Source organism: Zootoca vivipara, chromosome 1, assembly GCF_965207765.1.
Source record: "Zootoca vivipara chromosome 1, rZooViv2.hap1.1, whole genome shotgun sequence".
Taxonomy (NCBI): domain Eukaryota; kingdom Metazoa; phylum Chordata; class Lepidosauria; order Squamata; family Lacertidae; genus Zootoca; species Zootoca vivipara.
In genome coordinates this window covers 61801738-61873826 of record NC_142582.1, presented here as the reverse complement: position 1 = coordinate 61873826, position 72089 = coordinate 61801738, and the positions used below count along the sequence as shown (strand labels likewise).

The following is a 72089-nucleotide window of genomic DNA, read 5'->3' as shown; positions in this document are numbered from 1 at the left end:
TCCTCCTCCTCCTCCTCCTCCTCCTCCTCTTACAACTGGCATTCCAAGATGTGTGAAAGGGGTTTTTTTGGGTCAAGTTTGCAAAAACATCTGACAAAGCCTTTGTTGTTCTTCATGGCACAAATGGTTATAGAGTCCTTTGACTGCAGCTAAACTCTTGGTAAAATAATGAGATGTGCCAGAGAACTTGGGAGATGCTTGAGATCAGGGGCTGTCGTGGGGCCCAGATGGGAAGCTCTTGTGGTGCCAGGTCCCTCACCATCTATTTGACTATCTTCCCCAAATCTGGTGTCCTTCAGTGGTTTTGGACTACAACTCCCATCAGCCCCAGCTAGCATAGTCAATGACCAGGGATAGTGGGAGTTATAGTCCAAAAGAGTCATAGGGCACCAGTTTGGGGACGGTGGCTCCAGAATCGTAGATGCCATGATTTGAAGTCAAAGGGATTTACCACACATCCCATTTTTTTTCACTTGCTCTTTTCTGGCCACCTGTCAGTGTAGACATTTTGTATAGATGATCATCAAGCATTTTATGCCGCGGAAATAACAGATGTGTGAGAGGGCTGCAAAATTGCAGAGGCCCACTCAGCGAGAACACATTTGTAGAGAGCCATAATTGGCATGATGATGTTGATCCATTACAAGCCTAGTGACTAATGCCAATTAAAAAAAAGCAAAAAGACAGAAGAAGAGAGGAGAAAGACAGGTGTTGTGTCATCACCAACAGCTGCAATGTTTCCTTTGATCAAAAAGTGACTGAAAACTTGTGGGGTGGGGGAGAGAATCTATTGACCGGCTGCAAATTATGGGCATGTTTTCCTCTGTTGACATTTTCAAGGCAATCTTTTAAAAATTATTGGCATCAATATTATTGTCATTCAGAAACACAAATGCAAAAGGCATTATTATAGAGAAATAGGCTTTTAAAATTGTGATGGTTTTGTTGTTGGGTTAAACTTAAACCCCACCCCCACCAAAAAAGAACAGTGTGGTTGACCAGTCATTTTGTTTTTAGCCAATCTAGTCCAGAACCACTTCACCTACATATTGCTTTTTACACGGGTACACCAAGGAGTTAAGTGCACTGCTAAAAGTGTGAATAAAACAAACACATCTTGTGGTCCATCCCAACTCTACAGTTCTATGATTCTATACATTCCTATGATTCAACAACAACAACAACAACAACAACAACCAATCAAATAGAGACACTTCCCCATCAAAATCAGGACCATGACAGAGGGGGAGTGGGGGAAGTAGGGCATAAAAATGAAGATATGAGCAAAAACAACATACAAAATACGATATATTACGGTAAATTGCATGCAAAAATGTGCACATTAGTCAGAACTGCATACACATATGTGTTTATTAAGAAAAAAATTGCACTAATACTGAAGAATTCTCAGGAAGAGATTTTTTATTTTAAATTCAGATTACCGCAAAATGTGGAGAACTGAATTTAAGATAGGGAAAATGAGAAACTGGGGTAACCCAAACTGGCAGATCCTGCCATCCTTATTCATGCCTGAAAGTTCCCTTTCCCTTTCCCCCACTTGCTCCTAACAGAAGGGAAGCAAGTACAGTATCTGTTGCGTTGGACTGAGAAGAGTAGGCAGAGGAGGAGTCAACGCTTTGTTATACAGTATTATATTGGTAAACTATTTCAAGTGATTTTTGAGTTCTTTGTTTATTTAATAATTCCCAGTTCATTCCCGTGATGGTCCATCATGTGTTTGGACTCCATGTGAAAACATTTGTTCCCATGTCAAACTGCCCCTGTGTTGGTTGTTCCCTACCAGATGAGGTGGAGCAAGAGGGGACCGAAGAGCCTTTTCAGACCCATTTATGGAACTCATTTATTATAATTAATACTAACAGTAACTGTGCTTTGCTTGCTTTGCTTTGCGAGCCCACGCGCTAAACCCTGTCCCTGGAGCCTACCCCTCCCCCCCCCAATGAGACATGACAACAATGTATGGGTTTAAATGAGGCCACAATGTTATTGAATTTCAGGTGTAGGAACCTTGGCTTAGGCCTTGGAAGGTATCCTTCTCAACCCAACAGGGGCTGAGGATGCATAGGGCAGTCAGGTGCAGTCAGTGGGAGGGGACTGTAAAGCGTGAACATACACAGCGTGCCCTCGCACTTCACCAAAGTTGGGAGTTTGACCCTATATGCTGCTACTCTAGGGCCAATGACTCTCGCAATCCACCCTTTAATGGGCCCTGCAACTCCGCCGTGTAGGGGTGCATGATGATGTCACCCCCCCATCTCCAAGATAGACTATAGGATACCAACCAAGGCCTAAAAACCATTAAAGTCGTGATGAATTGCTACAGCGAAGGCAAAACCTGCCAATGCAGGGAAATTCCTTCCCGGTTCTGAATACAGCAACCATCTTACGACCATAGCAGTGCCCTCTGACCTAGAAACCTAGAAAGAAAGAGGTTAGCCTGCAAAAGAAGACCATGTTATATTTTAGGGAGGGTTGGGTTGGTGAATCTGGAAAAAAATCTGGAATCTGGAAGGAAATCAAGTGAGTCTGGGTCGAAGGGCATCAGCCTTTTTCCTGGTCCTCTCCCTATCCCCAGTCGGCAGCCCATTGTCCTGCCGAGATGTTGGTGGGGAAACGACCACCCTGTAGCAAGGTGGGTAGCACCTGCCCAGGTAAGCCCGCACGGTGTCGCAAACCCTGCCCACCTCTTGGGAGAGGTGAGCGGAAATTATTGGACTGATTTTTTTTTCTTGTATTTTGCTGCAACAATCCTGAATGGTGATACACAAATGTACAGAATCAATCGATCAGTCCATGGCCTTAGTGCAATACTGTAACTGATTCTTCTAAAACAGACAACCCTAAGGTTTCGGGGCGGGGGGACTTTAGTACTGCCTCTTAATTGCACCATAATTCGAACTGTGATCAAATTTGCTACATCGTGAATGGAGATGTGTAAATTCTCCATGGACTTCTCACTGGTCTTTCTTCAAAACTCTACACATCCTGGTAGTTCTATTATGTGACCCCACATAGAGTGCACGTGTGACTGGAGGAAAGGGAGAAGAGGTAAGCAGAAAGTGGGAGAGGACCTAAACATAATAAATCTCTGGGGACCTCTCCTGGACCCTTCCGTTTTGTCCCAATTGTAGCTGAAATTCGCAGTGATTCTGATCAAACAGGGGCTTAATAGACACCTTCACCACTTGCTGCCCTTTGCTGAAAACAGGAGCTGCGTCAAGGGTGGCAGGAAGCAACTGTCAGCCCTCTCTGCCTTTGCCCTAAGCTTGTTATCAACACGCCACTTATAGCTTCTTCATTGAGGGCTGTGTTTGCTTAGCCTGAATGTGGCAATGCGATAGGAGCTGCTATGAGGTGCATGCTACCTTCTTCCGCTTCCTTTTATACATGTTGTGACGTGTGTTGCTGCTAATGCCTTCTCCATACACAGGATCTAGCCTGGATTTCTATGATGGTTTTTATTTATTTTCCAGCTTTAAACACATTAAGGCTGCAGTCTTCAGGTCACTTATTTGAGCACTCCTCGAGGTTCCGGGAAAACAAGCCAGTCAGCCAAAGCAGGACATTTTTTTATCGTGCAAATTAGGAGTGGGCTGCAAAATTCTCTCTTTACCCCCATTCCTGTGGATTTAGTAGCAAACATCTCCATTTGCCTAGGACCCCAGTTGCGCAGCTTTTATTAGTGAACCTGTGAGTCTTCTCTCAGAGTGCTTGGCTTGATGAATGCTGATCTTTTCACGAGGAAGGCCTGTGGAAAGCAAAAGTGTCCCTGTAACCACATCCCCACTGTTACACTTATCAAATTCGCACTCAGGAACTACTTGGCTCCCATTCTGATTGGACTTGGCTGAAGTCATTTTGCTGCCTGAAGCAAAGGACAAGATGGTGGCCCCAATTCCATGCACAGAAACTAATGAGGCTGGTAGTCAGGGGCGTAAGAAGATAGGGGCGGTGGGGGTGGGCCGCCCTGAGCGGCGGGATCCAAGGGGCGCCATCGAGGGCACCCACCCCGCCCCCAAACGCCCGTCCCGCCCCCGGAACGTGTGTCACGGCCCTCCGGGAGGTGTGCATGCCCCCAGGAGGTGCGCCACGGCCCTGGAATGTGTGTCCCGCCCCTCTGGGAGGTGCACCCCGCCCCCAGAACGGGCGCCAGCCCCACCCCCAGTGCCGGAGCATGAAGCTCCGCCACTGCTGGTAGTTGAGTCTTATTTCAGTTCTGCCAAAGGGATAGTGTTCTGTATCACAGCAGGCTCTGTCTTCCAACAGAAGGGTATAACTATTGGGGGGGCGGGGGCTGCTGCTACCCCTCCTGCTGCTTGTGTTTTAGTTCTATCCCATAGGTCGTGCCGGAGGAGGCAAATACCCCGAGAAAAGCAGCTCGCCCTTCCATCCCCTGCTGATCAACCCCCCTGCGAAATGAAATAGTTTCATTGGTATTCTCCAATCATAAAAATGCACTTCTGCCAGCACCTGGAAATTAGAATCATAAACTTGAAATTAAAATAGAGCAGCAACCTTGAAAATGCCATTACAATCAATAGGACTTATTTCAGAGAAAACATGGTTAAGGGGGAGGTATCAGTATGAAATATTCTATTATTTTTCCTTACGGGCCAAAACTCACCCCCCTGAAATTCACTTTGCCTCTTCAATTCTCACCCAATTTGAGAGCTACCTGCTTAGCCATTCCTGACTGTTTGCCTCTGTCAAAGAAATTGAAGGACCCCCTTCGTGCATCTCAATCCTTTGATTTCCTTTGAAAATTTAAAATGGGAATGGTTGGATTGCATTTGGCAATTAGCAGAATAAAAACAAAACTAGGTACTGGATACACAAGTTACCAGTCTATTGCTGTCACAACAAATTAAACTGAGCGCTTGCCATGATTTCATTCCTCCCCAGATGCTGCACATCTATTTCTTGGCCAATTTCAGAAATATTTGGTTCTCAGTTGCTACTTCTAACGATAAGTTACTACACCAAGGAGGAAGCAATGTGGAGCATGTTGTAGTTGCATGTTGTGCAGCACAAACAGCTACTTACTAAACACTGACTTGAAAACTTTTACTGTGTGGTGGGAATCCAAAGCAACTCACTGTTTTGCACCCTGACTAGCCAGACTCCCAGCATGGCGCATGAATCTAGTCACCCTGTGCAGTCCTTTTTCTTTGAGGGGAAGTTGCGACTCAGCTAGATTGGTAAAGAAAAAGCATTTTATATGTGATGTATATGCGATATAACACTGTGACACTGGATGGCGCTGTGGAGTCCCGTCTTTCCCTACCGGATTTCCCTGTATGAGTTTGCAATGCGTTTAACTGAATCGCTTCTTTGACATGTCTAGGTCCAGCCTTGGTTTCAATCATAAAGAGAAGTCACAGAGATGGGAATAGAAAACAGCAGCAATGGTAAATCAGCGTTTGCAGACTGGGAAGCGGTCAGGATTGGAATAGAGTGTAATTGTAAGGGGAGGCAGAGTGAAGAGGACTAGAAACTTGAGGTGGATACAACATGACAGAAAGCTAGAGTAGGAACATCAGGAGTGAGATGTTTTGTTCATAGTGAGAAGAGAGAAAATGATATTGGCAGAGGCTGATGAGGAGGTTATAGAAGCCTAGACAAAAGGGTGTCAGTATATGGGCAATGTTTTTTTAAAAAAATCTGTGCAATTCTTACTTCTCCAGCAAATGTGGTTGTTCAATGTATGTCCTCAAAATACTCAATTTTTAATTAAATTGTTATGCTCACCCCACATCTCGAAGCAGTGCTCACCTTGATTTGGTTTCTTTTGAGGGGAGGTCCCTAGAAGCTTTTGAGATACTGTAGTAATATTCAAGATTATTTACAAATACGTGGGTCAAGTATAAGTGTAAGCACAGCATAAATACTCCAACAGAGAACCGAATTCACTGCCCCACATCAGATCTCCAGAGAAAGGCAGTCACTGCTCCGAAACACAGCAGACAGAGCCCCAAAACACAACTCTCAGTGTCTCATTCCCTAAAGTGCAGCTGGTCTACATGATTTCATATAGAATCTTCTTTGCCTTCTTACCAATACCACCTCTTTCTCCACTTCTTCAGATTTATATTAGTTTTTAGTGATATTTAGGATCTGGCTGAAAGTGACATTTGCCATGTTTTTAGAGCAACTTAGAAACAATAATATTCTACTAAACCTTTTGCTAGCCTCACGTAATCCTCGTGCCCTGCTAGCTCTCTCAAGGATTAAAAAATATATATCCATTTTCTTTTTAAGGTAATACCATTGTTCTTTTCATAAAAGCAATAACAGCCAAAACACACACAGTCACTGGTCTAGGGCCTCACCTGGAGCAAACCAACATATCTGGAGAAGTTACACATCTCATTACACCAGCTGAGGGTGAGTTCTCTCTGTGGAACTGGACATCTGCTGTTTGCCTGGCACCACCACAGCGTTTTGTTCCCCCAGGCTTTTAAAAGTGCCAGAGTTGGGGTTTTTTAATGCTGTGTTTAATTGGAGGTTTGATGCTTGGTTTTATGGTGATGATTTCCTTTAATGTAGTATTCTATTTTTATTTGTAATGTTTGTAAAGGGTAAAGGGACCCCTGACCATTAGGTCCAGTCATGACCGATTCTGGGGTTGCACCGCTCATCTTGCTTTACTGGCCGAGGGAGCCGGCGTATAGCTTCCGGGTCATGTGGCCAGCATGACTAAGCCACTTCTGGCGAACCAGAGCAACATACGGAAACACCATTTACCTTCCCGCTGGAGCGGTACCTATTTATCTACTTGGACTTCATGCTTTCAAACTGCTAGGTTCGCAAGAGCAGGGACTGAACAATGGCAGCTCACCCTGTCGCGGGGATTCGAACTGCCAACCTTCTGATTGGCAAGCCCTAGGCTCTGTGGTTTAACCCACAGCACCACCTGCGTCCCTTTTGTAATGTTTGTAGCTGACCCTAAAAAATGGATGTTGAAAGGCACCATGAGGGTAAAGAAATAAATATGCCCAAGCTGCAAGAACAATGTCAAATGAAGTTGACATGAATGTGGATAGTGTCATTATACAGTTCTGTCACTAGGTGGTACTGGACTTAGTTGCATCTGGGTGAGGTCAGAAGTTTCCTATTACCATTCTGTACTTAATGGAGAAAGACAATACAGTGGTATCTCGGGTTAAGAACTTAATTCTTTCTGGAGGTCCGTTCTTAACCTGAAACTGTTCTTAACCTGAGGTACCACTTTAGCTAATGGGGCCTCCCGCTGCCAGCGTGCGATTTCTGTTCTCATCCTGAAGCAAAGTTCTTAACCTGAGGTACTATTTCTGGGTTAGCGGGGTCTGTAACCTGAAGCGTCTGTAACCCGAGGTACCATTGTGTATGTAATTTTGACTAGCATCCTGGCTGTTATGTTCTCTAAGCTTCCCCTTATATTAAGACCAAAAGCTTAAACACAATGCCATTTCAGGTTTCAGTAGTGGGGGAGGAGACAATGCTAGGGTTGTCATGTTTCAAAAAGTAATAACCACACGCCAAAAACGCAAAAAAAGGCGATTTTTTGATTGACTTGCCTAAGATTCAGGACAAAGCGCCGTATTTTGGAAATTCTGGATATATGGAAGCCCTGGATGTGGTTTCAGAATTGGGACATTTTTCATAGCAAGGTTCAAGGACTTGATCCTAGCATTGTGATATTTTCAGACAAGATCTATATGAGCCATTATTTAAAGATTGCTAATTACTTATGACAAGAGTGTTAGAAATTATCATTATCTTTCTCAGGATAGAATGATGGCAAACATTCTCAACATGTACCAATTAAAATATGAACAAACCAACTGAAGATATGGCAACAAAACCTAGTGAAATTTACCGTATATGGAATAATAAAAGATCAGGGTTGAAAACAAAATCCTCGTATGATAAGAAGGAAAGAGGACTTCAATTTCTGAACTTGAAATTATTATATGTTAAAAACTGGTTAACAAACTGGGTCACAGAGCCATATTCGAATAGCTCAATGTTTGACTATACTGTACTATCATAGGGATTTCAGGAATTACTCAGGCACAATAAAAACTATTAATAGATAATATATCAGAATTCATTTAAAATATGGTTTTTGATACGAGATCTTCTAAATATTTGCAATCAGCATAGCAGATTATTGCATCCATATCCATCCCCACCCAAGTCTCTATTGAATAAATTAAAAGGCGACTGTGAGAAGGGATTGGTAATGTGGAAAAATAATTTAGTTATACTGATCATATAAAAGAGGGTTGTATATTTGATTATCTGGAAGCAAAAATAAATTTCAAAGGTAGAAATCCTAGTTGGGCTGAATACCTTCAAATAAGGTCTCTGGTGCAAGAATACTTTAGAAGTTTAAGGATCTTACAGAATTACCATTATAAAAATGGATAAACATAGATCAGCTAAAATATATCGGCTTTTGTTCAAATATGGATAGGTCAGTGTTGGTTCTCCAACTTATTCATTGTTCTTACATTCAGTTCTCGATATTTCTACAGCAATTTTGGGTGTGCTTTTTACTTTTAAAATCCTCATGAAAATTCATCATCATTTTAGTGTGGATTTCTTCAGTAAGCATATTTGCATGAAGGTTTGACAGGTGCATGCATTTTTGAAAGGAAATTTCCCTAATATAATGCAGGTTTTGGCGATATATTTACACCGTTGGAGAATTTTATGGTAAAATTTGGTGAAGTGTGAATTTCAAAGGGTAGCTGTGTGTTGGTTCACATATTGGTTAGGAAAGTTCAAATTTGTTCATTTGTTCATTAAAACACAAGCAAAATGAAATTTCATGTTCCCTCCTTTTTTCAAAAGATTTGAATAAAGCTTTTTCGTAGTACAATAAAATAAAATAAAATAAAAGAAGCTAATCTAAATAAAAACAAAAAACAGAGAAAGAAAGAGAAAAGAGCAGAAGTCCTTGTGAGGAATCCCAGTACAGTGGTACCTCGCAAGACGAATGCCCTGCAAGACAATTTTTTCGCAAGACGAATGTGTCTTGCGATCTGATGGTGACTCGCAAGATGAATTCGTTTTGCGAAAAATTCGTCTTGTGAATTGCAGTTTCCCATAGAAATGCATTGAAATTTAATTAATGCGTTCCTATGGGCAAAAAAAGAAATTTCAATGCATTCCTATGGGAAACCGCTATTCGCAAGACGATTTTTGGCAAAACGAATTGACTCGCGGAACGAATTAAATTCGTCTTGCAAGGCACCACTGTACTGTATGTGAGATACAGTATTGATTACTCAATGGTAAAAATATGCATTGTGTTTTAAAGGTATTGGTCCCCAGAATAGTAAGGATTCAGTATAGGATATAAGGGAACCAGGCAGCCATCCAATCGTGCATCTGAGGCTTGAACTGGGTTTCTAGTTGATTGTACTTTGGGTGGGGTAATAATAATAATATACCAGACCTTGCTAAACCTTGCTAGGATTGGACATGATTTCCACTTTTGGTGAATGCACTGATTTGTGCCAAGAACAATGCCCTTTTCCATCCAGCGCTGAAGGAGCTGGAGGTTTGGCAGGTATGTCTTCCAGCACCGTAGGAAGGCAGCAAGAAAGTGTTAAAATTACTTTCCTTTGCCCTATTATCAAAGAAAAAGAATCACAAACGAGATAATCCCTGTTTAAATATCACCACCAGCAGCTGAGTCAGTGGGAGCCTTAGACTGGAAATGTCAGGGAGGAATTTAGAGTCGCTGAGCAGTTGAGAGTCTGCAATTATCATAAGTCACTTGTGTGGGACCCTCTTGACCTTCCCGGCCCCCAAACTGCACATCCCCAGGAGGGAGGGGGGAAAGGCAAAGACAGGGAAAACGAAAACACAAGGGTCCTAACAAGTGGCAAGGAAAATGAGTCAGATATGACCCCAACAAAAGGATGCAATGGAGCCTCCTGAAGGCATAGAGAGATGTGGCAGGGTCAGAATTACAAGGGTCCTGTTTGGATCTGGGTAGGGAGATAAAACCTAGCATGTCAGGAATCAGCCCTTCGGACACTTGAGATTAAAATTCCATTGTTCTTGCATTGTAACAGGTAGGCTACTTTCAGCCTTAAACCCTTTGGAAGAGTTGTGACACAGGGCTGGCTGCTCCATTAGGTAAATGAGACAACTGCGTCAGGTGGCAGATGTTGGGGATAAGTACAAAAACTTTAAGGCTGTTCCTGCTAAGTCCCTCTGTTGGCAAGAGAGAGCTGTGTGCCCTGTGTGGCCTACTCTGCCACCCCTCACTCCCCGCCACATGGCTTGCTGTCTAAGGTGCAATGGAGCATCCCATTGCTGTTTTTAAAAGCTTCCAGTGGCAGCTCTTCCAGCAGCATAGGAGGGGACACATACACAAAGATCGCTTTGCCAGCTTTCCCTTCTTCCTTTTCACTTTGCTGTCTCAGGTAGCAAAATGCCTTGGGCGATAGTGTTGCTGTATCTGTTGTTTACTTGCCTGCCTTGAAACTACTGCCCAAAGGAAGAGAAAAGGAGCAAAGAGTTTGGGTTGGGGAAGCAGCATGTATGGGTATCAAGAACATAATGCTACGTTATTGAGGAAGGGCATCATGACAAAGAGACCATATGCAAGGGATTGGAGGCGGGGCAAACATGGCCCCTTCTGACCCTGCCATTTTTCATTTGCAGCTGCAGCTAGAGAGAGGTCATGCTGCTTGTGGAAAGGTTACTAATATGTTCAACAGTAGGCTGTAAACATATGTTTATGATACATCCCCGGCTATTGGTGCTATTCGTAGCCACAACTCTGGGGCATAATTTTACATCCCCTCCCAGTACGATTATGCAAACTGTCAGCAAGGCCACAACACTGAGAATCAGGGCCGTCTTTACCCAGGGGTGCAGGGCACCTGGGGGCCAAATTCTGGGGGGTGCCAGGCGCCTGCTGCTGAAGCCGCCTAGGCTCTTAACTATCTACCTGTTATGAAATAATAAATCATTTTGATCAAGCTGACATTCAAAGCCAGTGGCTGCTGCTGCCTCCACCCTGGCCACTTTCTCCTCCCCGGAGTCTCACCCTGCATGGAGAGGCATTGCTCTCTCGACTGCTGTCAGCGCGGCTGCTGAATCCCTCTTCTCCTTCCTCCTCTTGGGGAGCTTTTAAAAGCGCCTGGATGTGAAGCCATATGCCTTTGCGGAGCGACAGCGCCCAATTATTGAGGGGCGATGGCAGCGAGACTCAGAAGGGCAGCACCACCACCACCACTGCCGTGGCCTCGCCTGCAACCATGGAGAAGTATATCTTGTGTGTAGACGTGGGCAGCACTAAATTTGGGGGTGCTGGGCGGATCTTTGCACCCCGGCGGCACATATGTTAAAGACAGCCCTGCTGAGAATAGAAGTTAAATAGCAACATGGATCCTTCATCCGCCTTCTCTAAAGTGGTGTGGTTTTGGACTACTGAAGGGTGCACCTTATTGCTTTTGTCTGACAAAACAATAAAATTGTTCTTAGAACTTTGAAGCTTTGCTGCCTGAAGTTTTCTTCTGGTCTTTGTCTGGAGTCCTAGAACACAGTGCAACACTACGACTCCCATCATCCCTGAAAACTGGGCATGCTGGATGGAGCTGATATGAAGTAGGTGGTGACCACTGGGAGAACAGGATTCAGAACTAAATGGATTTTTGTTCTGATTCAGAAGCAGGGCTGGCCCCAAATGCTTCACAACTAGGGACAAAACACCCAGCACTGCCTCTCCAGCTTCTGCCCCTTGCTGCCACCTGGTGCCCACCATTGCCAGGTGCTCAGTGCTGCTGATGTTTGCCACCTCCTGTTGCTTGAACCTGACAGCAGTAGCACACACCTGTACTTGCTCCTGGGCTGCCTTGAAGACAGTGAACAGGAGGAAGGCAGCAACCCAGGGGCAAGAAGAGGAGCATGCCACCACCATGTGCCTGCCTCTGGAGCATGGAGCAGGAGGCAGCAAGCACCTGGCAGCAGTGAGAGTATGCCAGTGGCGAGTGCTGAGTGCTGGGCACCAACCACCAGGCACCCACCTGGTGGCAGTGAGGGAAAGGAGGCCCACAGAAGGGTTGCTGGTTTCGCCTGTCGTGGGAGGGGGAGGCATGATGGTATGGAGAGTGGTGGTGATGTTGGTGGTGGGAAGTACAACCCCTCCCCCATTCAACCTCTTGCTCATCTCACCACTTTGGGCGGTGGCCGCTCTTCAAGGGGTGCCACCCTGAATCAGCTCCCTTCATACTGCTTCATGGATGGGGCTGGCTGCGTCCAGTGGGGTTTGGACTTCTTTCATGCAGTCCAAAACATTTTGTGGTTTCTAGGTTGGGGAAGGCTGCTCTACATTGAAGGTGTGATATAACCTTGAAAATATTGGACAATTTCCTCCCCTAATTGCTAGCATTGTTCCTTCTTCAATAACCACCTTTTGCAACTGCCACAGCAATATAGGTGTCCTCTTATCTCTCAGTTTCTCAGCATAAGCATTATTTAATGATGATGATGATGATGATGATGAGGATGATGATGATAATATAGTGGTACCTCGGGTTACAGATGCTTCAGCTTACAGACGCGTCAGGTTACAGACTCCATTGTGTGGCATTGTGTTTAAGCTTTTGGTCTTAATATAAGGGGAAGCTTAGAGAACATAACAGCCAGGATGCTAGTCAAAATTACATACACAATGGTACCTCGGGTTACAGACGCTTCAGGTTACAGACCCCGCTAACCCAGAAATAGTACCTCAGGTTAAGAACTTTGCTTCAGGATGAGAACAGAAATCGCACGCTGGCAGCGAGAGGCCCCATTAGCTAAAGTGGTACCTCAGGTTAAGAACAGTTTCAGGTTAAGAACGGACCTCCAGAAAGAATCAAGTTCTTAACCTGAGGTAACACTGTAATAATAATTTCCATTAACAGAGCAACATCCCAACTGCTAAACCATCTCCTGGTCCAGAAATCTATATGGTTATTAGGAAAAAAGAGGGATGACTCAGGAGGCCAGAAAATATTTAACTGTCTCTAGTACTTTTCAGTGTGGTTAGCTCATTCAGAACTGAGAAGGTGGCAAATGAGAGGAAACCGGATGGGAGAAGCTGAAATGAGAGAGCTGGACATGCCAACTGTAATCACCCACGATTCCTTGTCACAATACAGCTGCTGATAGGCCTGGTTGATAAATGACTCTCTAACATCACTCTTTGTTGGCCCCATTGGTAATTTGTCCAAAGCCATATGCTGAAATAATCCATCCAGTCAGGTGCATGATTCTACTTGGATTCGATTCCAATTAAGCCATATAACCAATTCACCTGATGAAGCAGAAAGGGGTACAGTAGATCCACAACTTACGTGTGATTTCCTTATGCAATTGCAGCTTTGTATGAGTGGCAGGAAAAAAAGAGAGAGAATGCAGGGAAACAGTTGGAAAGGGCCGTATGAGATCTCATGAGATCTTGTGAAGGCCCCATGAGATCGTGGGTGACCTTCCCAGAGCCCAATAGGCAAGGCAGAAGTCTTAACAGGCTCTTTCTGCATGGGATTTTCTGGCTGTGGAAAGAGTTTTTAAGCCAGCGTTTCTCAACCACTGTTCCGCGGCACACTAGTGTGCCGCGAGACGCTGGCCGGTGTGCCGCGACGTGCGGCGATGAGAAGGGCGATTTGCATTGTCACGTGCCTGGCGGCCGCCAATAGTCAACACTCACCCGCCGGAAAGCAATATTTCTCCTCCTCTTTCCCAAAGCTCAGTGCAAACGAGCCTGGCGGCCGCCAATAAACAGCACTGACCCGCCGGAAAGCAATATTTGGCAAGTGTTTCTTACAGTCATAATTATAATATAGGGCGGCACAGAGTTAAATTATTTAACTTTTTTAATGGTGGTGTGCCTCGTGATTTTTTTCATGGAACAAGTGTGCCGTGGCCCAAAAAAGGTTGAGAAACACTGTTTTAAGCCTTCCACCTTGCTTTCCAGGCTCTAGGAAAGTCACAGGAGGACTCTGGGAGAGTGTGAGTGGCTCCAATGAGAGCTTGTGGGAGTCACTCACAGCCTTCCAGAGTCCTCCTGTGACTTTCCTAGAGTCTGGTAAGGTAGAGATAGGTCTCATGTGGACTTTTCAGAGCCCAGTAAGGTCACTCTGAAGGCAGTTCCAGGCCTCTTCCTGACGTTGCATGATTCTGCCCTTGCGTGAGGACCCATAGAATGTAAACCCCCCCCCCATCTCTTGGTTTTGGACCTACTGTGCAGCAATAACCACCAGAGGGTTCAGACGATCCCCTCCACATACACTGAAAAAATGTGTGCGAGGAGCTGTGAAGGTGTGTTGGTTAGTCACACCCCAGTGGCCAATATGTGCCATGAGTTCACTCCATTGGCCAGATTCTTATCAGGTCCAGCCTCACAGGCTAAATTTGGCAAGTGGGTGGAGCAGCCCCCTCACTGGATCAAGCCCTCAATTTGGGAAGAGGTCTTTCCCATCACCTGTTCTTTTTTTTTAGCTATAGGTATCACGGACTGAACCCAGGACCTTTAGTAAATAAAATGCATGTTTCACCACGGAGCTATGGCTCTAGAACTGAGCCATACTGCTATCTTTCTCCCTCTAGGTGGAGTAAAAGCAATGGATGGGTGGGGTTTTGAAATGTTCAGAGAAAAACGGTTAAGCAATTTCTCATGCCTCCATTCATTTGCTTAAACTGGCAGCCTCCCAAAGCTGCTTAACTTTTTCTTTTTCTTTTTTTAAAAAACCTTTTTAACCAAAGCCGCCTATGTGTATTGGTAAAGGGGAGCATAGATGCTGAAGGCCACAGTCTTCACATCACCCATTCTGGAATCCTCCCATTGGCTTTAATGAGACGACACAAGGCTACGTTGTTTGCAGGTTGCAGCCAGCATCCAAGTTGCTATATAATGAGAGGCTGTGAAGTCTGTGTAGTGATGTGGGCTTTAATTCTATTTTTTCCTGTTGTTGCTCAAGCCCCAGAAAGTTTGCTGGAGATGCTAAGGCGTGAGTTGTCATTATGGGTTATTAAACTCTATTGCTTTTGGTACGGTTGATTGGAGCTGCAAAGGCGGAACGGCTCTGTTTTACAGTGAAAGCTCAACTGTGCTGTAATTGCTTCAAAAGACATACTGTAATTATTCAAGATTATAGGAGAGAGAAGGGGGCAGGAGAGGAAAAAAACTTCATGGAGATTGAGCTGCACATATGAACATCGGTGACATTTTTTTTGTGTTGGTATTATCCCGCCGCCTGGTCACCAGCGAGTACTTGCCATGATCACAAAATTATATACAACCCTCAATAAGATATAGGGCAAGGGTGGAGCAACTTTTTCTACCCAAGGGCCACATTCCGTCACGGTCAAGTTTTTGCGGGCCACATGCTAGGTGGTGGGAGGAGTCAGAGGTCAAAGCAGATGGGGCAATGCATGCGACTCCTACCTTTGCACAATGGACTACATTTCGGGCATGTGAGAAAACAGACCTCTCTGCACACACCCTAAGCAAGAGGCATCGTCACAATTCAAGGACCAATTCTAGCCAGGCAAAGCACTCAAGGAGCTCACAGAGTAGGACTCCTAAGGGTGTGAATTCATGAAGGTGCCCTCTGGCTCCTTCAGTAACTTTGGGCCAGGCATTCTCTCTTTCAGAGACAACACAGCATTGTGAGGATGATATGGGGGAGGGGAACCCATTATCCAAAGAAGGCCCAGGAGTCGAGACAGCTCAAGTAGCTGGAGCAAACTCTACAAGGAGCTGCCTTGCCAATTGCCCCCAAAGCCAATTGTCCTGTCAAGAGACTACAGGTGTACCAGGGCCCAGGTAGAGTTTGGGCATTATAAGGGTTCTTTGCTCCAGGAAAAGAGTGCAAAACAGTGTTCAGGTTCTACATAGACATCTAGAGTAGTGGCTCTCAAACCATCACACACGCACCCCGCCCAACCACTTGGGAATTGCTGAGGGTTTTGGCAGAGCACTTCATGATTTTTCTGCCTCTTGTAGGAATTGTAATGCACTGTACCAGATGCTGTATTATTTTTAATGTTATTTTTACTGCTTATTTTATTTCTTACATTGTCTTTTATTGTATCACAGTTTAAATTACATGGATTTTCAAATGATAAGCGTTCTTCACAGACATGACATGAAGATCAAGGAGCACAAGTAGACCATGGACCACAATTTGGGAACCTTTATCCAGAGCTTAGGCCAGGGGTCAGCAACCTTTTTCAGCCATGGACCATGTGGGGGGCCGGACTATATTTTGGAAAAAAAATAATGAACAAATTCCTATGCCCCACAAGTAACCCAGAGATCCATTTTAAATAAAAGGACACATTCTACTCATGTAAAAACATGCTGATTCCCGGACTGTCTGCGGGCTGGATTGAGAAGGTGATTGGGCCAGATCTGGCCCCCAGGCCATAGGTTGCCTACCCCTGGCTTAGTCTGTCAGAAATAGCCTGGGAGCTGTCCAACAGTCCTGCAAATCGTTCTTGTAACTCCATTACTCCCTACCCAGTCTCTTTTTATAGCTGTCTCCCCATTAAATCTCCAGTCACTTTGCTACAAGAGATATTGGGCTACAAGGCACTGGCACATAGTTCATCCTCTGTGTTTCTGCATGGTTTTGCCCAATCTTCAAGGGCCCTATTTCACTCCATGGGCTTTTACTAGCAAATACAGAATGAGCTGTGGATGAATCAAGGGGGCATTTCTCCCAACAGCCTTGCACCTGTTGTTGGGCTGCAGCTCCCCATCAGCCTCAGCCAGCATGGCCAATGGCCAAGGGGGATGGAAGTCGGAGTCCTACCACTGTTGAAGTGGTAGTCTGACAATCAAAAGGGTGACAGCTCCCTCAACCTTGATCTAGTTGAAAATGTACAGCCTTAGATATTAAGCAGGAAATGGAGGACACTGAAAGAAGTCTCAGCTCTCAAGGCCAAGGCATAAGACTTCCCTGCTTCTGGTAGACACATTCCCCTCCCCTCCTCAGCTAATGACATATCCCTGGTTTGGGGGGGGGGGAAGAAGATGGGACACTTGGGTTGTTTGCCAATGTGGAGGCGACCCTTGTGTTTTCACCATCACCTGTACTGAATAGTAGATGGTCCATGGAGCTGCCTTGGAATGAGAACAACCAGTGTGTGCCACAAACAGGATTCATGGTGGGCATCAACCCTTGTGAGAAGAACATTAGCAGAAAGAAATTGACAAGTGCCACAGCTCCACAAACTGCTTCTACATTTCTGGAATTCAATCAGTTAGAACTTTTCAACCAACAAAACCAAACTGAAGAACTTCAGTGAAAGTATTTAATAATATAAAATTTCAAGGTGGCAGAATTTAAATTTAAATATGCCAGGGGGGGGGTCCAAAAAATTGAATTATACTATCCTGGCTCCTGGCCTTTCTATCTCCAGTGAAATGCTCTGAAGCCAATGCAGGCATCCCAATGATTGGCTTGTTGCCCTTGATAATGCCATTTCTTTCATCTCCTTTGGCCCTTTGTTTGAGTACAGCCTGAACTGTTTCTCTCCCTTTTGATCGGTTCGGTTAAGCCAACCCTGAGGGTAGTTCTCTGTTTTCCACTTGTTTCTGTAACCACATCACACAAATTCCTTGTTGCATGCCCTCCAATACCCTTGCAGATAGAATCTTCTTATTTAAATGTTGGAGAACAAAGTCCTAATCAAGACTGGGTTTTTTTTTCTTTTTCATGTGTAATTCCTTTCCAGCTTGTCTTTCCTCATTAACAGGATGACTACGTTCGCAAACCACAGAGATCCAAATGCTAACATAGGAAAACCCAAATCAAAGGTTTCTGGCATTAGCACTAAATGCATATCAAATGGGACACAGCACTAACAGAGATGCCAAGGTTGATGGCTGATGCAAATTCCAGAAATGCCTTGTTTTTGGTGCTTACAAAACCCTCTCGTGCCACAGCAACACTCGCAAAGGCCCAGGGTTTTGCAGGTGCCAGTGATCAGCTAATCCAGGGATCCCCAAACTAAGGCCCGGGGGCCGGATGCGGCCAATCGCCTTCTAAATCCGGCCCGTGGACAGTCCGTGAATCAGCATGTTTTTACATGAGTAGAATGTGTCCTTTTATTTAAAATGCATCTCTGGGTTATTTGTGGGGCATAGGAATTCATTCATATATTTTTTCAAAATATAGTCCGGCCCCTCACAAGGGCTGAGGGACAGTGGACCGGCCCCCTGCTGAAAAAGTTTGCTGACCCCTGAGCTAATCAGTAGTGCTTGCAACCACTGTTTTCAGAATGCAGTTACATCTTTACCTGCCACAAACCTGGTGTCACATATGACACCAGGTGTAGGGCAGGTGGGTGTGGCTTGGTTGAAATGGCCAAATTACAGGTTCCCCACTGCTGCCTTATTGTCACTGATAGGTGCTATTTCTTTCCACCTTGTGGCTGAAAGGCTAATAAATGTGAACTGGAAGCTATACTGAGATTTCACCAATGATGGCATTCACAAACAATAGAGCATGTGAACTGACAGTTCATCTGTCTTTGCTCTTATAAGTTCTGGGATCTCTGATGCTCCAAAACTGTATGTCTATGAAATTGCCATGGCTACATCAAGTCCCATTTTCACTGGAATGAAATTATAGGTCATCAGCAGTAACACAGCTGATGCTGGTATGCTCAGTAGTATAAGGCTCTCTGTGAAGGGAGAGAGAGGCGTTGACAAACATTGTTGCTTCCCAAAAGAACCCTCAATAAACTGTTGGTCCTCAATAAACTGTTGGTCCTCAATAACTGTTGGTCCTCAATAACCTAAAAGGCAGGACAACAGATAGCTCTAAGCAGAGCTATTTTTTCTAGAAAAAGAGGTGCTGGAGCTCACTACGAACTCTTCCCTTGTTGTCTTATAATGACAATGGCGGCCACCTGCGAGGTGCTGAAACTGAGTTCCGGTGAGCTATGGCTGAAAAAAAAGCCCTGGCTCTAAGTGAGAAACTTGCTCCCAGGAAGGCTGGAGGTGAAGTGAGGCCTTCTGCCTCCATCTCAGACTCCACCCTAGAGGACACCCCATAGCAGGCCTTGCCCAGGTATCACCATATTTGATTGCAGATGTTGCCAGCAGATGATGACTGGCTTAATATTTTAATGTGGCCTTTAATTCTGGTGGACAAGGTATATTAAGACAAGCAGATCTGCTGAGGTCCAGTAGTATGATTCATAGTTGCTGCAATAGGTCATAAGTCCAAATTCAGCAACTTCCACTGAGAATCATAGGGTGACTATATCTTTCCACCGTGAAGGATAACTTTATCAATTGTGATTAATCATGAGATCTAAATAGAACCTCTGTGTTCAGAAGAAGGTTAGCTCTTAGTACTGGATGCTGAGGGTGGGGGAGAATACCAAGTCATCAGAACAACATCCATTTGAATCAGAGATCTAGTCTTCAGGATTCATTGAATCGGGACAACCCCCACCCTGAAGCTCTGTGTTATTTCATCCATCCTTCCTTGTGTAGTTGTGAATGAGCAGGGTGCTCCACATACCACAGGGCCAGCATTTTGGCCATTCAAGTGAAACTCTGACCCAATTTACCAGCCTACACTCTGACTTCCAGTTAGGAATGGAGCATAAATTCAATTCAGTTCACATTTGAGGAACCTACCTAATCCATACTTTCTGAAACAGTACGTGGACTGAAACACGACCAGCCTTCAGAATTCGCACTGAATTTTGAAATGCAGTTCTCCAACCAAGCAAGTCAAGTACTGTGTACAGAAGTGCATATACCTGTATAAAGTATGCATAAAAATGAAAATATTGGTGAAAATAACACCCCAAACTGCATTATAGTAGGGGAAACCTCTTTGCAAAGATCTGTACATTAGGCAAAAATTGCACATAAGAAGAGATTCACACCAACATGCTGATGAATTTCCATGAGGGTTTATTTTAAAGAAAAATAATGCAGAAGTGGAAATATGGGGAACTGAACTTACATTTGGAAAAATGAGAAACTGATAGAACCTGAAAGCGAAAGATTCGCCCATCCTAACTCTTAAAACTAATCTTAAAGTACTGTATATTTTCCTTACTCCCATATAGCCAGACTCCTATGATTAAAAGGAAGCACCTCTTGCTGGTTTCCTCCTGTTCATTTCTTGTTTGGCAGTGTTAAGATGCTTGCATTAACTGGACCTCCCACTGGAGCAGAGCCCTATGGAATATACAGCTTACACAGTGGAAGAATCAGCTGCAATATAGCACAAGGCGAGCGTTTAGCCTACCAAGTATTTTGGGGTGCAGCAGAAGTGCCCACGGTGGATTTGCAGAAGCTGGGTGCCTGTAATCTTTACAGCAATTAGATTTAATGGGATACAAGTGCTTCTTTCCTTCGCCTCTGCTCCCTCCTCCCCTTTTCTCCCTCAGGCTGGAGAGAGGGAGGTGGGCAGAGGGGGATTGGAAAGGGTCTTTGACGTCAGACTTGCCCTATAAAAGCCCAGGGAAGAGAAGGGAAAGCAAAGCTGAAAGCTGAGCCAGTGCACCAGCAAGGATGCCAACCCCAAACTCTTCCAGTTCTTCGGCCAAAGGCTTCCGGCGAGCAGTGTCAGAGCTGGACTCCAAGCAAGCTGAGGCCATCATGGTAAGAAAAGATCACCACCTCTAGTTAGCCACAGATGCTTATGCTGCTTTGCTGCAGCCAGCAAGTGGACCGATGGAACATGATTTATAGAAGTTCCAGAATTCTAGAATTTCTAGAGCAGCATTCTGTTAAGGGGGAAGCTAGTGGGTAGACAAAATTCTCCATTCAAAAGGCTTTAGGAATTGTGCAAATAATTTGTATGCAGTTATCATACAGGTGCCAAAGAATGTAGAAACAAGATGCTAATGAAAAAGAATATAGAGTGACAATTATGCATCAAAGACTGGAATGATGTTAATAGTTATTCTCAAAGAAGAATGATGGCAATGAGGGTTATTTACGGCCATCATCATCATCAAATGCTGAGTTGCTGTGCAGGGCTTTTGATTCCTTAGTGTTAAAGTGAGATGTTTGTTCTATTCCTATAAAATGAAAATCTTTGCCCCCAATACCATGCCTCGAACCCACAAGGCAGTGGGGACTCAGACCATTTTTCTAACTGCTGCTATGCAATATTGCAATCTGTTCATTTTTCTCACTATGGCTTGCAAAAATCATATCTGAGTTAAATCAGGTGTTTGCATAGAGCAGACGTGTAAGGGGAAAGGACATAAAATTTCATGAAGAGTTTATGCACCTGAACTAGATTGGATTGAACTCTCACAAATTCTGCTAGCCAAGTTGGGAGTAGGTGATCCTTGGTTTTCATTGCCATCTTGCTTAGTGGATACGCTCCTGTCCTGCCTGCTTCTTAGCTTCTGCATTTGACATAGATGTCACTGAGACATTATGCCAGCCTTCCCCAGCCAGGTGTCCTTCAGATATTTTAGACTGCAACTCCTATCATCCCCAACCAGCATGGCCAACAGTTAGGGATGATGGGAACTGTAATCCAAAACATTTGGAGAGCACCAGGTTGATGAAGCCTGCTTTAGTATGGTTCACACATTAATTTATTATTTTATTTATTACATAAAACTCATATGCTGTTTGATTGTTAAAATAAACTCAAAGCAGTTTACGTGTACATCCTTCCTCACATCAGTCCATGATTCACAAGTGTGAGTGACCATCGCAGGTGGAATGCCAAAGGTGAACTCACCATATGCCAGGATTATTTGATTGGCAACTGACTGTGTGAACTGAGCCAATCACCAAGTGCCAGGAAACCGAATGGCGTACCTGGGGGAGCCAGGTAGAGTCTGCAAATTGCTTACCCTCAAATGTTACCACAGATTTCAAGGGGATGACAGACACACTAAGCCAGGCACCCCCAACCTGCGGCCCTCCAGATGTTTTGGCCTACAACTGCCATGATCCCTAGCTAACAGGACCAGTGGTCGAGGAAGATGGGAATTGTAGTCCGAAACATCTGGAGGGCCGAAGTTTGGGGATGCCTGCACTAAGCAGTTTGAAAGTTAGAAGCTAAAGGCTAAATAACATGCGATGTTCAATGTGTGGTCCCATTTCATTGGCTAAACAGCAGCTAGGAGGACCAGGACTAGGGTTATGGTGCAATGGGAAGAGAGGTTAACCTTTCTCTCTGTACTTCAGTCTCAGTGAAAATCCTACCCACCCACCCACAAAAAACAGCAATGTAGCAGTGCATTTTACATCAAGACTATGATGCAGGAAGAAAGGGTTAAAACCCACCATCTGCAGCATGGTTCTGATCCTCAGCACCTACCTCCATAGCTGCTATTTAATAACCAATTTTAAAAAAAACACTTGGCTCTTAGATGCTAGATTTCATGTGAGGAGGTTTGCTTTCTGTTTGGAAAAAGTTCTCCTGCAAACCATTAGTTATTTGTACAATATTTTCATTGGTTACTTAGCAGGGTTTTGTATTTTTGTATTTTTGTATGTGCTACTACACAAGTAGGGTTTTCACTGAAAGTTCTGCTGTCCAACCTCCAAGGAAACAAATGGGAATTTTGTAACTCTCATTTCTACGGACCTTGGGCAAAATAAATCCCCAGTGGATTCAGCACTTGGACAAAGAGCCCCATGCTGGCTTTCGAACAACACAACTGATTTCTGTGATGAAAAGCAAATTTCCACTGTGGATAGCAACGTGTGATGATCTTACATATGTGCACCCCACTGAAAATTCACATCTTGGGAACCCACAGCAAATTATGTTTGCCCACCACATGCATGTATAGCAATTCACACACTTTTTGGATCATCAAATTGTACAAATTTCAATGGGAATCAGGCAAAACTCTGATCTTGTGCACTGCTACTACCATGCAGAAGAGCATTAAATCAAGCTTTTAGACACGTAGATAGAGCATCTTAAATCTAAGAGTTCCAGGTTTTGTGGATAGCAACCTTTGTACCGAAGTAGATATATGAAAAGTACTTGAACTACCCCAGAAGTAAGGGATTAAAGATTGCATTTTTTGTCTTTGGGAATAGATGTATTATTCTATTGACTTAGAAACAGACTATGATTTAGAAATATAATGATGTACAATAACTTGCAAAGGTCTGTGGTTCCCAAATGGCTATTGCTTCTGCATGACCTATATCAAAGCATCATGTTGAAATAGTGGTCTTCAAACATTGTACCGGTATTAAAAGCAAAACCCGAAGGGACCACTATGTTGCATCTCTTTTTTATTTAAGCTCCTGTCTAATGTGGTCACATTGGATTAATAAAAAGAAAAAGATATACCTTCATTTCTGATAGTTGGTGTGAGGGACAGGGGATATCGCGAAGTCCCTCCCCTCCTGAGTTCAAGCCCGTCCCCGAGCAAAGGGGAAAGCAGGGAGAGTTCCGATTCCAGTGGGGAAGCAGGAAGTCGTGTCCGAGGCTCAGGCAAGGTAGAGGAGCCAGGGTCCCAGGTGGGACAGGAAGGGGCAAGTAAGGGGGGAAGACCCATCCCCCCAACTCCAGAGTTACGCAGGAAGAGGAGGGGCAAGAGGATGGGTCTGCCAAAGCTTTTGTGTTGGAGAAAGACGCGCCAAAAGCCATTAGGAGGTTCTGAAACCGACTGACAACATCGCTCCGTGTAAATAGCAATGACTTGAGCACTGTAAATACGCAGCACCAATAAAAGAATAAAATGCAGAGCTGCGTAGCGTCGTTACTCTGAAGTAGTCCACTCCGGCCACTGTGACAGCAACCTCCTAATCATTTTTGGGCTACTTTGGAGTTGCCGGGATGAGCGTGTCAGAGGCGGAGAAGTGGCGGCAGATCGCTGAGCAAGCCCAGCTAGAACTGCAACAGCTGTCGCTGCAGGCGCAGGGAGAATTGAAGGCAGCTAAAGAGGAGACTAAGAAGGTCCAGGACGACCGGCTACAACTTGCGGAACAGGTGAGAGAGCTCCAGGAAAAAGAGCAGCATTTAAGGGCGGTGGCGGTAGACCTCCAAAACAAGCTGGATGCAGAGAAAAACAAGGCGGGAGGGGCACCCCAAGTCCAAGTGCTGCCAGGAAGGAGAGCCGGGACCCTAGTAAGCAAGTTCAATGGAGACCCGAAGGAGTTTCAGGGCTTTGAGACTGAGATTGTGTATGCTCTTGAGCTGCACCACGATGAGTTCCCTGATGATGAGCACAGAGTAGCGTTTATTGTGGAGCACCTTACAGGGGCGGCCAGGGAGTGGCTAAGACCGTTAATTGCAACAAGGAATCCTTGCATGAAGAATGTCAAACTATTTCTAGAAGGTTTGAAAACGATGTATTCGTCCGATAGTCATATGGACCAGACTAAGGAGGAACTTCATAATTTACGCCAAGGAAATATGACAGTTCGCGCGTATTGGGCGAAATTCACCATGCTGGTGCACAGATTGGGGTGGGATCTGGAGTCTGCCCCAATGCAAGCGGCGTTTTACTTGGGGTTGCATGAGGAGGTGAAGGATGAGCTCTCGAGAGGTCCAAAGCCCAGTAATATGGATCAACTGAGCAAAGCGGCTCTGGCGGTGGGGGTGAGGCAGGAATCCAGATGGAGCGACAAGCAAGCAACGCGCGCAAAGCGGGCTTGGTTCCCACGGTCGCAGGAGAAGCCACTCCCTCAACAACCCTTTCAAGCCACGCCTGGGGCCAGTCAGGACCAGGAACCCATGCAGATTGATAGCGCGCGCGCGCGGGCTTTTCAAACCCCAGCGGCGCCAAGACGCAAGGAGGGAAGGGGTGGGAATTGCTTTCTCTGCAACTCCCCCCAGCATCTCGTCAGAGACTGCCCACATCGCAGGGAGTGGCAAGGAAAGGCGGGAACGGTTGTGCCCTCCCCCACTGACGCAGCACCACAGCAGGGAAACGGGAAAGCCTGGCTGCAGGAGACAAGGGGCGGCAGCCAGGCACAGTCAGCAGACAACAGCCCCAGCCCACCCACCCGCACAGAGAGGAGCAGAGCCAGCCCACCCCTCCCAGAGCAGGAGTGGTTCTAGAAGTGACGCTCACGCTCCCAAATGGCTATCCATTGACGGTCCTCGCCCTAATTGACAGTGGTGCCTCAGCCAACTTCTTCTCGAGAAACTTTGCAGAAGAGCACCAGATCCAGCTTCTGCAGCTGGATTTTCCTCTGCACGTGGCAACCATTGACGGCAGAGAGCTGCTGGGAGGGGCCATCACTCATCAAACCCCCCCCATGAGAATGACGGTTGGAAGGCACTCAGAGACACTGGCATTCAACGTCACCACCATCTCAGACCCCCCAATCGTTTTGGGCATGAGCTGGCTGGCGCGCCACGACCCCTCCATAAGTTGGCATCAGAGATGCATCACTTTTGGATCGGACTTTTGCCTGGAACATTGCATGCAGCACCAACCAGGGGAGGGGCCTCCGATAGCCACGGTGGCCACCATGCACGTCAAAGGGGGTGAGGCGATACCCAAACCATACTGGGACCTGCAGGAGGTCTTCAGTGAAGCGGAGTCCGACCACCTGCCCCCACACAGGCCTTTTGACTGCCAGATCAACCTGGTGCCTGGGGCAACTATACCCCCAGCCAAGCTGTACGCCATGTCAGACCAGGAACTGGAGGATCTGCGCGCTTTTATCGACAAGAACCTCAAGCGGGGGTTCATCAGAGAAAGCAAGGCAGCAGGGGGCAGCCCGGTCTTCTGGGTGGACAAGAAAGACACGCAACAGCGCCGTCTTGTGGTGGATTTTAGACGGCTGAATTCGGTGACAGAGCCAGTGGCTTTCCCCATGCCCAGAGTGGATGATCTCCTGACAGCGGCACGCAGAGGCAAGATTTTCACCAAGCTAGACCTGAGGGGGGCGTACAACTTGATCAGGATCCGGGAAGGCGATGAGTGGAAAACCACGATGTTCACGCCTCTGGGCTCTTTTGAATATCTGGTGATGCCCTTCGGGTTGCAAGGGGGCTCAGCATGCTTCCAGGCCTTCATGCACCACGTCCTGGGGTCCCTACTCTTCCGGAAATGCTTGGTCTTTCTGGATGACATCCTTATTTACTCCAACGACCCAGTGCAGCACGTGAAGGACGTCAGGGAGGTGTTACAGCGCCTGAAGGAGAACCACCTGTATGTGAAGCTGGAGAAGTGCAAGTTTCACACCAAGGAGGTGGACTTCCTGGGCTACAAGCTGTCAGACAAGGGGCTGGCAATGGACAAGGACAAGGGGCAGACCATCCTGGACTGGCACAGCCCCAGGACGCGCAAAGATGCCCAACGCCTACTAGGCTTTGCCAACTTCTACAGGAAGTTCATCAAGAACTTCTCTCGAGTTACGGCTCCCATCACTGACTGCCTGAGAGGCAAGCAGAAGTTCAGGTGGACACCAGAGGCGCAAGCAGCGTTCGAAAGCCTCAAGAGGGTGTTCGCCTCAGACCAGAACCTGTTCCACGTGGTTCAGGACGCGCCCCTACGCATTGAAACAGATGCTTCTGATAAGGCTGTGGGCGCCATTTTGTTGCAACTGGACGCCAACAGAGAGTGGAGACCCTGTGCCTTCTTCTCCAGGAAGTTGACCCAGCCCGAGCGAAACTACACAGTTTTTGATCGGGAACTTCTTGCGATCCACGCGGCGTTCCAGCACTGGAGACACTTCCTGGTGGGCGCCAAGCACCCCATCCAGGTGTGCACAGACCACAAGAACCTGGAGTTCTGGAGAACTGCCAGGGTGCTCAACCAGCGGCAGATACGGTGGGCGGAGTTCTTCTCGAACTTCAACTTCTCCATACACTACATCCCAGGAGAGCAGAATGTCAGGGCGGATGCCCTCTCCCGCAAGCCAGAGTACATGGAGGAGGAGGCGCCACCAGCCCCAAGGCACATTTTCCCCCCGTCGGCATGGTCCTGCGGAGCAGCAGTGGTGAGCGAGGCAGAACTCACAGCACTGACGGCAGCGGATGGATTTGCCAACCGCATCTTCAGAGAACTGAGAGGGGGGAGGGAGCAGGCAAAAGACTTTGCAGAACGCAGAGGGCTGCTTTTCTACAAGGGTGCGCTGTACCTACCCACCACCCAGCTTCGACGTACGGTCCTCAAGCAGATGCACGACAACCCTACAGCGGGGCATTTTGGAAGGGACAAGACCACTCACCTAGTCATGAGACACTTCTGGTGGCCAGGGGTGAGGGAAGATGTTCGAGACTATGTAAGGGGCTGTACCACCTGCCAGCGGGCGAAGGTGGTCAGAGCAGCGCCACCAGGGTTGCTGGAGCCCTTAGCCACACCACACAGGCCGTGGGAAGTGGTGTCCATGGACTTCATCACAGATCTGCCTTCGTCCAGGGGTAAGACTGCAGTGTTGGTGGTGGTGGACCTCATGTCCAAAATGTGTCACTTTATACCGTGTGCCAGGGCAGTCTCGGCAGAAGAGACAGCCAAACTGTTTGTTGATCACATTTTCAGACTGCATGGATTACCTTTAAGGGTTATTTCGGATCGTGGCCGCCAATTTGTTTCCAGGTTCTGGCGGCGGCTCATGAACCTCCTGCAGGTGGAGGTCAGCTTGTCGACGGCTAGACACCCGCAGACCAACGGACAAGCGGAGAGGGTCAACGCCATTCTGCAGCAGTACCTGAGATGCTACGTCAGCCAGCGGCAAACGGACTGGGTGGATCGCTTGCCACTAGCAGAATTTGCCTACAACAATGCAGTGCACGTCTCCACAGGGGTGTCGCCCTTTAAGGCCAATTACGGGCGCGACCTCAGATCTTTCCCAGAGAGGGAGAGGGAGGAGGAGGAGGGGGGCCCACAGGCTGAGGATTGGGCAGAGGAACTGGAGACGGTGCACCAGCAGCTCAGAGAACACTTGGAGAGGGCCAAGGAAGCGTACAAAAAGGGGGCAGATCGCCACAGGCGACAAGGGGAGGTCATCAGGGTGGGGGACAAGGTGTGGTTGTCCTCGGAGGGCCTTCCCACCAGAGGGAGGTGCAAAAAGCTGGCACCCAAATGGCTGGGCCCCTTCACGGTCACGCAACAGGTCAACCCGGTGGCATACAGGCTGGCACTGCCAGAGGACATGAGGGTGCATCCAGTGTTTCATAGATCGCTGCTGTCGCCGTACAGGGAAAGCAGCAGGCTCAGAGACAGCGAACAAACCCCCGAGGGAGGGGGGGAGAGGGAAAGCAGGGAGCAACTCAATGAGGCCACGGCCATCCTGGATTCAAGGTGGGGGGTGGGGGGCCTGGAGTACCTCATGGCATGGGAGGATGCTCCACCGTCCCAGAATGAATGGGTTCCCGCCACTCAGATACAGGAGGAATTCTTGGTGGAAGAATTTCACGCCCTCTTTCCCCACAGACCCAAGCCCTGGCACATGGAAAGGGAGGGGGAGGAGGAGGAGGCACGGGAGAACAGCTCACCATGGCGCTGGGAAGCGGAGTTTGAGGAACCAGAGGATGAGGTATGGGTGTCGCCAAGATCCACCCAGTCAGAGGAAGGAGCAGATTGGCAAAACATTTTTACCCCCACCAGCTCTGACGCCACGGACTTTTTGGGATTCCCGTCCTCCCAGGCGGAAGGGGGGGGCTCGCAGGACTGGGGGGAGGTGTTCACACCAACGGGCTCGGAGAGCACCGAGTTTTTAGGCTTCCAGTCGTCACCGACACATGGGGGGGGCCTGGGGAGGGGTGAAGGAGAGCTTGGGAGGGGGGTGGATGTGAGGGACAGGGGATATCGCGAAGTCCCTCCCCTCCTGAGTTCAAGCCCGTCCCCGAGCAAAGGGGAAAGCAGGGAGAGTTCCGATTCCAGTGGGGAAGCAGGAAGTCGTGTCCGAGGCTCAGGCAAGGTAGAGGAGCCAGGGTCCCAGGTGGGACAGGAAGGGGCAAGTAAGGGGGGAAGACCCATCCCCCCAACTCCAGAGTTACGCAGGAAGAGGAGGGGCAAGAGGATGGGTCTGCCAAAGCTTTTGTGTTGGAGAAAGACGCGCCAAAAGCCATTAGGAGGTTCTGAAACCGACTGACAACATCGCTCCGTGTAAATAGCAATGACTTGAGCACTGTAAATACGCAGCACCAATAAAAGAATAAAATGCAGAGCTGCGTAGCGTCGTTACTCTGAAGTAGTCCACTCCGGCCACTGTGACAGTTGGTATGGTATGAAAATAAATATTTTTGCAAGTTGGTTTGCATTAGTCATAATGGGCAGAGATCTGTCTTCAATGAAAATACATCTTAACCTCAAAAACTCATGGAAGTATTAAAGATTCCAGCCACTGTACCTTATGTTCAGGGAGAAGTCATAAGAGCCAGATCAGGAGGCCTGGGGAACCACATTTACACCTGTGGTTCCCCACCTCTTACGCCAACAGACATCATAATAGGTGAAGTTCCCTTCACATGCTGACAGAACATTATTTCACTGGTTTGGCACCTGTCGCCTATATATCACAGGTGCTGAAAGGTGGATTAAGTGCAGGTGTACTTAGTAATGTAAATCTCCATTTTACAAATCGTGAACAAATCTAAAGCCAAGTGTTTTCATCTTAAGTCTTACAGAAGAGCCAGTTTATGATACCTTTACTTAGGGATGTTTGACCTGTCACACAGAGGAACTGAAATTTCCGTATACTTTAAACAGGTGCATAATTGATTTTGGCGAGCATACACTGTATCATTGCTTGGAATTGAGCCCATACACATATTTCCAGACTGGTAGCCAGGTTGATCCATTGCAGCAAAACCAACAAAGTGCCTTGATTTCTGCAGCTGCAGCTGCAGTGTTGAGTACTAATCACAGGCATTTATTTATTTATTTATTTTGCTTATTTTACGAGCCTGCAAACAATTGGCTTTGCTTAAGAATGGGGAAGGAGGATCGCCCTCCTTCCAAGAAGTAGTTGAAATAAGCTGTTGCTTATGGCCGTGAGCAAGAGGTTTTGAGCAAAAGAAGTATGCCCCAGACTCTACATTATACACATCAACAGTTCAGAGAGAAGAGGAAATGGAAAAAGAGGAAACAAACGTGTACCTTTAAATAAGCATTTATAGCTCCATTCTAATGGAAGAATACAATGTGCCCTCCAGATATTATTCGTTTTACTGCAAGTCCATTGCCCCAGCCAGCATGACCAGTGGTCAGGAATGATGCGGATTGCAGTATAAAACATCTGGAGGGCACCAGGTTGCCTATCCCTGAAATGAGACATTTGTGCCATTGATTTATCAAGAAATCAGGAGTTTGGGCACGGGCATGGGAAGGAAATCTGTGTGCATTTTGTGGCTTCCACTGTTTGAGAAAGCATCATGTTTCCATTCCTGGCTGCTATTAATCTAAAACTATACTCCATGGAAACATGTGCTCTAGAAAGAATGTGGATTTTAGGCAGGCTGATGCTATGGTCCCATTACACCATTGGCTACTACGCCATAGCCACACTGGTGTTACAGTGGTGTAACAAGAAGAGGGTTCATGTGACTACCTTCTCATGAATGCATGAGTGGGGATGGAGTTGTGCCATTGGCCACACACTCTACAGGCCAACATATTCTAGTAAATAACTTTACAATTGTTATTATACAGCCTATTACGTTTACGTGTTTTTTCAAGTGGATTTGCGTAATATAGGCATTCTAGTGGTTTTGATTTTGTTTTCACATATGGCACCAGCCATGCACTTGGCATCTATACATGCATACAAATGTGTGTAAACAGAGCTGCTCCACCCAGGGGAGAATTCTGATGATTTCAGGATTCCCTCTTGCATAGAGGAGCCCAATGAGCATACATCTGTGTGCATAGTCTCTTCACATTTACACCATGCATGGCAGCGGTGCCCCCGGTGCATGCACTGGTGTGCCTGGTGGGCAAGATCCCCTCATGCATTCCTGAATACGTGAGAAGGGGGACGTGGACCAAGACTCTATTGCAAAATTTGGAGAAGTATGATATCTGAAGGACAATGATGTTTTGATCTATGTATTAGTCCAGGAGGTGCAAATTTATTTGTTCAAACATGTTGATCAAATGAAATTCTCCTCTACAGCTCCCTATAGAGCCTATGGGCAACAACCTCTCTTCCACCTGTGTTTGAGTTTTGCTGTGCGCTTGACAAGAATGCATTTGTGTACATCACACATACAGTGCACCTCAAATGATTTTTTTTGTATATCACATGCTCATTTTGGTGATTCCACACAATCAATTAATTTATGCATTCGTAGCACATGCCATTGTTTTCTAACTATCCATTTCAAGCAACTCCAATGAGGGTAAAGGGATAATAATAAGGTTGCAGTCTTATGTCTAGAGAACAGCTGGTTTTGTGCACCTGGACTGTTTCTGACTTTGCATGTGCAGAGGCTCCTTAAAAGAAGAACTCCAGAAAGCTACAAAATCACAAAGAAAACAAGTTGAACTGTTTTTAAAAATCTAGCTGGCAGTACTGAAACCCAGATCCAGCAAAAGTCATTATGCACGGCATGAAAGTTGTCTTTGTTTGTTTATGAGCTACCCAAATTGATCCTGCATCTGTTTTTCCCCTAACCTAACATTTAACAATAAATGCTAAAGACAGCATCGTATTAGCAGCAGGTATTGTGGCTGAAGACAGACAATCATTGTTTCAGAGGTGGCCAAGTTGCTTTCGCTGCATGCACTCATCTCATTGTCATTGCTGTTCTCAAGTTTATAGGTTGCGTTTGTCTTTTCGTTTAAAAAACCATGCTTTCCCAACCTGTACGATGACTAGAGGTGACAGTGGGATAAATGAAACAAGTGAATGTGCAGGCAACTGGCTTGAAAGCCACTGTCGCTGGAGTGTCTGCCTCCAGCCGCATTCTTTCTTCCAAAGGACTCATCAACAGCAAACAAAAAAAAGTCTCAACTTACCAAGCAAGGCCAGGACCTTTTCAGGTAGAGAAAAGACCAAAATGAGAGAGATTCCCTTTTCAAGCACAGCCTTCTGATTCACATCAGCGATCATCCTTTCTTCCACGAAGCAGCAAGTTTTAGGCTAGCTGTGATGTCAGTGGTGGCTGGTGATGTTTGAGACCGAGGTTTTCTCTTAGCCTGCCTTGCTGAACCGCTGCATGTACCTTTAGAAAATGACCTGCATTGCAAGAAGAGCAGATTTATTCATCTCTTCCCCACCGCTTAGGGCAAGCTGACAGAACAATGGATGATACCCAGTAAAAATACACCACTCGATAAAAGCATATATTGGGGGGGGGGAGCAATAAAAAAATCTTGGCAGGTTTTTTAAAGCCCCCTTTGTTAGTCAAGCACATTTGCTGAAATGCGATGTACTTGTTATTTATGAATGTTATAAATTAATTTCATTGTTGCTACATTTTTATCCTTCCACGTAAATGTGTCTAGAATCCCAGTAAAGAAAAAAAAGTGTGCTCATGGAGGTTATTTCTAAGAAACATAGATTACCATAATTTCTAATTATTTAAATGTATTTAAGGCATTTGTTGTTACACTTGTGACATACAGATTTCAACTCAGTTCAGTCCAGAAAACATTCTCTTCTGGTTTTCAGAACCAACATTATTTCTCCCCTCATTCTTATGGGCACAACAAGAGCTGCCCAACACTTCCCTTGTGTTGGATGCAAAATTCCAGCACCTGTAAGGCTATTTTTTCTAAGACTGTCACTTTTTTAAAAAAAGCCTATTTAGGCATTCTTGCTGGTTTGTTTGATGGTTTCTAATGTTTATGTGCTGTGTTTCCAACCTATGGCAGCCAAGTTACAGGGAACCAGGCAGAGGGCCTTCTCGGTAGTGGCACCCACCCTGTGGAATGCCCTCCCACTAGAGGTCAAAGAGAATAATTACCAGACCTTTAGAAGGCATCTCAAGGCAGCCCTGTTTAGGGAAGCTTTTAATGTTTGATGGATTTCTGTATTTTAGAATTTCTGTTTTTTTGGAAGCCGCCCAGAGTGGCTGGGGGAACCCGGCCAGATGGGCGGGGTATAAATAATAAATTATTATTATTATTATTATTATTATTATTATTATTATTATTATTATTATTATTCACAAGGGTTTATAATGAAATACAAGAAAAACAACAACACTACAGGTTGAATAAGAATTATAAACTTTCTAAAAAAGACACCATGGTAGTCTCTCATCATAGGTTAAAATGGTCTCAGAAGCAGAAAAATGCCTGTACAAACAGGGAAAATGAGCACCGATGGGGGCCAGGCATGCCTTCCTCAGGAGAGGAATCCAAATTCTAGGTGTCTTAGTAAAAAAGACCCTGTCTCGGATGCACATCTGACAACAGGGAAACCCAGAGCAGGGCCTGTTTATGAATACCAATTGCTGGAAACCACAGGAGGGGGAGAGTGATCTTGTGCTCAAACCTTGCTTGCTAAACTAGATGGGCCATTGGCCTGGTTCAGCAGAGTCTTCTTATATTTTTTATGTTCAGTGCACAGCCACATTCTTACAGAAGGCTTTTGAGGTCAAAATTGACATCTTTGGAAAGAAATTGGTAGCCACTGTCATTTGCAGACTCCACTTAACATCCTGGCAGCCACACTTTGGAAGTGTATGAGTTGTCTTCAAGGGCAGCCCAACATGTAGCACCTTCTGGTAATGTATCTAACAAGAGATAGTTTGCGTATCTGATACTGACTAGTCTAATTCAAGAACACCCAGACTGGTAATGGCTGAGACAGACCTGAGGTTTTCCAAGTCCATTGCTACTGAGATGTGCTGGTTCTCTAAAAAGCCCTCCTTGGTTTGCACTCAGCTGACTTTTAAATGTAGTAAGTGATCTAGGCCACTTTCCTTGGCTGTTGTGGAATGAAGGTGTCTATTCCTTCCCCTTGTGTTCTCCCTCAGTCCCCACAATTCATTGGCAGGCGGCAGAGTCTCATTGAAGATGCCAGAAAGGAGAGAGAAGCTGCTGCAGCAGCTGCGGCTGCCGCCTCTGAGGCTGCTGAATCAACTGAAACCATTGTCTTTGAAGAGAAAGATGGCATGGCCATGCTGAACCTTTTATTCACCCTCAAAGGAGCCAAGACATCACTGCCATCCCGTGCACTGAAAGTATTTGAGGTGAGCTGGTGAAATTGCCTTTTTTTGCTAAAGCAAAGGTGCACTTGTTTGGAGAAAAAGGAAAGCCTGGTAGTTCATATATTAAAGGTAGGGCTAGGTCTCAGTAGAATGAGTTAATGCCCAGGGTCATATCCACTAGTACCCTTTTTCATGTAGGAATCAGGAGTATGTCCCTAGTCATGCAATGCAAAATGTAGAAATTGCACTCTTGACCTATTGGTATCAGAGTGCGCCACTTCAGTGAGGCAACTTTGGTGGGAGGGGCCAGAAAGGTGCACCCTCATGTCTTTCAGTTCTCAAGGAAGAAATTCCCTAGGTTGTGGCAATAAGAAACTCTTATGGAGGTCAGGCATTTTCAAGTCCTAGACCCTGTTTTTAAGGTATCTGCCTACCATGCCTCTAATGGAAGCCCCTGCTTGGGCTAGGTGGAAGTCCCACAATTCTTGGTTTCAAATTCCTGGTTGGACATGCTCAGTGGTTCTGGAATCCCTTAATCTAACTGCTTCCTGCTTCCTCGTCCAGCTCCAAACTCCTAGGCTGTGGATGTTGGATCTGTGGTCTTTCAGATGTTGTCAGACTTAAACTCCCATCACTCCTGACCAACTGATGGAAGTTGGACACCTGAGGGCCCAGATATTCATCATTTCTGGCCTTGCTGTTTTCTTGTATGAATCTTTCTCTGTCAGTTAGGATGGGGTTTTCCTAGTACCCACTTGTTCTCCTGTTCAACCAGCACTGAGTTTGCACACTTACATTCCTCCCAATGTTAATCAATTCAGACACCACTTGCAATGTTCTGCATACTGAGGAAATTGCTTTCAACCTGGGAGAAGACGGATGGCTGAGGAACCAAATGTTGGTAATGCCAGATGTGGCCTAGAAGCTACCAGTTGGCTATCTTGGGTTTACAGGTTGTTCCACAGTGAATAATGAGATAGAGATTAAAATGAGTAGATTGTTTTATAAAATGGAACAGAAAATTAGATTGATCGGCAACCCTCAGACCCTTGTGTGCCATATATAAAAAATCATTGGATGGAAATATGTTATGACTTCCCCTTGACGAAGAGCTTGAAAGGCTTCAATTTCTACCAATATCCTTAAGGCTCAGATCAGTGTGATATACAGGCAAGATGCAGTTCAAAGGCACAGCATGTGCTACACATGTCTAGATAAGTGAAGATATTAAACCAACAACGATATGCCCCCTGCAACCCAATTATAAGGGACTGGGGTTGTTTGCAACTTAGCGTGGCAAGTGAATCTGTTCCTTAAATTGGTCAAGCTACCTGGCACTTCTCCTGAGGGCTTAACATGACCCATCTGTTCATGCCTGTGCTGGTATCTCCATGACCTGGGCAATGCAGGGGCATAACCCCCTCCCCAGAGTCAGAGCAACAACCTCCCCTGGAGAGGCAGGAGTGGATGTGGTTTCTGACAACTTTGGAGGCTGAGCTGGCAGCACATTATGCAAAGTGGGTGAACTGGAACCGGACACAGATAAGTCCGAGGACAGAGGTGGTGGTCATGCCTAGTGCCACTGAGACTGGTGGGGAGATGAAATGGGGGGAACCCCTCCACTGGTATTCTCTTCAGTATCCTCTTTCTTGAGACCTCCCAATCTAGCCAGAGACTTCCCCAACCCATTGGATCCCTCCCTAGGCCAGTGTTTCCCAACCAGTGTGCCTCCAGATGTTTTGGGACTACAACTCCCATCATTCCTGACCACTGGTCTTGCTAGCTAGGGATGATGGGAGTTGTAGTCCCAAAACATCTGGAGGCACACTGGTTGGGAAACACTGCCCTAGGCTCCTCTGTAGGCTACTCGTCTTCTCCATCTGGGCTTGGCCAGCAGCCCACCCCCATGTAGAGCCCCTGATAGTGGGGAGAACTCAGTTGCTGTTTCCATCAATCCCATGCAAACTCAGAAATGCCACACCATAAGACAAGGTCCAATCTATCTAGATTGTTACAAAAGAATCCCAAACCTTTCCCAGCATGTGACTCCACAATTGAAATGTGTGCTTATGCATTGGTGAGAAGCTTATTTTACAGTCAATTTAATAATATGAATAACACCCACATACCCCAGGGAGAGAGACGGAGAGATCAGTTTGTGAAGTTGCATGTGAACAAAGGACGGTGTTTGCTCCAAATGGCATTCACATCCTCCAGGGGAGATTTACATGAGTTCAGAAGCTCACTTGGTTTATCATGACTGCAAGAGCTTAGAAAAGCAAACACCAATGCAGGCCAGACTTCCACTGTGAGAGATTCATTTCCCCAATCCCTCCGGCACTGCAGGTACAAGATATGAAAACAGACGGGTGTAATGACATTTGCCTCATGATGAAACAGGCTGTGGGGAGGCTGGTTTTCCTCTCCTGTTTTACATTACATACAACTCAAGCAAAGGTAATGCAATCAGATCTGTCAGATTAATGCTAAGGTATTGATTGTTGTGGAGGGGCAACGTCCCAGGGATGCATTAGAAAACAAGCGGCTAAATTGAATTTGTCAGTGACATTGCCTTCTGTTCCCTTTTTGTCTATCTAGCTGTGACTGAGTTAAAATTTCAGCCTTCCCCCTCCTGAATCTCTGAGGGGAAACTGGTTTAATTCTTTAGGAAGTGAAAATTATGCACCAGCTTTCAGCAAAGAAGGAAAAGATCTCAGATGCTATCAGTGGCTTTATATTAAAGCCCACCAAGAGGGACCCTTAAAAAAAAAATCTGGATGTATCTCGTGTGTGGTTCTGGTTGATAGCTCTTGGGAGTCTGTTTAAAAAAACAAAACAAAAATCAAAAACAAAGAAGATCTGGCAAACCTGAAATCTGCCCCTCCCTGAATTAGGCAGTAATAGATTGTGACATACATTGAATTGCACTGGAGAATTGCTAAGTGGGGCAAATGATACTTAATGATACTTAAGCCACACGCCATCCACCACTTTCTCTCCACCCCCCCCCCCAATGTTGCTTACAAATCAGGGGAAATTGGTTCCATGGGGTTGCTTCAGTTTCAGTAGTGGTTGTGGGACCATCCCAACATGTTTCTCCGGGAACTTGCCCCAGTGCAGTGGTGACTTGCAGAAAAGTGGCATCTAAGGATTGAAGACATAAGATGGAGGAAGAATACCTTGTTCAAGCCATTATTTCACACTTCTTCATGCACTTAATATTCAGCACCTTGGCCAGAGCATAGCACAGAAGCTGATCAAAACCTGCATGGAAAAATTGGCTTCTTTCTTGGAATTATACAGGCTGCCATTTGCCTTGAAGATAGTCTGGTTCTAATGTTCTGTGGCTGTTCCATTGCTGTTTTAAGTTAATAAATCAATAATAGTATCTGTGTAATGCTATGTTCTCAAAGGCTATTCCCATGCTTTATCTCAAAACTTACAGGAACCCGGTAAGACAGGGGTGGCTAACCCCCAGATCAAGTCATCTAAAAACAGGCATGTTTCTGACCTCCCGTCTAGATGAACAGAGGCTAACTGGGGGAAAGTGTATTCTGAACTTCTTTCTCTCACTTGAAAATAGCCTGTTTATTGAAGTTGTTGCTCCTTTTATAATGTAGTGCTTAACAGATTTTAATAAATGGCGTGTGGGAAGTCTCCTTGCTGTTTTATTCTAATATATTGTTTTTCCTTCCCTGTCTCTCTAAAGACGTTTGAAGCCAAAATTCATCACTTAGAAACAAGGCACAGTAAGAAACTGCGAGAGGGCTCTGCTGATCTGGAATACTTTGTGCGATGTGAACTCCACAGCTCTGATCTGAGCACCCTCATCAGTTCTCTCAAAAGGGTTTCAGAAGATGTTAGGAGCACAAAAGAAGACAAGTGTAAGGAACCTGTAGCTTGGTTAACAAAGCACGAGGGAAGGATTGTTTCATATATGACTGCTATGGAGATCATCTCTAGACAGGAAAAATGTCAAGGGCAAAACCTTTCTCCAAGCATGTGCTTTTAAGACTGGTATTAGAAATAACTGGTGGATGCCCCTTTGAATGTTGCATATCTATTAGAGGCAAGTTACGGCAGCATCGTGGTATATTTCTGACAATCTTACAGCACAAGTCTATGTGTGTTTACTCAAAAGTAAGTACCACTGTATTCAGTGGTGCTTATTCCAAGGTATATAGGACTGAAGCCTTAGTTTAATATAATAGACCAGGCATCCCCAAACTGCGGCCCTCCAGATGTTTTGGCCTACAACTCCCATGATCCCTAGCTAACAGGACCAGTGGTCAGGGATGATAGGAATTGTAGTCCAAAACATCTGGAGGGCCGAAGTTTGGGGATGCCTGTAATAGACCAACAACCAACTGACAGACCCATCCATTCAGCCATCTGGCCATCCAAATAACAGAGATCTAGTTACAGGTAGGTAGCCGTGTTGGTCTGACATAGTTGAAACAAAATAAAAAAAAATCCTTCCAGCAGCACCTTAGAGACTAATTAAGTTTGTCATTGGTACGAGCTTTTCATGTGCATGAAGAAGTGTGCATGCACACGAAAGCTCATACCAATGACAAATTTAGTTGGTCTCTAAGGTGCTGCTGGAAGGAATTTTTTTTTATTTTGTTTTAAATAACAGAGAATTACTTGAAATGCTGTGTAACAATTTGAATAGTTTAGCTACCTGGGAAAGGAAGGAAATTACATACTGTATTTCCATTAGAAACCCCCTTTCTTATTCTTTCCTATAACTAGCTATTTTTTCTCTCTCACCTCCCTCCTTTTCCCTATTCTTGGATTTTAGTTCATTGGTTTCCAAGAAAAATCTCCGAGCTAGATAGATGTCACCATTTGGTCACCAAATTTGACCCTGATTTGGATCTGGATCACCCGGTGAGTGAATAAGTCTTCTTTCCCCAATCCTCTTCCACATTTCCTCACTGCCTGAACTCACATTAGCTGTCTCCTCGTGGGATAGCTTGGCTTGCTATGCTTCTGAATAGACTGAATAGAAATGCAAGCTATCATTGCATCTCATGCTCACCAGTTTAAAGCTTTAATAAATTAATTTGGACTCAAGCTTCTCAAGAAGATGAGGAGCATACATTGAGTTGACTTGGAAGTTTCTATTCATTCTAAGTAGAAAACATGGGAGGTGCTTTTTTATTTATTTAAAGAAAGTAGCAACTGCTGGTGAACACATCCTTGCCTGTCTAACAGTGAACAACCTGTAATGAAAATTGTCCGTTGTCAATATTACAACTGTTCAGTGCAAAAATGTGAGGTAACATTCTTGCTCTGTTCTTTCCTCCAAGGGATTCTCTGATCAAGTATATCGGCAACGAAGGAAAATGATAGCAGAAATTGCCTTCCACTATAAGCAGTAAGACTTGCTGCCTTGCATAGCCTCACCTGCTGAGACCTCCATGCATACACTTATTTATCTCTTTGCTCTCCATGCTCTGCCCTTCCGCACTCTTGGTTTTCCCCTTTCACTCTTCTGCTTCATGTTTTCAGTGCTTCATGGCTGCCAGTTCCATAGAGCTTTTGCAGTCATCCCTGAAGGGTCCATTGCAACACAGATAAGCAAACCAAGTAGTGAATTGTTGAACACAACCCTTTCAATGCTACATATGGTGTCTTCTTTGCCCCACGTCTGGGATGCTGCTCCAGAAACTATGCATTCTTGGCATTTGTTACGCATTCAGACTCAAATTAAATAATTGTAATGAGAGCCAAGAAAACCCAAGCTTTCGGTCAAAAAGGTGAATATGGAAGACAATTGGATTACATATGAGGAATTGATAATAGAAACGGAAAAAGGATGGAAATTGAGAAAACCCAAGCTTGAGGGCTGGTTTCTGTTCTCAAAACCAAGAGGGATCCAGGATAGAGTGGCAATTTAAATCTACTTTTTTATTGTATTTGGAAAAAATAAAATAAAATAAAATCAGCTGCCCATTATTTGTATTTGCGATTTAGAATCGAAATGTGTTTTCTACATTCATTTTATCTTTTTATACAACATACCACCTACCTATATGAATGTTTCCCCCATGTGGTACGTAATGTGGCAAGACCTAGGGCCATTCTGGAGACCTTTCACAAGGTTCCTTGAGTGGCAGCCTTTGCATCACAGCTGTGTCCAATGGCAGATAACCTGACTATTGGTGGTGGGCAATTGTTGACACAATTACATAGGTCATAATCCAAAGAGCCTTGAAGGCCGTGCTCAGTATGCACACTTGTATATACCACATTGTCCTTGGCCTAAACCTCCCTAATAACTTGGAGATGGCCAAAAAACAGACCCAGGTGCTCAGTAGTACAAAACAGCTGCTTGAAATGAGATGAGTTTATATTTGCATTTGAAATTATGATAAAGCAAGGATGCTTTTGTAACTATCTTTACTTTCAAAAGGAGCCAGTATTTGAAATGGGGATATTGGACAGGGAGGACATGCTAGAGAGTGAAGGGAGCTTTATTTTGGTAAGGCTTTTTGACAAGTTTGTTATTTTTCTCATATTTATATCTGAAATGACAGCAAAGGGGGAGGATTCATTTTTTTTAGATTAGCTGATTCCCCTGATAATTGTACACCTTCTCCTCAACAGTATGGCATAGCCGACTTGTTTGAGCTTCCTGATTACACTTATATTAATACCAGAATTTCCAGCATTATTTCCAAGAGGTGCAACAGCTACCCTTTTATTGCATTATTTATCACTCTTCAACAATCAAGGTGCTTTAAGTGTGCTAAAGGGTACTGAATTATATTACGCATCCTTGAGTGCCCCTTATAATCTAAATGGGGCAAGCTAATCTGCATCATGAGTGTTGTTGTTAGTCTGCCTCAGTGTCCTACAACCCTACTCTTCCTTACTATTCTATCTATACTCATACCCTAGAAGTCTTACGTTTTCCTGCAACCACGAGAGCTACTTGTTTTTAAAAGGAACTTTCAAAAGTCACAAAGATTTAGTCCGCAGATTTCTCCTCCTCATAGGCAGGACCTGGTCTGTATTGTTAATTTGCACCACCTTGTTTCTGGGCTGGGACTTTGTGTGTTAGCTTTGTGATTTTAAATATTGTCTATCCTGTTCAAACCTTGCTTTGTCTATTGGACATACGTTAGCTATATACTCCATCTCAGTTATAAATGGGCAAAGGTTTAACTTAAACATTAATGGCCCCTAATATTTGTTGCATTGTTATTTTGTATCCCTTCTCCTTGTTCTTTCCCCCCCTCATCTACCTATTATAGTGGCGACCCAATTCCTCGAGTGGAATACACACCAGAAGAGATTTCTACCTGGTGAGTATGAATGCACCTTTCCTAGCTTCTGCCAGACGCAGCACAAATCAATAAACTCCCAGCTACATACCTCAAAAATTCCATTGGGTCTTCGGGTGGCAAGGTTCACTCACAGTCACTCTGGGTTAGTAAAACTGGTATTTGCTGGTATTTTACAGCTAAAATAGTTTTAACAGCTAGCTAGCGGTGCAGGGAGGGGAGGTGGGTCAGGTCAATTCAACTTATCTTCAGAACAAGCTGTCTGCTGATGCTTTATTTAATAATAGGAACGTCTGGATGCACCCCTTCATCACGATCACTCACAAGACACTTCGGAAACATATGAACTATTCACAGAAACTTGTGGCTCTCTCAGTTCAATATCAGTAAGAGCCATATGGGAAAATTTCTGAGTTGCATATTGGTTTGAGTTTTGCAGAGCACGGTCCCCAATCCAGATACTCCTCCATGTCTTTCCCCTATTATGATGGCTAGACTGTATACAGTGGTACCTCAGGTTACAGACACTTCAGGTTACAAACTCCGCTAACCCAGAAATAGTACCTCAAGTTAAAAACTTTGCTTCAGGATGAAAGCAAATCATGCGGTGGTGGCATGGCGGCAGCAGGAGGCCCCATTAGCTAAAGTGGTACCTCAGGTTAAGAACAGTTTCAGGTTAAGAATGGACCTCCAGAACGAATTAAGTTCTTAACCCGAGGTACCACTGTATTACCTACTACAGGATTGGAGGCAGCATGCCTCTGAATATGTTGCTGGGAATCACAAGTGTGGAGAGTTCTATGGCCTTCCTTTTGTGCTTGTGGACTCCTCAATGGCCATGGTGAGAGCAGGATGGTAGACTAGATGTGCCTTTGGGCTGACCCAGGAGGGCTTTTCTTGTGTTCTTATCATTCTGAAGGAAGGAGGTGTACGGCACACTGAAGAGTCTCTATCCCACTCATGCCTGCAAAGAACATCTGGATGCCTTCCATTTATTGGAGAGATACAGTGGTTACAGTGAAGATAATATCCCTCAGCTCGAGGATGTCTCCCAGTTCCTAAAAGGTGAGGACTAAGACAAGTTCCGCTTCTGGAGTGAGAAGGCTTTGCTCTTCACAATGATGAAGAGGGTTGGGAAAACCCCTTTCAGTTGGAGCTGAAACCTCTTGCAATCTGCAAGTGTTCTGAAAAGGTCTGTTCAAGTAAAGGCTATAACCACGAGCACTGCTCATTATCCAGGGGCAAAGGCTACAAAATGATGCATACATGGCTGTTTAAAGCATAATATCGCTTGCATTAATTCATACAAACCTGGGGCTATAACTCAGCAGTAGAGCATATGTTTTGCACACAGAAGAAGTTCCACCCTGGCATTTCCATTTTAATTTTGGGGCAAAATTTGCAGGCAAGGTCACACCTTCTTGTTCAGAAGCCTAGGCCCAGAGCTCTCCCTCTATACCCCCCAGGCATTTCCTTAAGCCTCTGTTCTCTCTCCACATACCCTGGCATTTCTCTCTCTCTTATATAGTAAGTTTAGATCAGGCATCCCCAAACTGCGGCCCTCCAGATGTTTTGGCCTACAACTCCCATGATCCCTAGCTAACAGGACCAGTGGTCAGGGATGATGGGAATTGTAGTCCAAAACATCTGGAGGACCGAAGTTTGGGGATGCCTGGTTTAGATACATAATTTTGTATCTATGGCACCCTGCCTTGACTCAAGGCAAATCCAGAGAAGGGTACAGGGTTTGTCCTCAAGAGACAGTAAGCCATGCCCAAAGGCTGTATGGGTAAAGACCATTTTCCTTGGAGAAGGAAGCTGGACCACGTCCAAACGGCCGTGTGTACCAACAAAGCCAACTGTGCAATTTCCTGATAGTCAAAGAGTTATGATGCCAAGACCCATCAGAGGTGCAAAATGGTATGGCCCAATGCCAATCCAGTTGCAGGTAGTTCTGAAGGTGAACTGCAGCACAGGGTATAAATCGGGGGAGGATGTTGGGGGATTCATTCCCCGTCTGCAGTCATAGGTTTATTGTGCTTTGTTCCCACAGAGTGGATGTGACGTAGACAGGATGTTTGTCTTACTGTGTTCCTAGGTGGGACTATTGTCTCCTTTGTTCTTTCTCTTTACTGGCTGTAATGCTAGAGAGAGGGAGCCATAGTGTAGAGCTCCCAGTCTATATGTAAATAAAGCAGTTAAGCCTTATTTACTGGCTTGTGTGTGTTGTTCTTCACGTTTGTGAGAACAATCGCAATATGCTCTGTGGGTCCCGTCTAACAACTGGCCCCCGGGGACGTCTTAATGCTGACAGGGATCACTTATGAATACTGTCAATCGGTGTATGCAGACCATCCCACACAGAAAGGATGTGAAAGTGGACTCAAAGGATTTCCACATGACTATAAGTATTTGGGTTGGTTTTTTTTATAAAAAAAGGGAAATCTTCACCTTAATACTGTATGAAATATGTCAGAATGTACTTACAAGCACAAATTTGCAAAACATTAAAAAGCGTAATGGAAGAGTCCTGTGCAAATAGAAGTATAACTCTGGCCAGATTTCTAAAATGAACAATTCCAACTAAAGCATATGCATGGCAGTTTCTGCGGTGACTGATATCTTAGATAACTTGATGTTGTTTTTTATTATTTATTATTAAAAATAATATCCCACCCTGCGTCTGACTCAGGGTAGAAAGCATACAAATGATAAACACCTAAAAACTGATTATTCTAGTACCGATGCAGGCTGGGAAAGATCTCTACTTCTTCTTCTAACACAAAGTTACACATACACAATTGTTTATGAGCATTACAGTGGAACCTCAGTTTATGAACACCTTGGCTTATGAATTTTCTGTTTACGAACACCGCCGACCCATATGGAACGGATTAATTCACTTTCCATTACTTTCAATGGGAAAGTTCACTTCAGTTTATGAACGCTTCAGTTTATGAACAGACTTCCGGAACCAATTGTGTTCATAAACCGAGGTACCACTGTATTTAGTTTTTTTTTTAGTTCCTATACAGCCAGCGCTACAGCTCTACAAAATGTGGCTCAAATGCTACACTTGGCTACAAAGATTGGTTTGAACTATTTCAGAGAGAACTGGGTTCCAGCTCCGACCTGTAGCTGGTCTCCTGTCTGCTCGGGACTTCCTAGCCAGCTTGGCCTTCAGAGTGTTTCAATGTACACAGTACATCCGCCATGCCTCTTCTCCCATGCACTCTCCAGAGCCGTGAGTACTAGCTCTTGAATTGCCTCAAATATATCATCATACTGTATTCTTGGACTTGGGCATGTTAATGCCTGGCTTGCTGCTTCAGACTCGGCTGTTAACTAAGTGTCTCTCTTCCAATGCCAGGGACTGCTGCCATGAGCTTCTGGGGCATGTACCAATGTTGGCAGACAAAACGTTTGCACAATTCTCCCAGGTGAGCAAGAGGTGAAATGCCTTGTGCCTTGAGCACAGCCTATGCTTGACCAGATAGTGCATGGTATTGATTTCAGAGGAGACATGCATAGCATTGCACTATAAATCGAGGAAGTTGGGTGATCAACTAAAGCCATCTAAGCCGGCCCGGTGCCTATACACGATATTATTCCTTTTGCTCCTAGGACATTGGACTTGCCTCTTTGGGAGCAACGGATGAGGAGATTGAAAAACTTGCGACAGTAAGACCCTAATTCTGGATTTATTTATTTATTTTTTTAAAAAACCTTTGCTTTCACTTTATCCAAATCTAGCTAGATTTTCCTTAATTATAACTGTATGAAATGCCCAGTGAAGGAAAAAGGTTCCATGTGGCCAGCTAATCTTGAATATGTATGGATTTAAAAGAATCATTACAGATTTGAATAACCAACTTCCTTTGGGATCCCGTTTTTATTTCCCAGCTTTACTGGTTCACAGTGGAGTTTGGCCTCTGCAAACAGAATGGAATCATCAAAGCCTATGGAGCTGGACTCCTCTCCTCTTACGGGGAGCTAGTTGTAAGTGCTCACCTATTCCTCCTAGCTAAATTGAAGCATATGGCTGCCTCTTAGCTTGTGCTCTCCTGTTCCATTGATTAGTCTTTTGGCACAGTAAGTCACCTTAGGGGTTTTCCCCGCAAGAAACTTTGGCATTTCCCTCCCTTCATTCAGCACTCTTTGTCGGATGAACCAGAGCTAAGGGACTTTGACCCTGATTCTACTGCTGTGCAGCCCTATCAAGATCAAGCCTATCAACCAGTCTATTTTGTATCAGAGAGCTTCAGTGATGCCAAAGCAAAACTCAGGTAAGATATACCGTACTTTTCTGTCTATAAGGCACCCCCATGTATTAGATGCCCTCTATTTTGGGGGACTCAAATTTAAGAAAATGGGGGGGGGAGATTATGATGATAATGATGATTATTATTATTTTATTGATACCCTGCCCATCTGGCTGGGTTTCCCAAGCCACTCTGGGTGGCTTCCAACAAAATATTAAAATACAATAGTCCTTCAGATATTAAAAGCTTCCCTAAACAGGGCTGCCTTCAGATGTCTTCTAAAAGTTTGGTAGTTGTTTTGAGATGGCCCAGAGTTGATGAGCTTTTTAGGGGAGGATTGCCCAAGGTTGTTGAGCTGTTTTTTTTGGGGGGGGGGTATGCCCAGGGTTGAAGAGCTTTTTTTCGGGGGAAAATGCAGAAAATCACTAACCCGACTAACAAATGCTGACAACCGCTCGCATCGCTGAAAACAACACATGTCTGCCCACTCACCAACAGCAGACACCAATCGCATGCCCGATTTGCCGAAGCGGCAGCCAATCCAAAGCAACCCTTGATGCAGCCACCAATCACACACAAAATCGCTGCTGACAACCTCCTGCTCCCTGCTGCAACCAATCACCCATCACCCCCACACACTATCTGTGTATAAGACGAACCCCGTTTTTTAAAATGATTTGAGTAAAAAAAAAAACTCCTCGTCTTATAGGGGATCCATATGTGGTAGCTGCACCTATATTCTACTTTCTTGATGCATGCCATTTATGATACATTTTCTTCTTAATCCAGTATATGAACATTCTCTCTCTCTCTCTCTCTCTCTCTCTCTCTCTCACACACACACACACACACTGCTGGAAAAGCATTAAAACTAAGGTTTTGCTGTGGATTGATAAAAGGAAGTACAGATAAATTACAGTGCAATCTCAGCATAGGTTTGATGGGACACCGTGTGAATATATTTAGGATTATAGCTTTACTTAGTCACTTTCCGAAAGTGTCAAGTTCTTTATCACATAGTTCAGATTACTACTCACTCCACTGAGTCTCCTACCAAAAGAACCCTGAAACTACCTGTGTGATTTGGGGAGAATAGTGTGCCCTTGTTTCCAGTACAGGTCCGAAATTATTATATGTTAATTTAATTGAACATGTGACATGAAAAAACCCCAGTTTTTCATAACCAATTCCCGCTTTGAAATGAGCACTTCTCCAAATTTTGCAGTGCAGTTCTTCAGCCAAACAATATGTTCAAAAATGCATATATTTGGGAGGGGTGGTGGTATGTGCATTAAAAATGCATCATATTAGGGGAAATTGCATATAAAAATTAGGAGAAATTTGCTGGTGGCTTTTAAAAAGCTGGCAAATTGCTGCAAATTGTAAGGGGGGGAAATAAGATTGGGAAAATGAGAAATTTAGATAACTGAAATTCAGCAGTCCCCAATTGCAATATGTCAAAACAGGAACAAAACAAAACACTTCCAGGGACTGATAACTTATTTGACACCGTAGCATTTAACCAGAGTTTGGAGGAAAGTAGCTCAGAGAAAAAGGTGCTCACAATTACTGACCCATGAAGGGCATGGGAGACACTTGACAATATCAGCAGGGAAGTGAGGGTGCAGGACAAGTTGAGCACCCTTCCTCCTACTTCTCCGTTTTCAATAGCCCCCTCTAGGAATCATTTCTCTCTTCAAAAAGGACTATTGGGGCACACTTACACACACTTTACTGCAACGGTCTTTCATTTTTGGCTGGGTGCTACAGCCTCAGACAGACCTTTATCAGCTAACTCTCACAATCTGATTCTTCTTAAGAGGATATTTTCAACTAGAATACATTAAGAAAATCTGTTCGGAGGTCAAAGGCTCTAATATAGCAAGAGCCAAAAATAAGGGGAAAGGTGGGCATTTTCTTTCACTCCCCCCCAACTGAATGTCATTGAAAATCACCACTAGAGGGTGTTATAACACAAGCAATAGCAAATTCTTACAGCAAAACCTCAAATTCCTTTGTTGCAGCGCGAGCTATCCTGAGCTTCACCATACTTCATCGAATAAATCACATTCCTTCATGCACAAGGCATAAATGTCCATAATAGATGTATACTCATGGTCCCTACCTCCAGTGGCTATTCTACTTTGCATTCTATTAACGTACTTATTATTATTTGTTACATTTCTATCCCATTGTTGCCTTCACCATGGAACTCAAAAGAGTGAGATTCCTGGGTGGCCTCTCATCCATGGTCTGGTCAGACTCAGACCTTCTTAGCAAGTCTTCTGAAGAAGGTACCTTTAGACCACGCTCCAGGAATTACTTTGCTACGGTCCCCTGTAATGAATTAGCACAGGATAAACCAGCCTTTGGCATCCTAGTGCCCTGCAGATGTTTTGGAGGGCAACTCTCATTATTGACCACCTGCTTTTCATACAGATGGTCCCAGGTTGAATCACTAGACAGGACTGGGAAGGATTCCTGCCTGAAATTCTGGAGAGCTGCTGCCAATCAGTAGTGACACTATTGTGAGCTAGGTGGACCAATGGTCTGATACGGCCACAGCAACTTCCTACATTCCTAGACATTGTTTGAAATGTTGAATATATCAGGGATGGAGAACCTGCAGCCCTAGAATGGCATACCACTCAACCGTCCCAATAAAACCAGGGCATGCTGCTTTTTTTTGCACGAGAACATAGCGGTCATTTTGGGCAGCATCATCTGTCCCCCCTAAAAGAACTTTTTCACAGCTGCAATCTTGCATGGCACCCCAAAAGGCACATGTGAGAGCACGCCACCCCCAACATCGCTTTTTTTCAGGGCTGCAATCTCACATGGGTCACATGACTCACGTGAAAGTGTGGCCCCGGAAGACAGTGTCCTGGATTTTCACCTTGACACGTTGGAGGTTGTGTGATGGTCATTGGAGTTCAATGACATCTGGAGGGCCAGGAGGTTCTCCATTTCTGCAGCAGGTCTTCCTTTGCCCTCTCTGACCTTGAGTTCTAGCCTATTGAGGCCAGCCTCCTTTCACCTCTGTACTCTCTCTTGCAGGGCCTATGCAGCACACATCAAGCGTCCCTTTTCTGTCAAGTATGACCCATACACAAACAGCATTGAGCTTCTGGACAACCCACAGAAGATCCGTCACTCCCTGGAGATTGTGCGCGATGAGCTTCACTCATTAATTGACGCACTCAATGTTATCAGCTAACACACACGTTTCTTTGACCCTTTCCCTCCTTCATGCCAATGCCTGTTCCTGCAGCTGCCAAACTGGCTTCCTTCAGTGACTCCCTGCCACTGCATCATTTGGGCCGCTACGGTTTCTTTTAGGGTTTGTGTTGCTACCTATTGCCAGAGTAACGGCAATGGTTTGTGTTTGCTGCCCATATGCTGGACGAGAGAGGCATATTTATTATTTAATGGCAAGCTAGATTGAAGAAAAATGAAAGGAAATGGAATGTATCAATATATTGTATCAAACTAATCAGACTTGGAGCAGGCCCATGGGGGGGATGAATACCTTAAGCCCAATGATTTCAGAGTGGGCCTATTCTGAGGATGACTTAGATGGATGCAAGCCAAACAGGACTTAATTCCTGATAAAAGTGCTTAGCGTGGCCTTTTAATTTTGCTAGAGAAGAATAAAAATATAAGAAGAAGGAAGCACAAACAATAAGAGGAGAGGTATTGCTTTAACGGAATACCTACTCAAATAGAATTATTGGGTAACTGGAGAAGGCTTTCAGTGAAACATGTCTGGCAATTTACTAGTTGCTAAAGTTCCCTACATTTCTCAGTACAAATCTGAGGCCTCTTCCCCCTGGCCCTGCTTACACTTCTGCTACATACCCAGTGACTTCAGAGAAAAACATTCCTTTATAGTCTCGCCATTATGCCAAGAAGCCTTCCAACCACATTTTTAAAGTGAATTCAGAGTCCAGACAGGTAGAAACCTCAGGATGCTGACCCAAAAGCCAATTCTGATGGTAGGATGAGCTCTTAAAATTTCAATACGATGACTCAAAACAAGATCCAGAGCGCGACCACTATCTGATTGGAACAACCTTCTCAGTGATCCTAATCCCTCAGTCTGGGAAAAATTCCTTCAGGATGAAACAAACCTTTGACTGGCTGCAATGCTCTGTACTCCAAACAGAGGCAAGTCCTCTGGAACTCGGCAAAGCCTATTGCCATGCAAGTGAGTGGAGAACGGAAGCGTTGACTTCTTAGTCCAAAATGGAATCCCATTAGCAAATGCTAACACTATTGGTCCTGGTCAAGGTAGCAGGAAACAGGTAATGGAGAAGGACCCTCCATTTTGAATGTGCTGATCTATTTCTGTGGAGCACTCCTTAGCAAGGTGATAGATATGTCTCCCATTTCTGGTCATGTATCAAATAGCCTCCTTCCTTCTCTGGGCTTTTTAGGGAAATGCTCTGTCTTTGTCAGGATAGAAAGGAGTATCCTTTGTGGAAAAGCACCATGAAATTATTGCCAAAGTGGAAGAACATCTGGAGAGCATCAGCTACAGTGGAAACATAGGTAGATGATATCGCAAGGACACAATACTCAAACGTATTGTTACTAGCTCTGCAGCCGGTGTAAGGTCTAATAGTTGCCATACATTGTTCCTACATTCAGGCACAATGCTGAAGATGTTTGAATCAAAACAGCCTGGAGAGATGGAGAGAGAATCAGGTCACTGGGTCAAATGCTTCATGTTTGAGAATGAGACTCAAGGGGAGAAACACACGAAGCCTCCCTTTTCTGTCTGGCTTTGGTTTGCTCATGGTATTTGTGTGCACTAAAGCCTCAAGGAATGGATCTCACTGCTATTGCTCCTGCTGTGTGGGTGGATCTGTCTGTCTTGCTGCATAATGAAGATATTTATTTCTCAGTTTTGAGTCATGCTGCTGCTGAGAGGCTAGGTTTATTCACAATAAAGTTATATTTCTGGTCTAGCACCTTGGGTTTGTCTTTGGGATCTCTCCCCTTTTAAACAATGGCACTCTGCTTCAAGCTCTCTCTGTCTGTTCCCTTATCCAGTGAGTTCCTCTGAAAAGCTCAAGTGGTTTCCTGGCCATGCATTTTAGAGGGATATAGCAGGTGCTGACAATATTGTAGATTGGTGCCAGTTATGTGACTTCCAGCCGGTTTCATCACAACAGCTTACTGGGAAGTAGCAAGCAGGCAGAAAGGTGGCAAGGAAGTAAGACTTCAGTCCTGTTGTAGCTTTCCCAGGGTGGGAAAAACTCACTCAAAGGAAGCAGAGGTGGCGCTAGCTGCTCTGGCACCTGGAGTGGTACACATGCTGTGCACCTGGGGGTGGGGCTAGCCACCCACAGGGGCGGGGCAAGTATCCCAGCGGGGTGGGGCGGGGCAGTGATATCACCCCCCCTCAGGGATGACACCCGGGGCGGCCTGCACCCACTGCACCCCCTTCCTCTGCCAGTGAAAGGAAGGTTCCACAAAGCCAATGTACTGCCTTCCCCTCCATATCTCCCACAGCAAATGTGCACAGCATAGGGACTTGATGAACCCATGTTAATAAACAAGAATTTACTTAGACCTTCGTCCAGAACTTTCAGCAACACAAGCTGATCCTTGAAAATAAGAGAGCTTTCCATACTTTTTCCTGGTGTGTGAGTGTTTTGCACTACACTTTTTTTTTTTAAAAAAAAGGTCAGCTTCTTGAGTCATTATTTTTTTGGGGGGGGGGACAGAAGCAGAAGTGTCAGATTCTTATGGATTTTCTTTAAAAGAGATAAAGAAAGCAGGGAAGGTTAAAACACAGAGAGATAGGGAATTCCAAAGAGTGGATGCTGTCACACTAGAAGATAGATTTCTTGCAAGTATGGAATGAGTATTGTGTGGCCTTTGTAATGGTAACAGTTCAGTAGATTGAATTGGTTGAGTGGGAACATATGGGGTAAGGTGAACCAGCCGATCAACAGGTTCCAAGCCATTAATGGCTTTATATACCAATAGTATCACCTTAAACTTAGCCCATAACAAATTAGCAAACAGTGCAGAGTTCTGAACAGAGGTGCTATAGGCCAACAGATTCTCACTCCTGCCGGCAAATGTGCTGCAGCATTCTGCACTAACTGCATTTCCCAGATCAAGTGCAAAGGAAGCCACACATAGAACCCCACCTTTCTCAAAACATTCCTTTTTAACTCTGATTCTTGCTTCAGAACAGAAGAAGAGCCTCGCTGGATCAGGCTAAAGGCCCATCTAACCCAATATCCCATTCCCACCGTAGCCAACCAGATGCCTAAGGAAAGCCCACAAGCAGGACCTGAGTAAAACAACCCTCTTCCCACATGTGATTCCCAGCAACTGGAATTCAGAGGCATATTGTCTCTGACAGTGGTGGTAGAAAATGGTTGACAGGTAGCCTCAAATTTGTCTAATCCTCTTTTAAAGGCATCCAACTTGGTGGCCACCAACAGGAGCTGCTCATCAGGTGGAGTAGAAATGCTACTATAGCTTCCTAGTAGGTGGGTCACTGTTGCTTATGGGGAGGAAGAGGAGGAGGGGCAAAGCAGTGGGAAGGTCCGTGTGGTGAAATACATTGACTCTGGATTGGTTCCTCTGATGCATGTGCACTGTGCCAGCCCCCTTGCTGCCTCAGCTGTCCCCTCGTCCTCCAAGTAAGCTTCTTGTGGGAGAGAATTCTATAGTTTAACTATATATTGTGTGAAGAAGTGCTTTGTTTTTGTCAGTCCTGAATCTTCTATCAACCAGCTTCATTGGATGTTGTCTGAGTTCTAGTGTTATAAGAGAGGGAGAAAAACTTTTCTCTATCACTTCTTCCAGGCCATGCATAATTTTATACAGTGCTTTTTTTCTATAAAAAATGTTTAGGGGTACTCTCATTTTGACTCAAGAAAATCACCATTTTATAGCTCAGATCAAGAAAAATAAATACACTGCTTCACACATTAAATGCTCACTTCCATCTGAGAATCAAGAAACACTGTGACAGGAAATGAGGCTAGGTTCCAACTCCTACTTCACACATTAAATGCTCGCTTCTGTCTGAGACTCAGGAAACACTGTGACAGGAAATGAGGGGTAGCAACGGAACTGGCTAATCACCATGCTGGAGAAGAACCTATTTATTTATTTTTAGTTTCTTCTCTTAGATTCACAAAATGTTTAGGGGTGTGCATCCCCTTGCATCCCCCCAGAAAAAGCACTGGTTTTATATATTTATATCATGTCTCCTCTTACTTGTCTTTTCACTAAACTAGAAAGTCCCAAAAGTTGTAAGCTTTCCTCACAGAGGAGTTGCTCTAGCCCTTTGATCACTTTTGTTGCCCTTTTCTGAAGATTTCCCAACTTTCTTCTTCCGCTTTGCCCTTTCACCTCCTTTTTTCTCTGGATTGGGTATCTTGTTCAGTATCATGTCCTGGGGAGCAATCCACCTGCCTGGGCTCTTGATCTTTGAATGGCAGCCTAGCATAAGAGGCATTTTTAGCAGCACCTACAGGGACAAGGGTGGCGCTGTGGTCTAAACCACTGAGCCTCTTGGGCTTGCCGATCAGAAGGTCGGTGGTTCGAATCCCTGCGACAGGGCGAGCTCCCGTTGCTCGGTCCCAGCTCCTGCCAACCTAGCAGTTCGAAAGCACGCCAAAAAGTGCAAGTAGATAAATAAGTACCACTCTGGCAGGAAGGTAAACAGTGTTTCCGTGTGCTGCTCTGGTTTTGGTGTTCCTTTGTGCCAGAAGCGGCTTAGTCATGCTGGCCACATGACCGGGAAAAACTGTCTGTAGACAAACGTTGGCTCCCTCGGCCTGTAAAGTGAGATGAGTGCCGCAACCCCACAGTCATCTGCAACTGGACTTAACTGTCAGGGGTCCTTTACCTTTACCCTTTTACAGATTTGAAATGAATGAAATAAAAAAGAGCATCATCAAATTAGAAGTTTAAGTGCAGCAGCATCCCAAAATAAACTTACTTGGATGTGAAGTATTGAAATCGGTGTAATTTACTTCTGGGTAAATGTCTTTATGACCAGAGCACTGATAGAAAATGGGATCTCGCCCAAATATTGTCTAGATGTCTCCGGAGCTGTGGAAGATTACAAGAGCAGGAGACCTGGGGCATGTTGCTCAAGGCTAACTCCTGGGCACCCTTCCTTTCATTCTTATCAATGTTTAGAAGCAAGGCTTGAAGCTGCTTGTTGGCACTTTGAAGTGGCCAATCCGCAGTATTTTAAATCCTTAGCACTGTTACCTCTGACCCAGAGGGAGAGAGAGAATAGTTCAAGGTAGGGAAGCAGCACCAGAAAACCAACATTGGAGGGTAAAGGCAATGCAGGGTGAAGGCATTTTCAAATAGGCAGCCTTCTCAGCCACAATCTCTCTGCTTAGTAGTCAGCTATGTCAGCAGACCTGTTGAAACTAATGGACTAAACTCAGTCACATCCATTAATTTCAGTGGGTCTACTCTGAATAGTACTCTGTATTTTCCTGCATGTGTAAGCTAAAACAAAGGTATCAATTCACAAGTGCCCTGTATGCCATCAGGAAAGTGATGGCAGGCAGAAGGGAAGAAGAAGGAAAAATTAGAGCTACCCCGAGAAAACATGGAACTCACTATAATGTAATGGACAAGACTTTCCAGGGGCACTTCCTGACAACTTACTGCTTGAGGATTCATCATACCATGTCACTGATGACTGAGAATTCATTCTTATTTGTTTGCATGGCACTTATATGGCATTGTGTCAAGTCATCCCACCATTTTTCTAGAAAAAGAGGTGCGTGAACTCACTATGAATGCCTTCCTTGTTCCCTTATAATGGCGCCCACCTGAGAAGTCCTGGAGCTGAGTTCCGGTGAGCTCTGGATGAAAAAAAAGAGGCCTGCATCCGACACTTTCCAATGCATTTCCCCAACACTTTCCTTACTGCAAAAAGTCCATCTTTTAAAAAAGTGGGTTTGTAGCAGAATAATGCCAAATGCACTTTAATTGCGTTATAAAATCATATTGGGGGGTGGTGGTTTGCAGGACACCATTATTAATGAACAGAGAGGGGTGACAGAATTTGACAGCTGCAATACCCAGAATCCTGTTCAATGCCATCTTCCCTGTCTCCTCACCCCTCCCGCTAGGACACGACCCTGCCTGAAGGAAGGCTTAAGGATCTGCATATGCACAACAGTTAGCATAAACTCACACATTTCCCCTCTCCACCTCCCCTCCGCCCAGAATAAAACAATGTCTCCAGAAGGAAGAGGGGGGGGGAAGCCGCCCAAATCCAAAGCGACACTTTTCTACTCAAGTTAATAATACAGCCTATTATATGCTCTCTTACCATGAACCCTGCCTTTTTTACATGTCCCCTTATATGCCTTCTTAGCTTATATGTCTGCTCATTTTATATGTCTTCTTATGAAATCCTTATGTGTATCCCTTAATGTAGCCACTAGATGTTCCTTCATATTCAAAAGACACACATGGACAAAGATGGATTAACTGGGACAGTTTATTCAAACCTCCAGAAGTGTCACCTTTTACATAATCCCAGGGATCATCCTTGCATGACCTGGGGGAAAACACCCCTCTGCAATCGCCAGGAACGGCCCCACCTCAACTCCCATCTAGACTGATCAAACAAAGGGAAACCCATCAACAACGGGAGGAGAGCGATTGACATCTCACCATATGAAGAAATAGTCGTCTCTGCACCCAGTTAATCCCATCACCACCCATCCTCCTTGTCCTTCCCCTCCCTCCCAGTAAAGCAGGGGTGTCAAACTCAAATTCATCGGGGGCCACATCAGCAGTTTGGTCACCCTCAAAGGGCCGGTTGTGTCTGTAGGACTATGTGTCCACTCTTTATTATCATAAATTATTGTCACTGCATTCAATTATTACTGTTTTTTGTAATAACGTAAGCTCATTCCCGCTCCCACACGGATCACATTCCTGCATTGTGGCGCGTGTGTGGGAGGGGATGTAAACGAGGGAAATTTGAACAAAAGGTGGGGATCGACGGCTTCCGGGGGGGGGGGGCTCAACTAAACCTTCGGCAGGAAGGAGAAAGCCACTGCTGGGATTAAAAACCTGCAGATGGAAAGAGGGCTTCCCTCTCCCGCCCTGCGCACACCCAAACCCCGCTAGGCAGGATGCCACACGCTGCAACCCACCCCATGCTTTGGAGAGGGGCAGGAACATGCGGTGCAGCGCCAACTCCCTGCTTTGCTTTTGCATCCTCCCTCCTCAGCGCCAGAGTCCCTTCCCCTTGCGCTGAGGGAGGGCAGCGGATTTCCTGAGGAGGAAGGCGGCGGCAGCCCCAGCGGACGTGCATCTTCGCCTCAGAGCTGCTCTTCCCCCCACCCGCGCTGTTGTTGTCTTCGCCGCCGCCTCTCCCTACCGGGACTGCAGGCAGAGAAGGCTTGAAAACCTCCCCCCCCCAAAAAAATTCCCCTCCCACCTACTCAAACCGCGAGGCGACTCCATCTGGAGCCCTACATCACGAGGGGCTGAGAGGAGGCAGCGGCAGAGCGGGAAGAGCAGGAACCCATGCCGTCGTCGTCGCCTCCCTCCCGGCCGCCCCCCGGGGAGCAGCTCCGCCGGAACTGAGAAGCCAAAGGGCGGCTCGGGGGTGGGGGGCAGAGCAAAAGCCAGGCACCCTCCCGAGTGTCTATGAGGAGAAAACAGGGGAAGAGGGAATCAAGAGAGCGGCTGTTGCGCTTCGCCTACTTCCCCCTCAGGCTCACTCCGCGTCCCTTTCGCCCGCTCGCTCGCCCCACCTCCCGGATGCAGCCAAGGAGAGGAAGGGAAGCGGCGGGTGGCGGCTCCCCAGTGCCGCCTCACTCGCTCTCGGAGACAACAGCAAAGCCCGCCAAAAAAAAAATCCAGCGCTGCTCCGTCCCGGCACCAACTTTGCCGGCGGCGCCTGTAGGGCTTTCCTACCTCCTCGGCGGGCTTCCTTCTCCTCCTGCTGCATCTCACTTCCCCGTCTGGCCGCTGTGCCACCACCTCCCTCAGCCTCATTCGAAATTGAAATTGAAATTCCCTGGCCAAGGCCGTCAGCGCGGCTCCAGTGCCCCGGCCTCCGCCTGCAGCCCCGCCCCCGGTTTTGACCCTCGGCCAATCGCAGGCTCCAGAACTACTGTCAGCGGTTAGTGTCGGCGGCGGCTACGTGGGCCACATGACGAGGTCTGGCGGGCCAGATTAGGCCCCCGGGCCTTGTGTTTGACACCCGTGCAGTAAAGGGATTTTCACGTGAGGACAGGAGGGTATAAGAGGGAGGTTCACCATTTCCCGGGGTCCTTCCTACATTCTTTGAGGCAGGGACCCTACAGCTGTAGTTCTTTCTTTCTGTAATAAAGGGATCAGTTTGTTTTTCCTGACAGCATCATGTGGTCTCTGTCATTTTCCCGGCGGAGCTGAACTTAGTGCAAATTTTGGAGCTTCCAACCCGCGTCTGTCCTTCTTAAAAGGCAACGCATTTTGGGGTACATTTTTTCATAACAATTGCATGACCTAAATTTGCCAGTATACTACTGAATCAAACCCACAAAATAGCCTAGAAGCAATGTGGGTGTCTGTTGTCAAATGCATCTTACATTTTGATGATTTCAGCTGTCCTCCAGTAACTTTCAAAAGTGCATTTTTTGTTTACTCTGCAGAACAATTCTTTTTTTTTTTTTTAAAAAAAGCATCTCCCCAGATGCCACCCCCATAAGGATATTGACAATCTACTGCATGAATTAACAGCAGTGGCCAGTGAGATGGTTCTCTGATGGGAACTGGACTGATACCCCTTTTTGTTTTTTGGGGTAAAAGAAGATGGCACTGAGTGATTTGTACCTACCATTGGCGGCTTAAAAATCTCCCCTCCCTCAGATCATTGCAAGGGTCAACATGTATCCCCTGAAACACAGCACCAAAGTGACTGTCCCCAGTTGACCACCTCTGAACATGGTGGCAAATTAGGGAAGGAATTTTAGTCCACCTTAGGAACTGTCACAGAGGGGGGAAAGCAGGGCACCCATCCTATCGCACCCTAACCATGTGCATCTCCCTTGCTAGAATCCATCACATCATAAATCTCTCTCCCTACCCACTCTGTCCTTGGCTCCTTCATTTCTGCATTCAAACGTACCACTGTTCCCCATTAAAATAATAATAATAAGAAATCCTTCAACCAAACCTCCCTCTACAACTGTGGCTCAATGTCTATCCTACCCTTTATCTCCAAACTCTGCCTGGACTTAGTAACAGATGAGAGTGAATAAACTGAAATCTGATCCAGATAAGATGGAGTTGCTTGGGTTTGTGAGCCAAGGAATCCAGGAGTGGTGGGTTGACCTCTTTCTGAAAGGGTTACATTCCCCTTGAAATACAAGGTTCACAACTTGGGAGGCTCCTGCATTTGGCTTTGCTCCTGGATGTTCAGGCAGCAGCTTTAGCTAATATATGTTACCTGCCTTTCTGGATGACAAGGATCTCACTGTTATATTGCATTGGTTACTGAAGCATGATCTACGAATTCAGAAACTTCAGCTAGTCTACAATGTGCTGGTTCTTTTGTTCATTGGGTCCAAAAGCATCAAACCAATTACCCTCCAAGAGATCCTGGGGCTTCTTTCTACCTAGACCAAGGATGAGGAACCTCTGACTAGTAGCTGGCTGTGGCCCTCCAATCCTTTCTATCTGGCCCTTGGGATTCTCCCCAGGTGACATCGCTCTCCCAGACCACACCCCTCACTGTCACTCCTCCATTCCTTCCTCAAGTGCTTTTGCCTGAGAGGATTGCATACCTGAACTGTGAACTCTTGCTTGTCTAGATGGAGAAGACAAGTATGCAGATATGGGAACCTCAAGACTAATGCATGGCTGCAAAGGAGCTGGGCCAAGACATTTTGGCACTTGAGGCAAACCACAAAATGGCACATGCTCTTGCCAGAGAACAGGGCTGAGCGAAGATCTACAACAGGAACAAGAGGAGAATAAAAATCTACACTGGGAATAAGGGCCTAAAGGAGAGCTGCGGCACCTTCTATTCACCAAGAGGCTGCTGCAGAGGCCTTATGGGGGCAGATCCAGCTTCCAAGGAGCATGTTGCAAGTGTTGTTGCCACCTAGGCAGTGGCAACGGGCAATGCATTCCTTTGAGGCTGGATCTGCTGCCTTTGTTGCCCAAGGGGTCATCTCACCTTGCCTCATGGGTACATCTTGGTACAGAGCTCCCAGTTACATTCCTTTCTCTACCCATTCTGGCTCCACCCACCACTGTCCCACAAACTCCAGAAGAAATTGAGGTCCCGAGACTGGAAAAATGCTATCCATTCCTGCTCTAGACCAAACTCACTGTGACATCTCAGCCCTTTCCAGGATAATTTCAATCAGCTTTTCAAAACGTCTTGGGAGGGAAGAGGGAAGGAAGGAAGCGATAACTAAAATCAGCAAGGAGAAGTGAAATTTTGAATCATGGGCCTGAAACAAAGTGCATAACTACTTATTCTCTCTTCCACTTCCTTTCCTCTTTGTCACGCAGGATGACCAAGAAGTTGTAAATTTAGACTTCACTCTTCCAGTAAACAGAGAGGAGATCCTCGACATTTGTCCCATTTGTTATTAAATTTATACCCCACCTTTCCTCCAAGGAGCTTAAGGTGGCATATATGATTCCCCCTCCCCATTTTATCTACACAACAACCCTTTGAGTAGGTTAGGCTGAGAGACAGGGAGTGACCTGAGCTTGCTGGCTAAGTGGGAATGTGAATCCAGGTCTCCCAGATCTTAATCCAACATTCTAACTACTACATCCCACACTGGCTCTCTTGAAGAGTGTAAAATTAATTTTTTTTGTTTTTTTTTAAAATGTTTCCAACTTTATATACAGTTGGAAGTTCTCTGTAAAAAATACAACATGAAAATAAAATCTAAAACTGATTAAAATCACCATCAGAGAAGAATGTTTGCTCTCTTTGGAGGTTGTAGAGATTTGTGTGCTGGTCTCCACTGCAGCCCCCTCTCCAGCCTGCCTCTGGCTCCATCCCAATGACCTTTGTAATACTAACAGCTCTTATCAGAAGGATTTACACCTCGTTGTCTAGATACTTGACAAGTTCATAATCTAAGTCTACCTACCAGTTGTTGGGCTGCCTCTGAAAATCCTCATCTATTGCTAAACTGCTCCAAATAATCCACTCATGCAGGAATTGTTATTGCTAGATGGCCTTGGGAGGCTCATACTTTAAACAATGAGATGATGGGAGAGAGAAAAAGAAAGGCAAGGAGTTCCGTTGCCCCTAAAGTGTTACCCTCCTCTAACTTGATAATTACTCCGTGTAACAAAACAAAAGAGGAGGGGAGTCCTCCCCTGCCCTACAGAGGTTTGAAGGATATATCAAGGATCTTCTTTTGAGCAAACATATCCAACAGCTTTTGCATGTCTTTGCATCACTACTCAAGCCTGCAAACTCTGTTTGACCAGAGACCTTAATAACAGCCTCCCCTAACCTTGGACACATGCTAGTGAAGTTCACCCCAACTGGTGACCATGCTGGCTGGGAATGATGGAGGTTGTACCCCAACGACCCATGGGGACTAAAAGCTAGGGATAGCTGCTTAGCGGAACAGAGAAAGTGAATGCATGCATCTGTGAGTGGCACTAGTTTTATTGTGTTGATTGTCACAGGTCATCACTGATATCCTAATGGCAGAATAACTACCTTCCCCAGAATTTTAATTCAAAATAATAAAATGTGTGCTTCAGGGAACAGAACTGCCTCAGGAGGTGGTAGGCTCTCCTTTGCTGGTATTTAACCATCATCAGATTTGTTTGAGAGGGGGAAGCTTTCCCTGGATGCACTTTTCATTGTGCAATTCATACATAAGTAGACATACCGGAAAGTCCTTCTAGTGCATTGTCATTAATTGTTACCTTACAACACCCCCAAATTTCAGTCAGCTACCACTTACCATTATTCTTCTGCATTTAGAGAGCTGCTGCCTCTGACTGTGTGTGCATATGCTTGCTCTCAGTTGACTTTTTGATTTTATTACTTTTTTGTTTGTTTCTGTTGTTTTATAGTATTTGTTGTTGCTTTTTTGAGGTTTATATTGATGTTTTTATTGCTCCAATTGCAATTTTGTACAGTGCATTCTGCCTTGCTGTATTTTGTTTAAAAAAAAAATGAAAGTGCGGTTTAGAAACATTCAAATAAATAAATAAGGTGTTATATTGCACATTCTAATCTGCATAGAAATCTTGTTTCTTATTTGAGCAGAAATTCTTATTAAAACATGAATGAGCTACTCAATTACCACAGAGCAGGGCTGGTGGGCCTGTGGCTCTCCAGATGTTGTTGGATTTCAACCCTAGTCAGGGCCAGCTCTAGGTAGAGTCCCGGTAGCACGGGGTGGTAGGGCACCGTGCCGGTAGGCAAAGCTCGAGACTGCCCTGACCCTAGTTGCCCCTGACCATGGGACATGCAGAGCCAGAAACATCTGGAAGGCCAAAGCACCCCTTCCCCTGCTGCAGAGACAAGGCTTTCAATTGCAATGCTTCCTCATTATCTCACAACAAGCTCATAACCTCTCTCCTTCCATTAAGAGGGGAAGATAACAACCAGGGCATCATGAGATAGCAGGCTGAAGAGATAAAAGAATGGGAGAACATCTATGGAGGGTGCAGACACAGAAGAGAGATGCCCCGACCAATAGACATTACAAATGCAGCCTGTCCTTTTGTGACCACAGCATTTCCTTTCTGGAAAGTGGTTCGCTTCTATAACCCGCATTTCATTGCAGCAGGCAGAAACCCACAAATCCAGGGTTCTTATCCATATCACTCTCCAATAGTTTTGCCACTATTTTAAGAGAAGGGTTTGAAAAGGTTTTAGGTTATCAACAAAGCCACTGAGGATTGCCTAATCCAGGGATGGGCCACCAATGGTACTCCATAAACTGCTGGACTCCAGCGCCCATCATCCCTGGTAACTGCTGGCTGGGGCTGATGGGAGCTAGAGTCCAACAATTGTTGGGCTCTTCATTTAAATGATTGGAGTTGGGAGAAAGTCTCCCTGCCCTGCCCTGGAAGATGGCATCAAACTACATTCTGAAGGTAGTTGGCACATGTGTAGGGTGAATATAATTCCCATTGAAAATAATTACACATCATGCGAGAAAAAGTTTAAAGGTTCCCAATGGCAGCAAACAAATAAAAAAAAGCTTAAAAGTATACAGCAGTGGTTTTCAACCAGGGTGCCTTGAATGATTGTCGGGGGTGCCACAGGCAACACTGGCCTCTGTCCCTCTTTCCTTCCCTTTCTCCTCTGATGCCCTCTTGCATCTCTGCCTCCCAGAGGTTTGCACAGCAGTTTGTTGCAGCAGCCCTGGCTACGAGCACTCCAGGTGAATGGTGCCTTTGGGGCTGGCCGTTGGGTTCCTTCCAAGCCTCCTGTGGGGCACTGTGAGGAGGCACCTCTCTTTGGGGCAAAGAGGCAGATCAGAGACCAGGGGCAACAGCTGCGACTGCCCGGAAGACTCCCAAGGAAAGGGGAGAGGAGGCTGATGGAACACTCCACAAGGGAGGGTGTTTGAAAAAGGGCAAGAGGTGCCCCAACCCTGCAGGCAAGGGGTGACATAACTGGGCTCCTGAGTCCCACAGGGGTGCCACAGAAAAGGGGGTGAGAGAAGCTATTTCTTCAACCTGGAGTTACGGGGGGGGGGGGGAGAGAAGATGCAAGCAGGGAACCTGAAGTCTGTCAGCTGGGAAATAGTGCATGGTGACTAACTTGAATTAGCAAAGAAAGAGATTATTTGGCTCCCCAGCCCTCGTTCCTCCTGGTTGTTATACCAATAGATCCTACAACCAGCAGGTGCTTCGTTTTGGCTCTGGTGTTGTTTTCCCGCAAATCTATGATCTCTGAGCTTCCAGGAACCAGATGTGTCGGTGCCTGATAAGTGCCTCAAACAGTGTTGGCACTGAGGGCCAGAAGGGATCAGAAAACAGGATGGAGGTTCTGCCACCAGTACAGTGGTACCTCAGTTTAAGTACACAATTGGTTCCAGAAGTCTGTACTTAACCTGAAGCGTACTTAACCTGAAGCGAACTTTCCCATTGAAAGTAATGGAAAGTGGATTAATCTGTTCCACGCGGGTCCGCGGAATACTTAAACTGAAAGTACTCAAACCAAAGCGTACTTAAACCAAGGTATGACTGTGTTATGAATTCATATTCACCCCCTTGCATCTATGACAAATGGTCAATCAAAATATTATATATATAATTTTAGGGCATGACCTAGAGAGACCCTTCAGCACACGTGAGGACTCGGGCAAGGGACACAAGTCCATGTTCTGTATCACAATTTGGTGACAGAATGTTTGGTGGATCATGGGAAGAGGAGGCTCTGAATCTTTGGAACATGGAAAGATAACTTCTTCCAGTTCACCTGGTTCAGGGACATCAGCTCTCCAGGATGTCAGATGGCAACCTTCCCCAATCCTAGATGCCAGGAATTAATCCTGGGATCTTCTGGATGCAAAGTGTGTTCTCTACCACTGAATTGGGCAAAACCATATAATATTCTATAGGATTTGAAATATCAACCAACTGGTTGCTCTTAAAAAATAAATAGGGGAGGGAGACCAGGTTCCTTATTTTCATCTTATCAATGTGAAATTCACAGACCTGTAAAAGCATCAATGCTGGCTTGGCTTAAATAAAAGCTACAAAAAGATTTAGCTCCAAAGCTCTATGACAATTACATAATGTACTTGCTGAACTAATGTAATTGCTTACTGCACAGTTCTCTTCCTTCCCTATTTTTTTCCATGAAGATCATCAGACAGGAAATGTCAAAGCCTCATCAAGAGATAGGCTGCTTGAGGACAGTCAATCTGTATCCTGAAATTCAGGGTTACAAAAAAACAACAACTAAAAAACCACACACACCACACACCAGTTTGCAGATCATTCAGAAATATAGAAGTGAGACTGTCATTGCATTTCTGGGTTTCTGCATCTAGCTCACATCGTAGTTGAACCCAAGTCTAAGCAAAGTTCATCTAGAAAGATGTGAATGAGACCTCAAGCAAACCCACCAAAAGCTTGTACAAGTGGTTTTTATTTGAGATTATTTTAACAGGTATAAAGCAGATAAAAGGCTTCTGGACTGAACTTGATATATGGGGGTCAGGAAACACCAATGGAGCTTTTGTGAAGGCAACCCTTTCTCCAAGTATAGTTAATCTGGGGGAAAATGCCACTCCTGTTTTTGGTTCTCACAATTGCAAGATATTGCTGGTTCCAGATGCATTCTCTGGTCTCTCGATGTGATCATGGTAATACATAATTTATATTATTATATTTATTTATTGCATGCATAGCCCACCTTTTCCTCCAAGGAGCTCAAGGTGATCCACACGGTACTTCCTCTCCTGCATTTTTAATTTTTAATAATTTTTAATTTTGATATATTTAGTTTTGTTGTTGAGTTGTATTTTAACCAGTTGTTTTATATTTGGTGTTAGCCGCTCTGAGCCCGGGGAGGGCGGGGTATAAATAAAATTTTAATAATAAAATAATAATAAAATTTATTGTTGTTGTTGTTATTTAATCCCCACAACAATCCTGTGAGGTAGATGAGGCTGAGTGGCAGTGGCTGGTCTAACCACATATAAGCATATTTTTGTTTGCAGCATTTGTATACTGAAAACACAAAAATACAAACTTTCAGCATATTTTACCTGTTCTGGATGAACAATTTTATATACAAATTTCCCTAACAGAAACAAATTTGCAAGCAATTTCCCCTAATACAGCATACATGGAAAATAATGTATCATCAATGTATGCAGTTTACGTACACTTTCACCTACCACATATATTTTTGTACATCTTTTTGGGGGTGGTTGGAGAACTGCAAAAATGTGCAAAGGTTGAAGAGTACCAGTAACTGCATTTTGGACTGTGCATTGTTCCAGGAACTGAAAATTAGGTAAACTGAATTAAAATGCTAAATGGCACTGAATTTCTCTCTGGACACCCTCTTTGTCATGTCGATACCTCAAGGCCATCCAAAAAGGGTATTCATGTGCTCAGCTCCCCTTTTTAAAGTGAACAAAAGGAGAGACATTAACAATGACAAAAAGGACTCACAGAAGGAATGAACACCCAGTTCCCTGGACTATCAGGGTTTTCAAAAGCTCCTTTGCATGCTATTTCCATGGCTAGCTCAGAGTCAGCAAGAATTTCAATTCCAGTTGTGGCAGAACTCTGGCCTATCTCTGTCTAAGGCTTTTGCCCTTTGTTGTATCTGCACATCCCATAAATATATGAAGTTACCTTCATGAACCAGACCATAAGGTTATATAGCCCAGTATTTTCTACTTGGACAGGCAGTGGTTCTCCAGGATCTCAGCTAAAGGTCTATCCCATCATTTGCTACTGATTTTTTTTTAACAAAAACTGGCAATGCAAGGATTGAAACTATGATATTCTACATGGAAGCATGCACCCTTCTCCTATTTTTTAATGGCCTCAGTCCAACAGAGCATGTGACCAGGTGCGGTTGTACAGCTGAATTGTAAACTAGCTGATAATATATGCAGATAAAATAACTTAGGGCAAGCAGACCTGATTTCTCAGACAAACTCTGTGAAAGTTGAAGGGCAGACTTCTGAAAAGGATGGCACAGCTTATCATCCAATGTTTTGAGCTACTATGCAGTGCTCAGAGGAACATTTTAATAAATAAGAGCGAGTGGGTGTATCTCCTGAGAAGAGTCCTTAACCTGCCTCTCTCAACTCCTTGAACAACTGCAAGTTTATGGTGGCTCAGTATTCTCTCTCCCTCTGCTTCCTCTGCTTATGGCTTCTTCCTCCCATCTTTCTTTTGCCTTCACCCAGCAGCCAGGAGCTCTTGGGCTGCATCCTCTTGAGTAGCCAATGGCCTCTTCCCACTTCTTGTATGTGTTCCTGTTCCTCCTCGCTTCCTCTCTTGATGGGCCACAAACCCCAGTGCTCCTGCCACCATTCAACTTGGTCTGGGCGGCAGCAGCAGCAGCAGCTATGGGACCTTGCTCTCTAAACAGGCAGGCATACAGTTCCCTCTTTTTCTCCTTCCCCTCCTCCTCCTCCTCCTCCTCCTCCTCCTCCTCACTGGAGACTGGCTGCCAATGGCTCACAGACTGGCTCTGGTCCATGGACTACCACTTTGAGTAGCACTGTGGTAGGCCATGTGGCCCACACAGCTCTGTCTTCCAACAACTCACAGCCACTCGCTGTCCCAAGTCTGTTTTCTGACTCTTTCCAATGGTAGGACCGGCCCTGTACCATGTCTGAGGTAGTTGGAATTGGGAGCAGATGAGTCCCACAGTCTCCCGCCCTCCAGCTTCTTTTTCTCTGGTGATCACTCATAGCCAAGTAAGATTGTCTTCCATAAACACGGTTTTAACAATGGGTCTGTAAGTGACTGTGGAGGCCAATTCTGGATCCACACGTCCTTCCACAGTGGGGACATTGGTTTCCAGGCGGGAGTTGATCACGGTGTGGATTTGCCAAGCGTGCTTTCCTCTTAGCACATATCCCCCTTGCATCCTGAGCAGGGCTGGCTCTTAGCGCAGGGCGCCAGGGCGCCAGGGCGCTGGGCCAGTAGGCAGGGCGCCGTGCAGCTTTGCCGCACGGAAACCATACTGCACCCTGCGAGGGCGGGGACGCCGGAGCGATCTCCGCCCCTCAGCACCAGGGCGTGTGAACTGCTTGAGACTCCCTGATCCTGAGATCAGTTTCTTCAAAGCCCACAACACCTTTGGTAAAGGCTGTTCTCCCACTGGAGCGCTTGCAGGCCAGTGTTTGCATTGGGCAATGGTGCTTTGTCTTCTTTCTCTCTCTTTCAGTTAAGACCTGGAAGTGTAGTTCTGCTACTTGTCATCCCCACATTTTCTTGTCTCTGTGCCAGACTATTAACACTGCTATTATCCCCCTCTTCCTGCTCTCTCAGAGCCCTGTCTGTAAAGCACATCTTTGGATTTGTTTTTATACAGTGCCTTTTTACATTATGGGTGCCATCGGAAGTAGCAATGCAACAGGATGGGCAAAAGGAGCAGCAATTATATCCTTAGCAATTCGACTTCCCATCAAATCTGCAATCTCAGGAAAGTGGTTCCTATGCCAAAGCATATTCAAGTACTCCATCAGGCATCCTGTGGTTGCTATAAAGGGATTAAAAAGCAGAGGTGTCTGCAGAACTATGCAGGAAAGGAATCAGACAACTGGTTTAAAACCCCTAGCATTTATTTATTGCACCTTGAGCTTTATTGAAAGACAGTTTCTGGGCACAGTACTTTGGAAAGAACTCACAGAGGGGGCACAATTTGAGGATTTAGAGAGGGGTGAAGGTGCCAAGTGACCCCCCCCCCAAATTATGTGGGCTGCTGTTGTTGTTGTTGTTGTTGTTGTTGTTGTTGTTGTTGCTGCTGTTAGAATTTCTATACCACCCTATACCCGGGGGTCTCAGGGTGGTTCACAGAATAAAATCAAGATATAAAACCATGAAATACCTAATAAAAATAACAACAACAACAACCCAATAGCCCCCCCCCCCATTTTTTTAAGGGCATAGGATGTAAATCAGATCAACCAAAGGCCTGGTTAAAAAGGAACGTTTTTGCCTGGTGCCTCTAACAACTGTGCCTCTAACAGCCATGTAATGTGTCCAAAAATGCATATACTAGAATAAAGTGTGCGTAAACATGCATATATTAGTAAAAGTAGCATACAAAAATACATCATACTATGAAAAACTGTGTTGTAAAAGTGACTACTGTATATTAAGCAGAATTGTATACAAAGATTAGGAGTATTTGCACAAACTGATGTGGAAATGTACAGAACAGAACTCAAGACTGTTAAAGCGAGAAACTGGAATTGACCATTTTCACCCACCCCTACCTGCCAACCAGCCACTCATTAATTAAAAGGCTCCATCTTGGATCTCAAGCCAGGGCTTCCAGCAGCCGAACTCTGGCTCTTTACCTCCTAAGCCATTAGCACTCAGGTGCCTCATAAGGTCAGACAGACTAGAGTTTATAGATCAAGGGCTGCCATTCCAGCCTAAAAGGAGTCAGCTGATTCTCCCTTACCCTCAGTTGTCATACTTTCAGCTGACTCCACAAGGCAATTGGTGCACAACAGGCCCTATAAAAGCCTTGAGGCTAAGCCAGCTCATTAGGTTAGTCTGGTCAATTTCTTGCCTGGTTTCCATCAGCCTGACTTGGGTCATTTTAGCTTTAGTGCTCATGACAGAGCCAGACTTTTCCACAGCTGCTGCCTGTCCCAGTGCTGGGCCAGACCTCACAACCAGTGGGGCTCCATTTGCACCCAGAGTAAACCTTTAGTCACTACCCAAAAGGTTGCTCAGCCAACACACACACAAAGTGTGCCTGCAGAAGCACTGGTATCATTTCCGTAGCTGTGAACCATCTGCAGATTTACCACTGATATATCCATCAACTCAAATGCTGACTATAATAGCATGCTAGTCATTAAGATCCTTGACAGAACACCCACCAGCATTGTGGCAATGATCATTCAAACAAAGCTCAACTGGATAAATCAATATGGTTAGCATGAGAAGAAAAAAACAAGACTTCTGGAGAAATATTTTCAATGAACAGCTGAAGTTCTGGGGAAATCCTGAACCGATGGTTGGTGCTGGGCCAGAGTGCATTTACGTCAACAGCTGTCCTGGGCTGCATCTGTGAAACTTCAGATATGTTCACACAATCAAATAATAGTTGTAGAGAGTAGCCAGTAAACTTTGTTTGTTATTTTTATAGCCCTGGGTGAGCTGAGAGATTTTCTCCTTACCCGACTCATTAGTTTACATGAGCAGGGATGGCTGAGGAGGTCCAGTTTCTTATCCTGTAGCATCAACCGGGATATCTTCAAAGGGGAAATAGATGCATTTGTGGAGGATACAGCTACCCATGGTTACTAGTCAAGATGGTGTACTACCTCCAGTATCAGGGCTGGTGTGCCTCTGAATACCATTTGTGAGGAACACAAGTGGGAACAGTGCTGTCGTACTTCTGTCCCATCCGTGAGAAGAAGAAGAAGAGTTTGGGTTTGATATCCCGCTTTATCACTACCCGAAGGAGTCTCAAAGCGGCTAACATTCTCCTTTCCCTTCCTCCCCCCCCCCAACAAACACTCTGTGAGGTGAGTGGGGCTGAGAGACTTCAAAGAAGTGTGACTAGCCCAAAGTCACCTAGCAGCTGCATGTGGAGGAGCGGAGACACGGACCCGGTTCACCAGATTACGAGTCTACCGCTCTTAACCACTACACTGGCTTCCCATAGGCATCTGGTTCACCACTGTGGAAACAGAATGCTGAATCGGACAGGCTTTTGGGACTCTTTGTATGTAAGCAATAATAGCTATCTATACGGGCACTGTATATATTAGCAGTTAATAGATGACATCAATTGCTATTGTGTTTTAGTGAATCATACGGTCAACTGTAGGGTTTTCTAACCTTTCTAGACCCATGAGCACTTGCCAGTTTTTGTCTTGGAGTGGGGAAGCCATTGTTTCAGGTGGGGACCCAAATAAATGAACAGAAAACCATTTATCTTCTCAGAACCAGGAGAAATTTCTTGTCTAGATAAATATGAGCTGACTACATATGCTGTAAACTGTACAAATGACTCAAATGCCACAGCAAGGAATGAGGGCTGATTTAGGGGTCTCTGCCATTGAGGCATGCAGTCAATGGACTAGGGGGACTAGGCTGGTCCTCTAAATGCCCCTGGTAAATTAGGTAAAAGGGACACAGGTGGCGCTGTGGGCCTAGGGCTTGCCAATCAGAAGGTCGGCGGTTAGAATCCCCGCGACGGGGTGAGCTCCCGTTGCTCGGTCCCTGCTCCTGCCAACCTAGCAGTTCGAAAGCACACAGTGCAAGTAGATAAATAGGTACCACTCCGGCGGGAAGGTAAACCGTGTTTCCGTGTGCTGCTCTGGTTTGCCAAAAGCGGCTTAGTCATGCTGGCCACATGACCCAAAAACTGTACGCTGGCTCCCTCGGCCAGTAAAGTGAGATGAGTGCCGCAACCCCAGAGTCGTCCATGACTGGACCTAACAGTCAGGGATCCCTTTACCTTTACCTTTAAATTAGAGTATTAAAGTCTGGCGCTCCCTTCCCAAAGCCCATGAACCTTCTGTCCAGCTTACGCTCATATACGTGATATCAGGACGTCATGATATCACATATGCAGTGTCCCCCCAATTGCCCTCATAAGCTGGCGTCTCTGGCCCTACGAAAAATTTCACCGTCACTGATTGGGGTCTTGGTATGAGCGTGAGCTCCAGTCCATTTGGTGCACTCTGTCCTGTTGCCTTGGCAGGCTGTAGGGTGGAACTTTCCATCATCAATAGATAAGCATCTTCGTATTCCTCGACTACATAAACTAATTTGAGGTTCTTTTTTGCTGCTGTTGATTAGGAACAACCCTGAAACTCTTCATAACTCCTTACTTGGCAGCCTGGCAGCATGTAAACAACCCTTAAGGGTAATGTCACTGAATTGGTTTATTTTACTGATACTATCACCTAAACTTTATGTCGTAAAGGATGTTTATGGCTGTCCAGGCCGCACATAATCCGTTACAAATTTCTGCAGAAAAACCTGGTTAGCTTAAAAGGAAGTCTATTTGCGTGTTTGGTGATGCAAACTCTCTGGATAAGAAACACACATTTAATTCCATTCCCTTTTCTTCTTTTGTTTTTGTTTGAAGGGGGCTTGTTATAAATGTGTTTTGATTTTGATTTTTTTTTTGTATTTGGCTATCATAAAGGCATTTGGTCAAAACAGCTGAACTTATGGTTCATATTAATTTCAAAATTTCAAGCTCTCCTTCATCACTATGTGTTTTGGAAACGATTGTAAAAACAAGACTGTGATTCTGCTGTGAAATAGTTCAGGGTATTGTTGCTATGTTGTACCCATCAAGTGTTGTTGGATAAACAGGGAATAAAAGTGAGCTTTCAGTTTTATTCCATTTTATTTAATGAACTGAGCAATATGAAGGTTAACAGTCCTTGTGTCCGTTTGGGAGTCAGCAAAATAGGTCTTCCAGTTGAGTTTCAGTTTTGATGAAGCCTAAACTATACCCAATATCTCATCATTCAGTGGCATCACTCAATGGCTTTCGGGTTGAATATGTAAATAATTACCTCCATTTAATAACACTGTCTCTGAGTTGATGTGAAAACTCTAAACTTGATCTATGATGGGCTGTTTCGGACACATAAGGCATCACTTAGAAGTAATGTCATCAAGTAATGATCATGCATATATGAATGCTCTCTCTCTCCCCCCCCCTAGGGTCAAGGTCACATTTTTATTTTAATGGGTTTAAAGTAGGGTTGAAGAACCAGATGTTGTTGGACAGCAACATGCATCGTCTCTTACCATTGTCTATGCTGGCTACAACTGGACAGCAACTGCAAAGAATACTTGACACAGAAGAGTGAAAACCTCTTTAGATAAAACTCTTAGCACTTATATGCCATTTTAGAGTGCCTCAAATGCTCCACAGACATCTCTCCCATATTGGTGTCTGCAGCCACAGCAGGCACCGCAACTCTTCAACAGTTTGGCTTTACCCGTGATGGTGTGCTCTTCCATTGTCTCTTGAGACAGACGGATGCCAAACACTTCCATTGTGCAACCACATAAGCTTTCATCATTTCCCCATTCACATTATGTTGAATCTCATTATACATTAGCAGAACTTAATTCTCAATGAAATCAATGGGACCTGAATGATGACTAACTTGTTCCATTGCATCGGAGCCATCCTAGAGTCCTTTGGCCCTCTCAATAAAATATTTGAGGGGGCTGCCTCTCCCAAGTTGATGGGCATTGTCATTCAAATGGGGTATGTGTGCACACAACTTGTGATTGATTATGTGGAGTGAGGCTTATCTGACCCCCTCCACCGATATTTTATGCAGGTTGGAACCCCTCTTCCATTGATTTCAAGAGGACCTAAGTTCAGCTAACATTAATCTGGAGCCAACCAAATACGTTTGACCAAGATTCAAAGGCTTGTGTGCAGTAAGGATTTTCTGTCCTCATTTCCTTGAAATCTGCTCTTAGAGTGGTCAGGAAACCCTCCAGAGCAGCATTCAAAGTTGCACAAAGCGATGCAGGCAGCAGAGGGGGGAAGCAAGGTTTTGACGCATGGAAGTGAATATTTGGAACCTGGCCTTAATGTTTAACTCGCCATAAATGACTTTCCTGATTTTCCTGTAAAATAAGTTAATGTTATTATTCCCCTGGACCAAGCAGATAACTTTCTTGCAAAACATACAAAGGATAAAATTATCATTCCATCTCCACCCACCTCCAAGTTTGTTCATTCATTCACTTATTTTGAATCTGGAGCATTGCCATCTATGCATGGCTCTTTAAATACATAAGTAGGGATTCAACATCTC

The 72089-nt window shown here is 45.2% G+C and overlaps 1 protein-coding gene across 1 annotated transcript; it reads left to right on the top strand.

The window, feature by feature from the left end:
- The first annotated feature begins 20527 nt into the window (after positions 1-20527).
- Positions 20528-50572, top strand: TH (tyrosine hydroxylase). The gene is made up of 13 exons (XM_035123707.3): positions 20528-20650; positions 33870-34085; positions 37753-37927; positions 38848-38936; positions 39359-39426; positions 41309-41359; positions 42258-42403; positions 44447-44582; positions 44709-44778; positions 44963-45019; positions 45242-45337; positions 45491-45624; positions 48658-50572. Exons 1-13 carry the CDS (start codon positions 20561-20563, stop codon positions 48815-48817), a joined length of 1488 nt encoding a protein of 495 aa, XP_034979598.3. The 5' UTR covers positions 20528-20560; the 3' UTR covers positions 48818-50572.
- Positions 50573-72089: the final 21517 nt, after the last annotated feature.

Coding starts and splice junctions, on each gene's coding strand:
- TH (XM_035123707.3), top strand. CDS start 20,561: ATGCCAACCCCAAACTCTTCCAGTTCTTCGGCCAAAGGCTTCCGGCGA. Junction 41,360..42,257: donor CCAGAAGAGATTTCTACCTG/GTGAGTATGAAT, acceptor ATCATTCTGAAG/GAAGGAGGTGTACGGCACAC. Junction 45,625..48,657: donor GATGCCAAAGCAAAACTCAG/GTAAGATATACC, acceptor TCTCTCTTGCAG/GGCCTATGCAGCACACATCA.